Source organism: Silurus meridionalis, chromosome 2 (genome assembly GCF_014805685.1).
Source record: "Silurus meridionalis isolate SWU-2019-XX chromosome 2, ASM1480568v1, whole genome shotgun sequence".
Taxonomy (NCBI): domain Eukaryota; kingdom Metazoa; phylum Chordata; class Actinopteri; order Siluriformes; family Siluridae; genus Silurus; species Silurus meridionalis.
The window spans coordinates 27610060-27682148 of NC_060885.1; the positions used below are offsets into that span (position 1 = coordinate 27610060).

Sequence of the window (72089 nt, forward strand, 5' to 3'; positions counted from 1 at the left end):
GTTTCTGAAATTCACATCATCAGATGAATTTACTGGAGCATCTTCACCCCAGGAAATATTTTTTTAAAATGAATAGCATGTGTAACACAAATCCTGTGATAAAATTGTCGGAAATCCTTGGCGCGAACGTTAGGGGTGTCCCCGACTAAGGATTTACATAGTTGAATAAGTGTTTTTAAGGGGGGCACTGGACGACAACGACACCAGGTAGTCATAAAACGATTCCTAAACATTTTGAAACCACGATGTACAGAACATCATACAAAGATATAGAAGAAAGTAAAAAATTAATTGCAGAAAGGCCACGCTGTAGACAGGATTTGCATTTCACGTGTCGGCAAATCAATCGTCTAATTTGCCAGTGTGAGCGCTCTCTAATTACAGTGCAACATCGAAGCATCAGGAAAAACTATCAAAATTAATGTACAGATTTAAATTAGAACAGAATATACCTTTACCGAATCTCCCAGACATTCAATATTTGAATCCCTGCTGTCGAGATGCTCCCGTGTCGCTCACGGATCGTGGACAGTAAAACTTCAATCTGTCACAAGGGGGGTTAAATTTATTCACATATTTATTATATTTATTGATTTACAGAATTATCATAATTAGCTGTATATTAAATCATTAGGATAAAAGCGGTAGTTCCATGTGAACTCGGACATAAAGAGCACCCCCCATATAACCAAAATGGCACGATCCTCATTTCATAACACCTCTGTGGAAATTCAATTGTAAGATTGTTAGTGGAATCAGACTCTTCCTATCAAAGCATCAAATTTACAGTAATCAATTGTAATGCAGGAGGCAAATTTTGGAACAGAATGAGGAAAGGAGGCGTTTAATGGAAGGAGTCTCCAGTGTCAGCGCTTTGTATTTGTCCGAGGCACAGTTGGAGGTTAAGCCGTACATTTTCCGACATATTCAGGACAGAAGTCTTTGCTGGTTTCTCAGTTAACTATAAGAGATATAGAAAAGAGATGGCAAGCTTATCAGGTTAACCAAAAAGCAGTAAAAAAATCTTTGGTAAATATGTGTATACATTTTTACATTATCACACGATATAACTTTTGAAAGAAGCCTCAGGGAAACATTTCTCAAGTGCACGGTGCACATGTCTGAATAAAGGAGCTGGCGTGACTACTTTACACATGACTAATTACAATTTAGTGAGGAATGGACGTCCTGTGAACTTCAGAAAACTTTCCACAGGGGAGTTTATTTGTAAATAATACATTTATTACAGCAGTATTAATGTGGATTTAGTGGTAAGATTATATGGACTATAATAAACTTTGAGTGTCATGTTGCATTAATCTGATCCTGAGCTCTTTCTATTTTTGCTGTGCTTCAGTATCTGATTGCAGTGTCGAGCAGCAGAGCAGCAAAGTCACAACAAAAACACAATGCAAGCGAGAACACAACAACAATCTGTGTGCGAAAACAGAGCTTTGAGGTGAACTTTGGGATGCTGTTGTATCCGGATGCTTTGTTCCTGGTGTCTGATTGCATTGTTAAAAGAAAAAGAAAAAGAAAAAAGCAATAAAACAGAGCAAAAAGGAAATCAAACCACAAACAAACCAAATCCTGCTAATGGATATCGATTCTTCCTGTCTGCGAAAGCCAAACAGAAAGCTTTTCACATCACTGTGAGCGTTCCACTTCGCCTCCTGATCTGTCCTGAGGGTCTCATCGCTCAACTCTCAAGTGGGACTGGATTGGTGTGGATTGTTTTTTTTTTTTCTTAGCAATAATAAGTTTAAGCATCAGGTGTGAAGAAAACAGCTGGACTATGAAAAAAGAAGGTAATTTGCTACTCCTGGGTTTGTGTGTAAAAAGCAAAACGTGCTGTGAAGTTCTAAACAGGTGCATGTTATTAAAAAGGAATGAAGAACCAATTAAATGTTTTTACCTTCATCTTAGTCCATCTGAGAAGGTCCCTTCCTGAAACCATCCTCCTGCTCCAGCTCGAGCTCCATCATCCCGGGACTTTTCAGAGAGAAACTGAGAGACACTCAGAGACTCACAGTGGTAGAAAGAGAGAGAGAGAAATAGTGAGCTGTTCAGGTCCCGCAGCCGCCACGCAGAAGCTCTTGCGCATGCGCATCACTCGCAAGCAGTATCGGCAGCGGCATCAGCAGCAGCAGCAGTACGTGAGCGCGCACACTCGCGTCGCCCTCGCGGGAACGCGCTTTAGGGCAATTGTGACCAATAAAAAAATATGATCAAACAGGTTGAGGGTTTAGAAAAAGAGAAAAGAAAAAAAAAACATTTAAAGTGTTAAAAGCCCGTTTTTAAAACTAAAAGTGTTTCACTCCCCAAAACAAATAATAATAAAGATTCATTTCTGATATACACAATTGAGTAGTGTTTATAAACGAGTAGCTGAAAATACTACTGAATTGTATCACATGATGGAAAATACTACTTCTATTACTACTTATTAATAATAATAATAATAATAATAATAATATCAATAATAATATCAATAATAATATCAATAATAATAATCATCATAATGCAAAACTGCATATACACACAAATCTATTCGGTTGTGTGTGTGTATATATATATATATATATATACAGGGAGTGCAGAATTATTAGGCAAGTTGTATTTTTGAGGATTAATCTTATTTGAGGATTTAATTTGAACAACAACCATGTTCTCAATGAACACAAAAAACTCATTAATATCAAAGCTGAATATTTTTGGAAGTAGTTTTTAGTTTTAGCTATTTTAGGGGGATATCTGTGTGTGCAGGTGACTATTACTGTGCATAATTATTAGGCAACTTAACAAAAACAAATTCATACCCATTTCAATTATTTATTTTACCAGTGAAACCAATATAACATCTCAACATTCACAAATATACATTTCTGACATTCAAAACCAAACAAAACAAATCAGTGACCAATATAGCCACCTTTCTTTGCAAGGACACTCAAAAGCCTGCCATCCATGGATTCTGTCAGTGTTTTGATCTGTTCACCATCAACATTGCGTGCAGCAGCAACCACAGCCTCCCAGACACTGTTCAGAGAGGTGTACTGTTTTCCTCCTTGTAAATCGCACATTTGATGATGGACCACAGGTTCTCAATGGGGTTCAGATCAGGTGAACAAGGAGGCCATATCATTAGATTTTCTTCTTTATACCCTTTCTTGCCAGCCACGCTGTGGAGTACTTGGACGTGTGTGATGGAGCATTGTCCTGCATGAAAATCATGTTTTTCTTGAAGGATGCAGACTTCTTCCTGTACCACTGCTTGAAGAAGGTGTCTTCCAGAAACTGGCAGTAGGACTGGGAGTTCAGCTTGACTCCATCCTCAACCCGAAAAGGCCCCACAAGCTCATCTTTGATGATACCAGCCCAAACCAGTACTCCACCTCCACCTTGCTGGCGCCTGAGTCGGACTGGAGCTCTCTGCCCTTTACCAATCCAGCCACGGGCCCATCCATCTGGCCCATCAAGACTCACTCTCATTTCATCAGTCCATAAAACCTTAGAAAATCAGTCTTGAGATATTTCTTGGCCCAGTCTTGACGTTTCAGCTTGTGTGTCTTGTTCAGTGGTGGTCGACTTTCTGCCTTTCTTACCTTGGCCATGTCTCTGAGTATTGCACACCTTGTGCTTTTGGGCACCCAGTGATGTTGCAGCTCTGAAATATGGCCAAACTGGTGGCAAGTGGCATCTTGGCAGCTGCACGCTTGACTTTTCTCAGTTCACGGGCAGTTATTTTGCGCCTTGGTTTTTCCACACGCTTCTTGCGACCCTGTTGACTATTTTGAATGAAACGCTTGATTGTTCGATGATCACGCTCAGAAGCTTGGCTATTTTAAGACTGCTGCATCCTCTGCAATATATCTCACTATTTTTGACTTTTCTGAGCCTGTCAAGTCCTTCTTTTGACCCATTTTGCCAAAGGAAAGGAAGTTGCCTAATAATTATGCACACCTGATATAGGGTGTTGATGTCATTAGACCACACCCTTCTCATTACAGAGATGCACATCACCTAATATGCTTAATTGGTAGTAGGCTTTCCAGCCTATACAGCTTGGAGTAAGACAACATGCATAACGAGGATGATGTGGTCAAAATACTCATTTGCCTAATAATTCTGCACTCCTGTATATATATATATATATATATATATATATATATATATATATATATATATATATATATATACATACATACACACACACACACACACACACACTGTAAAGTGAGAATGCTTTAAAAAATAAAAGTGTTAATATTTGTTTTTATCAATAAAAAAAAAAAAGCAAAGTCAGCAAACTGAAGAGGAATCCAAATCAAACCAGTATTTTGTGTGACCACATTTTGGCTTTCAATTCTTACATTTGCACAAAGGGAGGGATTTTGTGTAATCTGGGATCCGAGTCAGTCCTTCCCTACACATTCCAGAATAAAATAAAAACACTTGAAACAAATATAATCTCTTACCTTTTTATTCATACAAAACCTATCAATATATTTTTTATATATTCACTGAAATGTGCATAATAATTATACTTTAACTAACGCCAAGACAAAAATTTTTTTTTTTTAAATCCCATCATCTGGACCAGCTCTTCTTCTTTTTCTTCCTGGGCCATGGCCACTTGTTTAAAACAACTAATGTCATTAGCTAGGCTACACCATAAAATATTATTTCGTTTTGATAATGTATTTTGCATTACTTTAAAATGCTAACTTCAATTAGTTTAGAATTTAGATTTTCTTATAAATTACTCAAATAGACACACTTAGTAAACCACACAGGACTTTTAGTCATTTGTTCAGTAATTAATCTACAGTAACACACTGACCCACTATTTTGGACAATGAATGAAAATAATTTCCCCCTATTATTAAAGCAATATAGACTATAGATATAGTAATATAGATCATATTATGCATTGCATTTAAACCCCCACAATATGCTGTATATAACTAAATTCACAGTGGATGTGAAAGAGACAAACTATTAAGACCTACCTCTTCCTGAAATACTTAAATTAGCACTTTCCAAGTTTGCTTTGTAGAATTCAAGAGTTATATCTATATTAAGTTTGTAATCTTGCGTACCAGTGTAGATTTACACATTGCTAGAGATTTAAAGCACTTTTGTACGTCGCTCTGGATAAGGGCATCTGCTAAATGCCGCAAATGTAAATGTTTAGCAGAAACAATAGTTCACTTCAGTTTTGTTTGCATGCTTAAATTTTATTTATTCTGTAAACACAACATGACAATTTATTTAAAAACTAAAAAGAGTTGAGTATGAAGCTAGAGTTGGATTTTGTTCATGACTGTACATTCATGCATTCAGAAGGCCCTCATGAAGACCCTCATTTAAACGGTGATATTTACTGGTTCCACTTCGCCTTGCTGCAAGGGTGTGGAAGAAAGAAACAGTTTCATGGCACAGTTCCTACACAGCACAAGACACAAGATAGTTCTACTGCATCAGCAAGATATTTTCAAGATATTTCAAACTTACAAATAACATACAACATGCCAAGTTCCCTTCAACAATAGATGTCCAGCAGCTCATCAGCGAAGTGGAGGAAACCAGTAGGACCAAGATACACCCATGTACTGTCTATATATATATATATATATAAACACATTACACATATGCAGGTTGAAACATTTGAACTGCCTTTAGAGATAAAAACAATATTTTAGATATTTTTATTTTGCTGCTTTTTTTTCTCTTTTTATTATTATTCTTTCTCTCTCCGTTCTCACCATTGCTTGTTCTTTTGTTTTTTTTAACCTCCTCTAATAAAACTTTCTTGTGATGTTTGACATAATAATAATGAGCTGAACCTGCTGCACTGTTTGTCCACGCGAGGTCGCTGTAGTCACGTGGTTCTTTTACTTCGTTGTGTTTAATTACTTAAAATATGATTAACGTCTACGAATCACGTTTTTTTTAAATAATATAGAACATATAAAAACAAAATATGACTTGATAGACTGATTGAGACCTGTGAAAAGTGTGGAAACACCAAGTGTTTTATGGTTTTTGAGATACATGCATGTTCTTTTGTTTCTAAACAGCAAACCCAAAAGGAAAAGGAAACAAAATACAAGAATTAGACAGTGAATGACTGAAAGTATGTTCTGAAGACAAATTTGGCTCTAACAGAAGAACTTGTGTAAGACGGTGAACAGGGGAGATGATGTTAAAAGATAGCCTCACCCCCACAGTCAAAAACCTCCTGGGCCTCTCAAAAACCATAGACTAGGTGTTTCCAAACTTTTCACAGCCACTGTTTATATATGTAGATGCTTTAGATATGTAGTTTATCATCATTAGAGTCTAATAGTAAACTAAAATAACAGTAAATTAAACATTTCAGCTGAAATAATACTAAACATTGAGAATAATTGATCCTTACCTACTCGTTTTCTCCACACGAGGGCGGTGTTGTTCTGCTAACATGCACAAACTGACACGTGGCTTTTCATATTAAAAACACATCATACTGAATCTAAAAAATACATTTAAGCCATTATTATGAATTATTAATCATTTAAATGAATTTATTGTTGATCAAGGTTATAAAAGATATGGACAACACAATATTGTCTCTTCCTTCAAAGTATATATGCTTTATGTGTCTGACGTCTGCAGATCTAAAAATTTGTTTCTTGACCCTTATAGCTACATTCACTTTACAGCTGCTATGCTAATGTAGGAAGATTAGCATCAGAGTATAAAATGTCCGAATATATCATGAAAAAAAAGAATATATAAATGAAAAATTGCAAAATTAATGTGTGAAGTGTGCCATATTGAGGAGACAAAGAATCGCACAAAGAGTAGCAGTACATTTCCATGATCAATTCATCTCAGTATAGAGTGTAGAGTCCAACAACTGAGGAAGAACACAGAGAAAGAGAGAGAGAGAGAGAGAGAGAGAGAGAGAGAGAGAGAGAGAGAGAGAGAGTGAGTATCAGGTGAGAGCAGAGTGACAGAGGGGACAGTAGCTATAGTTGGTGATTTCCTGCTCGTGAGCGCAGTGTTTACACACACCACACATCCAGAACTGATAATCAGATATACTCCGGCCCGTCACGATACAAGTGGGCAGCTTTCCCTCCCCACTGTGATACAGAGAGAGAGTGAGAGAGAGAGAGAATATCACTGACAACTGTTAATCTAGAGACTGTAAACTCTGTGTGTATGTGATATATATTTATACTGTACAGAGAAAGAGACAGACCTGTCGTCTGTGCTGTCCAGCTGGCTCTTGCGGTTGTCTTTGGGCGGATGTTTGGTGAAGATCTGCAAGGCGAGCTCCTCGTACAGCTGCCTCTGCTCAGCGCTCAGGCTCTCCAGAGACTCCAGCTTGATGAATGCGCGAGAGCATACGGCGAAGGCGCGGTGGGCCGAGGAACACACGGCCAGGAGAGAGTAGATCTCCACAGCGGGGATGATGTCCTCATAGTCACGCAGGTGCAGGGCTGGAGGGTGAAGAACACGGAGAAAGAGAGGAAGACGCTCTCTTACATGACCTCTATTGACTAAATCCGTTTTAGAAAATGGTTTGAAGATGAAATAATCATAACTTTCACCTTTCTATACATTTTTCATTTGACTTGACTTGTCTCTGCTCCAATGACACCAGCACCCTCTATATGCTCATATTGCAGCTGTGTGTGTTTGTGTGTGTGTGTGTGTGTGTGTGTGTGTGTGTTATCCTATAATGATGTTTATATAAAGCTAATGTTACAAACACAAGAGCTGCACCACACACACAAGTAGTGTGAGAAGTTTGTGCAACGGTTGTGTACGGTGTGTTACCCGTGTTCATGGAAGCCTCCACGTTCCCATTGTAGAGTTGTCTCTGAGCCAGCAGGAAGTAGTGATAGGCCTCGGCTCCACGCCACGCTTTATCCACGATGTGACTGTCTGCAGCCTCTTCTTCTAACAACCCGACCAGAGCGGAAGTGGCCTGAACACACACACACACACACACACACACACACACACACACACACACACACACACACACACACTCTTTAATAGAATTACAAATGACCATCTTTAGCTGAGACATCACCATGTCAGCGTTCGGTTTAATTACTGACTAAAAGACCACCCTGTGCTATGCTTTTATAGTAAAATAATCAACTCCAGAATGATGTGATGTGTCGAAGCTACTCTTATTTGCTTTTCTAAAACAGCACGACCTGGCAGTGTTTTACTTTAACAGCAATTGAAATGTTACAATTGATTACAGTATAAATTGTATTTAAAAAAAGAAGCATGTTTTATCCCTTTACATTTATTGTTCTTGTTCTCCTGTACAGCAGCAGCTCTTTGTTATGATTTATTCTCTCTGTCAAAAAAATCGTGTCATGTGACCTGAAAAACCTAAGAGGAAAAAAAAAAAGTAAATGTTAAAGCTACAGCAAATATGGTCCACTGTGACACCGCAGACTCCTTCCAGAGACGTTAAATAAACTTTCTCACATCACCAAATAAATGCGATGTTGCTATAGAAACCATACCATATCAGAGCAAGTGAGTCATTAAAAATCAGAACAAGTGCATTAATATCAACCTGTGATTGACAGCTGCAGGAAATGAATCAGCCTAATGAGAAGAAAAAGCTTACAGATCAGCATTACCTCTGACTTCTTGCTCTTGGCTCGGCTTTGCTGAGTGTTTTTGACGCGAGTGTGGTAATTTTCCACCAGCAGGGCGGCGAGCACGTACAGCTTCTTCACCCTCAGCGGCCTCGTCCTCTTCTTCGCCTCGTCCTCTGCGGTCTGATTTGACAGACGATAGATTTCTATTTCCGTTTTAATTCACGTTAATATTCAGGAACGCGTTGTGAGCGGGCTTGCACAAACAACGACAAAAGAAAACATAGGTTTTTTAATCAGATCATTACAGCCCAGTGGATTTGAAGGCTGTGTGTATCCCGATTAAAAATGAACTGAGGTTGTTGTCGTTGTTTCTGAGTTCCTCATGTTCTCACACACTCGTCCCTTTCACCCACTAATGAGCTTTCTCTTCTTCTCATTTACAACCCCAATTCCAAAAAAAGTTGGAATGGACACTGTGCAATGTAAAAAAAAAACAACAACAATGATTTACAAGTCTCTGAAATCCATATTCTATTCACAATAAAACAAAAAACATATTAACTGTTTTAACTAAGAATAAATACCATTTTAAAGAATTTGATGGCTGTAAACGTCTCAAACAATTTGGGATAGGACCATGTTTACCACTGTGTAGCATCAGGTCTTCGCTCCGTTTACATCTTGGAACTGAGAAGACCAATTGCTGAAGTTTTGGGAGTGAAATGTTGTCCCATACGTGTCTGATACAGGTTTCAACAGTTTGGGGTGTCATTTGTTGTGTTTTTTGTTTTATAATGCGCCATGTTTTTAAATGGTGAAGGGTCTAGACTGCAGGCACGCCAGTCCAAATATGCAAAAAAGACGTTTTCTGGATGGATGCATTTGTTGCTCTTAAACCTTCATATACTGTTCAGTATTAATGGAGCCTTTTCAAATGTAAAGCTGCCCAATCAACAGACACTAATGCACTCGCATACGATCAGAAATGCAGCTTTTTGAACTGAGAGCTGATAAAAAGCCAGACGGTCCCTCTCCTCTTTAGTCTGGGGGATGTAGTGTGCATTTTTTACTTTCGATTTGTTTGAACACAGAACAGTTTTTCAATCTGCCTCAATACATTTTAAATGAGCTTTTGCCCAGAGTGGATGGCAGCATTTCTGGATCATGTTCACACATACCTTCTTCTTTGCATGATAGAGATTTAATGAATGGATGACATGGCAAACTGTGTTCACAGACAATGATTTCTGGAAGTGTTAATGATCCCATGCAGTGATTTCCATCACAGAATCATGCCTGTTTTAAATGCAGTGCTGGATGAGGGCCCGAAGATCACAGGCATCTTTACTTCAGAGAGTAAAGATGCCTCTGCCTCTCTAAGATTTACTATTTATACCCAATCATCTTACTGACCTTTTATCAATTAACCTCATTAGTTGCTAAATGTTCCTCCAACTGTTTAAATTTTAATAACTTACTTTTTCCAGACTCTTGTTGCCCCGTAACAACTGTTTTTGAGAGAAGCCATCGAATTAAAAATTACCTTTTTTTTTCCTCAAAAAAGGTAAATTTCTTCAGTTTAAACATTTAATTTGTTTTCTATGTTCTATTGTGAATCTAATATTAATTGAGGTTCATCTCAAGCTTCCTTCCTCTTACTATGTCAGGGAGTTTTTCCTTTCCACAGTCACCACCGGCTCACTCATTAGGGATCAAATTAAAGGCACTAAACATATATATTTCAACTTAATAATCTCTTTATCTCTGGAAAGTTGCTTTGGGACGAATTACATTGTTAAATGCGCGCTTCTCTCTCTCTTTCTGCTCTCTCTCTCTCTTTCTCACCTTGAACATGAGTTTGGCTGCATCTAGAAAGTGGTGAGCCTTCCTGTAAAGCTCCACTGCCTCCAGAGTCTTCTTCTTGTCCAGGAGGTGAGAGGCGTACTTGGACAGCAGAGGTCCGATCTCCTTCATGTTGTGGTCTTTAGCCAGTTCTACAGCTTTGTTCCACTGAAACACACACACGCACACAGAAAAACACATTCAGATGAGTATATTTTGGAATCTGCCACATGTTGTTTTAATGGAGTTACCGTTCATAGTTACAGCTTTACCTTTGACACTGGAGACTCCTTTTCTTCCACAAACAAACCATAAATTAATGTCTTATTGAGTGTCTGCTGTGCAAGTCCCTGTGACTAATCTGTTACTATAAAAACGCTAACGTTTTAGCGTGGCATTTGCAGCTGTGCTCTTGTCAGAGCCAAGCTAACAAACTTCCTCTGACAGGACTATAATCAGCGCTTGGTTAAACGAGGGTCATTACGATGCAGTGTTAATTTGGGCTAAAGCTGGGAGGAGCAGGAAGGATCAGACCGCTGAAGAAGAAAATAATGAAAATGTAGCGCTCAAATTGTAGTGTTTGGGTTGTGAAAAAAAAGCATTTCCGAGTAGCATTCCGGTGAAGTTGCTGGAGTCATCTCACAATGTCTGCCATTATAGAATTGTACATTGTAGCATGTACAGTGTGTGTGTGTGTGTGTGTGTGTGTGTGTTTGTTGGGGGGGTTTACCTGGTTCAGATGTACACAGGCATCAACTGCAGCTTTGGGCTGGGTACATCTGAGGTAGGCGCTGACTGCCTGCTCACACATTCCTACAGTAACAAACATCTGCCCGATGTCCTGTAACACACACACACACACACACACACACACACACACACACACACACACACATCAGGGGTCTGCAACTGTGAGTACGCTTTAAACGTTGAATTCCTTTAAAAAATATTATGATTTACTGTGCAAAAGTATTAGCCCCCTCCTTAATCAGTACCCAGTATTTGTGTGTGTATTTTCTGTTATTATATAACAATCGGTAGAAGGCGCCAACTTCAGCATGTAAGTTCAATTGAAAACCTCTTCAATTTATATCGTAATGCAAAATATATCTGTGTATTTGATGACGAGTTAAATGGGAAAATATATTTAGTTATTATTATATATATTTATAGCACTTTTTTGACAAACGCCGTTTTGACGTTTCCAGAGAACGACATGTTTACAAAGAAATTCAATTTTAATTCAAGTTGCACTTTTGTGGTTGTCGGTCGTCTCCTCCTCATGTGTTGGATCAACGTGGCACGTGACCACGTGGAGAGCAACAGAAAGCGTTCTACAATTATAAAAGCTGTATGAAGTTACTAAAGCAGTACGAGACCAGTTTTAGAGAAATCATAGAGAGACAGGTGGAAACGGAATACAGCACCGGCAGCAGCTTGTGGTTTTCCGGCAGAGCGCTAGCGAGCCGCTCCAAGCCATCATAATCCTCCAGCATATAATAACACTCAGCCAGTCTCTCCTGATTACGGCCCTGGAGGTAGTACTGCACTGCATTCAGCCTGAACAGGACACACACACACACGCACACATTAACATTTATAACAGGGGTGAAACTTTTAAAAACAAAATCCATTACAATGAAGTATAAGTTCATCAGTTACCAAAAAATAGTTTGGATTGAATTCTGGATTCTGATTGGTCACAATTTTCAAGTTTACATTAAAGAGCTATAGGTAGTCCCTGACTTATGATGGAGATGTGTTCCGGTGACCCCATCATGGCCTAGCCTACCCAGGAGTCTTAAAGAATGATGATCAGTATGGGGTAGTGTACTATAACTTGTAACTTATTAAAACAGAGCAATTAACACTACCCTACACTACTAACCTGTATTATCGTTTCTATATTAGCACCACCTTCATAGAGACAAGCACCAAAAAAGACCCTGACTTTCTGTACCATTTCTGTCTGTCTGCGAAATAATCCCCGATGGCGTTGTAAGCCTGTTCCTGCAGAGCGTCGTCGCTGTCTCCTGAGCCGCTCCGTAACAGCTGCAGAACCCGGAACCAGTCACCCAGCTTTATCCTCAGATTGATGGCCAGATCCCTGAGAGGGACAATGTTTCAGAAACCCAAACTCAAAGCCTCAAACCCATGTGATATTATGTGCAAGCCTGTGTGTGTGTGTGCATACCTGCGATCCATGTCCAGGTACATCTTCTCAGCCTCCTCGAAGCGTCCGAAGTATGCGGCCACCTCGGCCTGCTTCATGTCCTCGCTCTGCAGCTTGTCTACTCTCTTCACCAGCTCGATGCCCTGATAGTCCTTACAGCGCACGAACGCCTGCTCGGCCATCTTCAGCTCCAGCTTCTGCAGCGCCGCCTCCGCTAGAAGACGCCTACACATCCACAAAAAAAAAAAGAAGCATGGAAAACTCTTGCCTTATTGACTGTATCTGAGTAATCAAACATATCAATAGTGATGGTGTGGTGTGATGATCTTAATGTCAACAAGCTGACAATTTTCTTATTATTTCTAAATGTACCATTTACAACTATATTTAATGGTGAGGATACCCATCACTCGCTTCATAGCAGCTATGAACAGTCATTCCCAGAGGAGCGGTGCTTTTCACCCCAGTGATGTTCTACTTTAATCAGTGCAACCCTTCGAGACTAGATTTTTTAACGCGCCAACAGATGGCAGTATAAGGCTTGCACGCACAGTCACAAGGAGCACCGACCTTTATAAATCACTGTGCCAAAAGACATCGTCCTGTGTACATCGGATGCTATTCTGACCACGTGTGCACTCTGTCACAGAGCTCTGCTCATAGGTGAGGTTTTTTTGCCGGAAACAACCTGACCATACTTCCGCACAAACCCATGTATATACAATGACAGACAGACAGACAGACAGACAGACAGACAGATATTTGTAACAGTATCAGTAATATCAGTAGTTTGAATTTCAGACATCTAGGATGTACTTTTATGGGTTATAGAGAAAAATCAGCACCTGGTGAGCAGTCAGAATGGAGATCTTCACAACACTCATGTTTGCACTCAAAATCTCACGATGACCCTCTGACCTCGGGGTACTAACCACAATGCTGTTTGAAGGCTCAACATCACATTTTGTGTGCATACGAAAGACAATGGTTCAGATGCCACAACATGCATGCATCCACCCACACCCACACACACAACACAAACACACACACACACACACACACACACACACACAACACAAACAACCATTTATGCTCATTCATACATTCCAGGGCATGTTAGTTAGCTGACCTCTGACCTCGTGGGAACCTTAAAGCTAACAGGAGGTGAATGTGGCCACTCGCACGTTCTTAAAAAAGATCTTTTATCCTTTCATACAGATATGAGATCTTTTCCATCGCACTCACAGGTGCACACACATTTTACTACCAGATAGGGGATGTTACAGTTGCACAACTGTCTGATGTGTTTCCTGAGCTTGAGTGGACGAGTGTATTCGCTGAGGCGCTCCGCTTTTCCCCAGAATGCTCTGAAATTCCTCTGTGTGCTGTGAGAAGTGTCAGCAGCACCACAGCTTCGGAGTGAGGGGCGATTCTCAAGCGCCGCCGACGCGCTCGCGCACACACCTCACACACACGCGCTGCCGACACGGCACACAAATCATCGCTCAGCTCCAGGCGCCACACATTTCAGTGTCAGGATTCATGAAAAAACATCATGAAAATGTTCCTCATCCACAGTGTAACTTCGCCAATGGAGTGGAGTGAAAATAAATCGCACGCACGCAAGGGCACGGGTTGTTCCTTCTTCAGTTCCGTTACATTACTCTTTCCCCGAAATACACACGTGCTGTGGGTGTGCATGTGTGTGTGTTTGTGTGCGAGACGGAGTTTCCTTCTCATTGAGCGTGGCACGTTCTCATTCAGAGACGACAATGTAAACTCAGAGCTCACTTTCTCAGCGCTCTTTGCATCATAACGGAAAAAAACACGTCTGAAAATCACGTCACTGAGAAGGGAGTACGCACACGGCATCGTTTACAGTACAGCACCCACGCAACACACACCTGGGCACATACACACACATACATAAACACATACACACAAACACTAGTCACTGGGGGGAACTATCCTGTGCCAGACAAAAACACACATTTTAAATTATATAATAATATATAAAAAGATCTAAAAATATAATTATATTGAGCCAAAATAACTCCAGTGACACTGGATTTGGAAATGATTATCTTCTTCTGGTAAACTAATTGTTCATTTTTCATATTTAAATAGGAAATCAAAATCAAATGTTTTGATTTTGAGTCCATGAATTTTTGGTGTCAAGTCTTGCTTATAGTCGACTGATCTCTGAATCGTGTGTGTGTGTGTGTGTGTGTGTGTGTGTGTGTGTGTGTGTGTGTGTGTGTGCAGGTATTCTTAAACTGATTCCTCGAAACATTTTAAAGCCACGATGTACAAAACATCACTCGAAGATATATAAGAAAATGTATAAAAACATTCGAGATCAATAAACCCCCCCAAAAAAGAACATAAATAAGTGCAGAAAGGCCACACTGCACACAGGATTTGCATTTCACGTGTCTGCGAATTAAAATAAATCGTCTAAATCACCTGTGCAAGCGCTCTTTAATTACAGCGCAACATTGATGCACCGAAAAACAATAGAATATTAATGTACAGAATTAAATTAGAGCAGAATATACCTTTACAGAATCTCCCAGACATTCAATATTTAAATCCCTGCCTCTAAGATGCTCCTGTGCCGCTCATGGATCGTGGCAAGTGACACTTCAATCTGTCACAGGCAAGTTGGATTTATGCAAACACATTAAAAATATTTATTAAAAGCTTCTTTCTTTTCACATGGTTATTTACAGCGTTATCATAATAGGCTGTATAATAACTTATTGGGAGTATAAAACGTAGTTCTATGTGAAATTAGACTTTAAGCCCCCCCCATATAACCAAAATAGTACGAACCCAAGTTTCATAACACGTCTGCGAAGATTTAACTGTGAGATTGGTAGTTGAATCAGGTTCCTCCTATCAAAGCATTGAATCTTCCACTATTCGAGGGCACCTCTATTCTTAGAGTGTGTTTATTCTTTTAAGATCTCTTGGTCTTAAGTTTCACTTTTTTGCAGATGATACCCAGATTTACATTCACTTGTTGATAATGCAGCCATTGGTTTGCTTGAACACTGCATCTCAGAGATAAAAACATGGAGATTTTTTAATTTCCCATGTCCAAACTGTAATAAGGTAACGCTTATTGGCTCACCCCATCAAATTAAAAATGCTCCAACCTTAAATGTGATTGGCTCTGTTTTAGAGTTTGAATCAGAATTGTAAAATTTGGGGGTGATGTTTGATACAAGTTTACATTTAACTCTCAAGTTTAGAAAACAGTGAAACATAGATTTTTTTTTATCTCTGAAATATTGCAAGATTGTGCCCAATGTTATCCCTCCCTTAACACTGTTGTTGTTGTTGTTGTTTTTCTGTTGTTGTTTTTTTTTAGATTAATTATTGTAATGCTTTGTTGGTGGAGGGTTTCTAGTTTGAAATTCTGCTGCACAAATTCTGACAAAGACTGGGACAGCTGAACACACGAAGTCACTGCACTGGCTTCCTGTCAGGTTCCTGATGGATTTGAAAATTCTTATAAGGAACTACATGGTATATCTCTACATTTTCTGTCACAAGAAAACCGATTACACTCCCAGACGTGATTATAATGTACTTTTAAGATAAACAGAGCTAAATTCTGCAGATTCTCAAGCCTTTTAAAGATGAATGATTATTTGCAGCCGGTTTATTCTTAGTTTAAAACAGCACGGGTGTCATGATGCGTTAAGAATAAATTTGCATATGTTTGACGCTGATAGACTGTACTGTGATTTTGCATTAGGAGCTGACTTTTGAAAAAGAAATACTAAAGAAAAAGTAAAAGTAAAAAACTTCAATCACAAGCAAGTTAATTTGCACATTTAAGTAAGCATATAAAAGAGCTGATAACAGGTTTTGTATAAATCATTATTTGTTTTAAGTTATTTTTATTTATTCTAAAAGGTGGAGGGAAGGAGGCTGGGGGGGCCTCCAAAATATATTTTGCCTAGGGCATCCAAATGTCTAGAACCGGCACTGCCTCTGGATGACTGGGTTTTTCCTCTTCTTGTGCTCATAAATGATGGAATTCTCTAGGAGTATCTCTTTTTATAAGATAGCTTTTAGTTGATTTCGACTTTATGTATGTATAATGTTTATCTTGTTTTTATTTGTTTTGGGTTTTTTCTTTGTAATGCGCTTTGAGTGTTAAAGGTGCTACATAAAATAAAGATTACTATTACTATTATTATTATTTTTATCATTATTATTATTATATAAGTAAAAAGAGAGGGTTGAATTCATGACACGCATTTATTTCAACTCTTCCTTCATACATCAGGTAACACGAAAGTCATTCACAAACTTTTACAAAACACACACATTTTGATCAATTACACAAGAGTTGGTGGTGTACCAAAAAGGTACATCACATACAAGGTGACTGACAGGTACACATGCCACACCTCCTTCACTGAGAGTGATAGGTAGGGAAGCCACACCTCCTTGAATGTGAATGACACTTATAGAAGTCCCAGTGCCTGAGAGTGACAGGTACAGAGGTCCCTCCTCCTTCTCTGAGTGACAGTTACAGAGGTAAATCCTCCTTAAATAAGGTTAACAGGTACAGAGGCCACATTCACTAAGTTTAACATGTAGGCCATACCGCCTTTATTTTAAATTATCAATGTGAACATCTTTCACTAAAAGCGACAGGTACAGAAGCTACATCCGCTTTAACTTGAATGGCACGTAAAAAAAATAAAATAAAATGACACACCCCCTTTAACATTAATGACAATTACAGAAGTAACACCTCCTTTGCTGAGACTGATACAAAGAGGCCACACCTTCTTTTCTAAAATTTAAATAAATGCTGAAATAAATGTCTATGTTTCTGGACTGTGTGTGTGTGTGTGTGTGTGTATATGTGTGTGTGTGTGTGTGTATATATGTGAGAGATGGACCCTACCAGAGTCTGGGGTGAGGATTGTCCTCTATAAACTGGGAAGCGTCCTCTATTCCCACTTTCTCAATCAGTGCTCTGCTGTCTCTCAGAGAACGGATCTCAAAGTTGATCAGATAATCCTTATTCGGACGTTCAGGATTCTATGGGTCATACACACACACACACACACACACACACACACACACACACACACACACACACACAATCAGTAAACAAGGAAATAAAATACAGCAATAACCAACAATCACTAGACACTTGTAATAATCTAACAGTATGATCATTGTTTCTGATTACAGTACTGTTCCACTGATCTCCATACTGTTCCACTGATCTCTTCTCACACGCCTAATCGCCCCTACCTTCATGATTTCATCCAGCAGAACAGACTTGATTTCCAGATCTTCAAAGTTACAGATGAATCCAGATGTTTGAATCGGCTCCTGGAATAGAAAGCAATGAAACGATTATTAAAAAAAATAAAAGGCTCAAATGTGTGTTAAAAATCCCGGAGATGACAGTGAATTTAGTGTATTGGTATATACACACAGGTTTATTTTATGGATGTTTTGCCAACTCTATTTGCTCCCGCTCAGCAAGTTCTGCCTCAAGCAGTCCAGGGATTGAACACCTGAGAATTAGAGGTCGACCGGTTTACAGATATCGAAAGCTAGGTTGGATCTTACTTACCGGAAACCAATTAATCAACTGAGTTTTTTAAAATGAATAAACATAATTCATATATAGAAATATATAATTAATAAATTATAATAAATATAATATAGCGCTCTCCGTGCAGCACGCAGTCACACGTGTAAAAACGAACCGTCAGTGAATAAACTATAAACTATTAATATGGATATTTGCTGATAGTTCCAGCAACTATTGGTGACAATTAACGGGCAAAACCAATGATCTGGTCGACCTCTATTGAAAAGCCAGATTTTGTGAAGGAATACTGATACATATAAGAAAGTTCCAGTATAAGAAAAGAACATATTCATCATCACATTTGTATGTGTCATAATGTCATAACAGAGTAAGAAATCTCTTTCTGTCTCCTGACCTCAGGGTCCAGGTTTCTGAAGACGTACATCCTGGTCTTTTCCATCATGGCAAAGAGGTCAGGGTTGTCATTGGCCCACTTCATATCCCACACGTCTTTGCGCTCAAATTTGGACGGGTCTCCGGCCGATGCGCCTTCTTCCACTTCTTCAGACGAGCCGCGTGGATCGATGTCTAAGAACGTCAACACTCCGGTCATGTCGATGATAGCCAAGCGGCTGATGGAAGATAGGAACGGAATATATTTATATATTAGGGATGGTAAGATTCACTGATTCGCATCGGTGCATAGGAAATTATTCTGTAACTAATGTAATCAGTATGTTTTGCAGCAATGACTGCTGAGGATGGAGCCACCAGGAGGGAGGAAAAGAGGACGGCCAAAAAGGAGGTTTATGGGTGTGGTGAGGGAAGACATGCAGGAAGTTAGGGTGAAAGAGGAGATACAGGACACGGGGGTATGGAGAAGGATGATCCGCTGTGGCGACCCCTAATGGGAGAAGCCGAAAGAAGAATAAGAAGACGGTTGTGAAGGTCTTAACAGAGCTCTTTGCTTCTGTGACATCTTTATATGGGTCATCAGTTGGGATTGAACCAGCTGATATTAATGTGCATTAACAAGCGGCAGGATCGCTTTCTAATTCCTGATTGATTTCAGCTGGTGCCTTTTTCACCCCTCTTTCTTCGTGTTGGTTTAATACTTTTTCCCTGTGTCATTTAACATTATTACACATAACTTCATTTATGTACATGTATGGTTTGATTTCTTTGTTGATTGCATGGGTTGTAAACAACATCTGGTAAAGATTATATATCAATAGACCTTTAGAAATATATTTAGTGAGAAAAATGGTGACGTGTTACTTCTTTTGCCCGATGTATATCAATGCATATTTGCATAAAAAGAATCATATCAAACTCTTCAGAAGTTTCTACTTCCTAACAGTGCAGTCAATTCATTTCTATACTGTATCCATTATTTAACATTTGAGTCTGGTTGTGTGGGTGACTGATATCAGGGTAGACCACAGTATATCATTTTACTGTGGTCTACCCTGATATCAGTCACCCACACAACCAGACTTAAATGTTAAATAATAGCTAGGGTCACATGGCGTTAATTGTGCTTATTAAATTAATCTTACATCCTAGGGTTGTGAGGGGACGACGCTAACTGCAAATAACGTGAAAAGACGTACACACCTGGAGTTGCAGTTGAGAGAGAGCTGATACGCTCTGCAGCTCAGAGAAAACTTCTGCATCAAGCTGACGTTAGGCAAAAGGTATTTTTGCAAGATCCCTGATTCACGACCCTGCACACACATACACGCACACTTTATATAACACACACTGACTTTAATATAATCATCACAGCTTAGCTTTGTGCAGCTGAACCCTGTACGTACCACTATGAGAGTTCTGTCTGATGCTGCGATGCAACAGATCGGATCTCTGGTGGCCTGGAAAAAATAATTCATTTAAGAAGCTCACACACATATGTACACACACTCTGGTCTATGCGTAATATTCTTTAATTACGCAGTACACTGTGAATATAAAATTGGAGGGAACCAAGCAGATAAAAATTTTATTTTTTCTGAATGTAAAGTAGGTGTGGCTAATTTTCTATACAAGTTATATAAGCTCTGCTTCAGCCAATCACAGAGCCTAAATGTGTTGCCCATTTCTTCCTGATACCATTTATGCCAACTATTTGTTCACATTCAAATGAACTCTTTCAGTCTGTGCAGGCTAGCAGAAGTGTGTGTGTGTGTGTGTGTGTGTGTGTGTGTGTGTGTGTGTGGTGTGCTAATAGATTAATGGGTTTTTTGTGCTAATGCTCTGACAAGCAGATGGAACTGCATGGGTGTTTATGCGAGCATGTCCCTTTCTTTAGCATATTAGTGGCAGAATGTGTGTGTGTGTGTGTGTATGTGTGTGTGTGTGTGTGTGTGTGTGTGTGTGTGTGTGTGTATGTTTGTGTGTGTGTGTATAATCGGCACTCACTGTAAAGGCTTTGGCGAAGTCCAGCGCACCGTCAGCTGTGCCACTCGGTGTGTCATCAATGTGGTAAACCCTGCACAAGTGTGTGTGTGTGTGTGTGTGTGTGTGTGTGTGTGTGTGTGTGTGTGTGTGTATATGAATGTGTGAAAAAAGAGAATTGAGGTAAAGTGGATTTAACACAGATATTATAATGTTGCACTATTACATCATTACACTCTTCGGAAATGTGTGTGAAATGAAACCGCAAAACACTGCTGACTAGTTAAAGAGAGGGGAAAAAAAAGGGAGATGCCATGAATCTGTTTTCCTATGAATCTGTACAGATCTGGAGCATCATATTATAGACAGATGAGACAAAGATGAACGAGTAGCAAAATTATTGGAATATAATAATAATAATAATAATACATTTCATTTATAGCCACCTTAGATGTTACTCAAGGACACCTTACATACAATTAAAAAAAAAAAAAAAAAGTTACCAATATTGAAAAATATTGCCTGCTTGAAAAGATGTGATTTTGGGTATGGGGCAGCGTACCTAAAAGCTCGAGATCCTAGTTTCCAAACACATACAAGAAAGAACTAAGCTGGATGAGGACATTGAGCTAAGAGTTCGAGAAGGAGTATATGTTAGAAGTAGGTCAGATAAATATGAAGAAGCCAGGTAATGCCTTCTAAATGAAAAGCAGGATTTTATTTAATGTGCTGTTTAACAGAAAACCAGTGCAGCTGTTGAAGAACGGGAGATATTTGGTCCTTTGTAGGAGTTCTAGTGAGCATTGCAGTAGTCCATGCGTGAAGTGACAGGAGCATGAACCATAATAGCAGTGCTACTCATTGAGAGGGCCAGGCGGAGGAATAGAAGAGAATAGAGAAGGAAAGGAACTGCTCATGATCTGAAGCCCACAGTTACACTGATTTTCTAATATACATTGATGATGGGACTGGTGAGAAAAGCAAAAGGATAAATTCTGGAGTGTATACAGCTACAGCATCTGCTCACATTCAAATGTGTCAAAGATAATCAGGGAAGAGGTTCACACTGCAGATGGACGACAGTCTGAAATATTTTTTAAGCTAATGAAGTGGAATGTGTTGGATTGGCTTCGACCCTAATGAGCTGTATTTCACTTGCTGAAGATAAATCGGAAGACAGAACTCCCCAAGAATAAGCAGGAAGTGAAAATGGCTGCAGTAAAATCTGGACCACTTTTGATAGATACTGACCACTGCAGACCAGGAAACAGCCCACAAGAGCTGCAGTTCTGACCCAGTCATCTAGACATCACAATTTGTCATACTCCCTCAAATCCTTATGCTTTTTCCTGCTTCTAACACATTGACTTTGAGGACAAAATGTTTACTTGCTGAGAAAATATATCCCACCCACTAAAAGGTGGCATGATGAAGAGATAAACAGTGTTATTCACTTCATCGCTCAAAAAGTTGTCATAATCACATTAAGGATAATGATGATGCAGCTGTCTGCTGCTTATGATGTCCGCTGTCGTGACATTACACATCACCAATTTTAAAGCAGAAAACTTCAGACAGCAAACATGTCCCGCTGTAACTTTCCTACTGCTGAGTAAGACTACAAGAGCAAACACAACACACACAAAGAACAGTGTGTGTGTGTTTGTGTGTGGAATCCTTGCACGGCACTATGAACTGAGCCCTTTGCATACACCTGCGGTGAGTGAACACACAACGTCAGTGTGCTGACAGACAGACAGACAGACGGGCAGACGCACAGACACAAAGGACAGAGAGGAGAGAAAACAAACAGAACGTGATGCCCGAGCCAACTCTCAGCTAGCCATATCCTTGATTCCCACGTCATGGAGTTCCTCACATTCCTTCACACACCTCAGCCAGACTAAACACAATACACGGCACGTTCTCTTACCTTTCACGGCCCTCCTTCCTGGTCTTGGCGACCTGGTTGATCTCCAAAGCCGTGAGCTTCTTGGCCACGCGGTATTGCCAGACGTAGAAAGCCTCCTTGGATGCGGCAATGACGTGAGTCTTCGTCATGGTTACGAACAGAGGGTCTGCAAATGCAAACAGAGCGTGTGTGTGGTAACGCTCGACACATGTGTAATACATGGAGGTTTGGAGGGACGATCACGTCTCATATCAGATAAAATATGAAAAAAAAAGCGTACTAAAATGAAGTAAAATAGACATGTTAAAGATCCTGCTTATTTCAGAGGCTTCACCTGAAATCATCATTCCACAGACAATCTTGCTCACCAATTTCGATGTATTTGGAGTCCAGAGGAGTCCCAATGGAGTTACACAACACCAGAACGTACTGCAGGAATAAAAACAGGAATTGAAGCAGCAGGTTAAATCTGACTGTTATGCTTTCAAAAAAATATAAAATTTTATATATAAAATATATGCATAAAGTTAATAAAAATTCGCATATTTAAATTGAAACCATAATTATGAGTATAATTCAAACTTGCTGCTGTAAAAATGCTAAATTATTCCTTAATACTCATTTGAACTGAGTGAAACATGATGGTGGGAGCATCGTGTTGAGACTTAGCCTTTACTCCTAACCCTCTTCACTCCATGTTTTGGTAGACAGTTTCTAATCGGTCTTTTGTGCTATAATATAAATTTAAATTAAAATAATGGATTTAATGGCACTCAAGAAGAAATTTTACATTTGGGAGTTTTGTTTTATAATCAAGATTTTTTTTCCTGGACTTTGTATTGATAACAATGTTTTGCAAGATCCAATTTGTTTAGGAAGATGTTCCACTAGATTTTGCAGTGTGCTTACAGAGATTTGTGCTCAATCAGCTACAGATTCAGGGAGGTGAGGAGCCCTGGGGTTCGGTCAGCATTCAGATTAAACCCAGAGGTGTTCAGTAGGGTTGGAGCTCTATAGCAAGATCTTCCACTCCTAGCCATGGAAACATATCTTTATAGAGCCGGCTTTATACACAGGGGCATTGTCATGCTGGAACAGGTTTGGGTCCTGTACAACTGTGTGCCTCCAACTTTGGGGAAAAACAAGATATGCTGGAAAATTCAGGTGTCCTAATACTTTTGGCAAAAGCATGTATGTTTCATCAGATCTGTTCAACAGATCATGTGACTTCTGACCATAAATGGGTGCACCAAAACTATTTAAGTGAATATATACAGTGTGTATGAACTGTGTTACTGGTCTTACTGGACTGGACTATTACTGGTCTGTTACTGGAGAATGTCATTGTTGAAATCATTATTTACATCTACAACTTTTTATTTTTAGCTAAAATAGCATTGTGATACTAGTGAAGTAAAAATAGGAAATGCTGTTTGTCTTGTTACCGTTGCTGTTGCCGTGTCTGGGTCTATGTCCTCCTGTTGTTCAGTTAAGGTGGAGAAAATAAAGATAATAAATACAGATATAGTTGTATAATAATGTTAAGTGAGGAACCGATGCTGAGTATCAAGGTGTGTGTGTGTGTGTGTGTGTGTGTATATACCTGTGGATGAGAATCATCTGCTTTAGTGGCCAGAATGCAGAAATCTCCACAGGTGGTGACCGACATTAAACTCTTCACGTACTTCACAAACTTCTCGTTGTTCTTTGTGTCCCAGAACACAACGCTGTACTCCATCCTATCCGGCCGAGTGTATGCATACACCACCGTGTTCAAGCAGTAACCCCACTGTACACACACACACACACACACACACACACACACACACACACACACACACACAGACAGGAAGAGGGAGAGAGAGAGGGAGAGAGAGAAAGACAATGAGAGACAATTAGAGAGACAGAGGGGCAGAGAGAGAGAGACACTGTCTTTCTTTTAAACAATGTTATTTCCTCTTTTGTTTGTTTGCTTTAGACTCCCTTTCTTCCAGTTTTTTAGTCTTTCTTTCAAATTAAGTAGATTTTTTTTTCATAAATAATTTTTTGCTCTTTTTGATTCCCACCCCTACTTTTCATTCAGTCATTCACATAATGCTTCCTTGTTTTTTTTCCTTCTGTCCTTCCTTCCTTCTTTCCTTTTTCAATTCTTTAAATTTTTTCTGTTTAAAAGTATTATTCTTTCTTTCTTTCTTTCTTTCTTTTATTCTTTCTTTCATTCTTTCTTTCATTCTATTAATCCTTGTATTTTCTTCCCTCCTTTAATTATCTTCAAATCATTTTCTTTTTGTTTGCTTTCTTTCTTCTGATCTTCTTTTCTCTCAATACTTTTATTCTTTCTTTCTTTGCTTTCTTCCTTCCTTTCTTTTTCTTTCTTTCCATTTTATTTTGTTTAAAAGTTTAATTCATTTATTTTTCTTTCTTTAAAAAATTATTTTTTGTTCCATTAATTTTATTAATCCTTTTATTTTGTCCTTTCTTTACTCCATTATTTTTCATTTTCCTTTTATTTAAATTTTCCTTCTATTTTCTTTTTCTTTCTTTCTTTCTTTCTTTCTTTCTTTCTATCTTCACCTGAAATCATCATTCCACAGACAATCTTGCTCACCAATTTCGATGTATTTGGAGTCCAGAGGAGTCCCAATGGAGTTACACAACACCAGAACGTACTGCAGGAATAAAAACAGGAATTGAAGCAGCAGGTTAAATCTGACTGTTATGCTTTCAAAAAAATATAAAATTTTATATATAAAATATATGCATAAAGTTAATAAAAATTCGCATATTTAAATTGAAACCATAATTATGAGTATAATTCAAACTTGCTGCTGTAAAATGCTAAATTATTCCTTAATACTCATTTGAACTGAGTGAAACATGATGGTGGGAGCATCGTGTTGAGACTTAGCCTTTACTCCTAACCCTCTTCACTCCATGTTTTGGTAGACAGTTTCTAATCGGTCTTTTGTGCTATAATATAAATTTAAATTAAAATAATGGATTTAATGGCACTCAAGAAGAAATTTTACATTTGGGAGTTTTGTTTTATAATCAAGATTTTTTTTCCTGGACTTTGTATTGATAACAATGTTTTGCAAGATCCAATTTGTTTAGGAAGATGTTCCACTAGATTTTGCAGTGTGCTTACAGAGATTTGTGCTCAATCAGCTACAGATTCAGGGAGGTGAGGAGCCCTGGGGTTCGGTCAGCATTCAGATTAAACCCAGAGGTGTTCAGTAGGGTTGGAGCTCTATAGCAAGATCTTCCACTCCCAGCCATGGAAACATATCTTTATAGAGCCGGCTTTATACACAGGGGCATTGTCATGCTGGAACAGGTTTGGGTCCTGTACAACTGTGTGCCTCCAACTTTGGGGAAAAACAAGATATGCTGGAAAATTCAGGTGTCCTAATACTTTTGGCAAAAGCATGTATGTTTCATCAGATCTGTTCAACAGATCATGTGACTTCTGACCATAAATGGGTGCACCAAAACTATATAAGTGAATATATACAGTGTGTATGAACTGTGTTACTGGTCTTACTGGACTGGACTATTACTGGTCTGTTACTGGAGAATGTCATTGTTTAAATCATTATTTACATCTACAACTTTTTATTTTTAGCTAAAATAGCATTGTGATACTAGTGAAGTAAAAATAGGAAATGCTGTTTGTCTTGTTACCGTTGCTGTTGCCGTGTCTGGGTCTATGTCCTCCTGTTGTTCAGTTAAGGTGGAGAAAATAAAGATAATAAATACAGATATAGTTGTATAATAATGTTAAGTGAGGAACCGATGCTGAGTATCAAGGTGTGTGTGTGTGTGTGTGTGTGTGTGTGTGTGTGTATATACCTGTGGATGAGAATCATCTGCTTTAGTGGCCAGAATGCAGAAATCTCCACAGGTGGTGACCGACATTAAACTCTTCACGTACTTCACAAACTTCTCGTTGTTCTTTGTGTCCCAGAACACAACGCTGTACTCCATCCTATCCGGCCGAGTGTATGCATACACCACCGTGTTCAAGCAGTAACCCCACTGTACACACACACACACACACACACACACACACAGACAGGAAGAGGGAGAGAGAGAGAGAAAGACAATGAGAGACAATTAGAGAGACAGAGGGCAGAGAGAGAGACACTGTCTTTCTTTTAAACAATGTTATTTCCTCTTTTGTTTGTTTGCTTTAGACTCCCTTTCTTCCAGTTTTTTAGTCTTTCTTTCAAATTAAGTAGATTTTTTTTCATAAATAATTTTTGCTCTTTTGATTCCCACCTACTTTTCATTCAGTCATTCACATAATGCTTCCTTGTTTTTTTTCCTTCTGTCCTTCCTTCCTTCTTTCCTTTTTTCAATTCTTTAAATTTTTTCTGTTTAAAAGTATTATTCTTTCTTTCTTTCTTTCTTTCTTTTATTCTTTCTTTCATTCTTTCTTTCATTCTATTAATCCTTGTATTTTCTTCCCTCCTTTAATTATCTTCAAATCATTTTCTTTTTGTTTGCTTTCTTTCTTCTGATCTTCTTTTCTCTCAATACTTTTATTCTTTTCTTTCTTTGCTTTCTTCCTTCCTTTCTTTTTCTTTCTTTCCATTTTATTTTGTTTAAAAGTTTAATTCATTTATTTTTCTTTCTTTAAAAAATTATTTTTTGTTCCATTAATTTTATTAATCCTTTTATTTTGTCCTTTCTTTACTCCATTATTTTTCATTTTCCTTTTATTTAAATTTTCCTTCTATTTTCTTTTTCTTTCTCTTTTCTTTCTTTCTTTCTATCTTTCTTTCTTTCTATCTTTCTTTCTTTCTTTCTTTCTTTCTTTCTTTCTTTCTTTCTTTCTTCATTGGTTCCTTCTCTTTCTTTCTTTCTTTCTTTCTTTCTTTCTTTCTTTCTTTCTTTCTTTCGATCTTCATTTCCATCACTGACGAAAGAGAAGTGTAAATGCCAAAGTGGCAGTTTTACCTTGTAATCAGGTCTTATGTTGGCAAAGTAAATGTAGGAATCTACAGCCAGGCCGATCCGCAGTCCTCCACCTTCCCATGATATGGCTGTCACCTGTTTCCCGGGAACCTTCAGAGTGCGCAGGTGCTGCACCATGAATCAGAGGAACATAACGAGAACAACAATCACGGAAAGCAGAAATAAGTGTCAGAGAACAATATGAACAATTCAGCTACAATTATTAATGTTATTTTCTTTGTATTATCTTTACTTCTCCAAACGGTGTGTAGAAATTCAAGACATTGACATCTTTATCTCCTCCAGGGTTCCTTAGTGATCCGGCTATTGCGAGAACGTTGCCGCTGTGGTTCCACTGGATACTGGCCACGTTCATGAGGGTGTCAATGATCACTGGATCTACACCAGCACACACACAATGAGAAGCAAGCAGCATTTCTTCAGATCCCAGTGAAACACGGTGGTGGAAGCTTAAAATATGCATCTGCTTGTCTAAAAGGTATCAAAGGAACCATGCATGGAGCGATAAGGGAACTCACTGTCATCGTTCTCATAGCGCATGACCTGGCAGCGTCCATTCTCATAGCAGATGGCGAGGCAGGGGCAGTCGGGCTCAACATAACCCTCGGTTCCAGCGTACCAATGGATACCTGCGATGCTAACAGCACCGGTCACGTTTATCAGGCAATGCAGTGTCATCTTCATCTAAACACAAGGCAGACCATCCAAACTGCTGTTGTATAAGAACCATAAAACAGGGTATAAAATATTTAGCTACAGATTGTGTGTAGCATGATGTGTACTGACAATGAAGTTGCCCTGGTTGTCGTAGATATGGATCTCTCCATTGGCCATTCCAAACAGCAGGATCTTGCTATCGGGAGACCAAGCCACATGGGCCAGCTGGATCCCCTTCAGCTCCTTGCCCCAGATCCTGTTTCCTGCAGAGAACATCAAGGAGAACATGCAACCCCATTCCAAAAACGTTGGGACACTGACAATGATTTGCAAATCTCATAAACCCACATTTTATTCACAATAGAACATAGAATATTATGGTATGGGGCAACAAAAGGGGGCAGCACTGCATTTAAAACAGTCATGATTCTGTAATGGAAATCACTGCATGGTCTCACTAATACTTCCAGAAATCATTAGCTGTGATTACAGTTTGCCATGTCATCCACAAATTCAGATTAAATCTCCAGCATGCGTGGGGAAACCATGGACACTACGTGAGAAGGGGGCCATCTGGCTCATTATCAGCGCTCCGTTCAAAAAGCCGCATCTCTGATGGTATGGAAGTGCATTAGTGCCTGTGGAATAGGCAGCTTGCAAATCTGGAAATGTTCTATCAATGCTAAACAGAATATACAGGTTTCAGAGCAACAAATGTAAAATCCATCTAACAAATTTATTTTTTAAGGAAGGCCTTGCATATATGAGCAAGACAATGCTAACTACGCATTGCATCTATTACAATAGCATGACTTTGTAGTAGAAGAGTCTGGGTGCTAAACTGGCCTGCCTGCAGTCTAGACCTTTATTTGAAAACATTTGGCACATCATGTAATGAAAAATACGACAAAGAACATCCAGAACTGTTTAGCAGCTAGAATCCCGTATCAGACACATATGGGACAGCATTCCTCTCCCAAAACTTCAGCAACTGGTTTACTCAGTTCCCAGATGTATACGGGTAGAAGACATGATGCTACGTAGTGGTAAACATGGCCTTTTTTTAAATGTTTTGCATCCATCAAATTCCTTAAAATGATTTTCTAAGTTTAAACATTTTATATGTTTTGTTAATAGAATATTGATTTGAGAGATTTGCAAATTGCATTTTGTTTTTATTTACATTTTAGATATGGGAAATAATTTTTTCACATATCTCCGCAATGGGAACTGAAGCGCAGAGGGTCAAGGGGCTTGTTCAAGGGCCAAAAGAGTGGCAGTTTGGGGGTTTAAATCCTCAACATTCCGATCAGTAACCCAGAACCTTAACCACTGAGCTTCCACCTCCCCCATTTAAAGGTGTACATGGAACCAGGAGTATGTAAAAATTACCATAAAAAAATAACATTAAAATTACACTGTGGCTTGTTAAGTGGGTGGAACTAAGAATCAATAAACCCCTTCCACCCTTGAAACTTTCCAACAAACAGCATTGTTTTGGTAAAGGTTTTTGGAATGTCAGTTCTTTCCCAAAAGTTTCACCCTCACCGTCCACTGATCCCACAATAACGGCGCCGTCTTCATACACGATGCAGATCTTCTCACCGTCCGCATTCCAGCTCATACTCCTCACCACAGACTTATTCCTGTTATTAATCATCTCCTCATACCAGGAGCCTGTTAAGGACACAGCACACAGGAGTGTTCATGATGCAGGAAGGAAAAGTGCATTAATATAAACAAAGCATGTACTTGAGTGAAAGGAGAGATACATAATACACAATACATAATATTACTTCAGTAAAAGTACTTCACTTGAGTAAAAGTTAAAAGGTATTTGCCTTCAAATGTATAAGCACTATGATTTATTATGGCTATAATGTTCCTATAATAATTTTTATCACAAGACTCTTTGGTTAATTAACTTGATGTTACTCTTAGCACACCAATCTATTCATAAAATGATATTAATGAGTTAAACACACCCAAAACCTTATTGTCAACAACTTCTAAATAATCACACAAATAAGGTCAGGGGCATTTATTCCTTTCAAAATGTTCTGCTTGATGTTGAACTGATGCTGGACTGTATGTTTGTACTAAGCCACAGTGGCAGTTCTAGCTTGAATGATGCCCTGGGTGAACCACGCCATGACCCCCGTTGATTCGTTTCAGCTTTGAAAAGCTCCTCTCTGCTTTAGCTACAGTCACTTAAAGCAACACAGCATAATCAAAGTGATATACAGTTTTAGCCTATTTTATGAAATGCATTAGCCTTTACTATCCTTAAAACGAGATGAGTGATAGAGCTGCATACACACCTTCAATTTTTTTTGCAAGTGTCCCCCTACCTCTTTTCGTCTGAATTGGGCCACTGCTAAGTTTAAAACAGAGCGTGTGCTCTACCCTGATTGGTGGTGTGCTGTGAGATTGAAATGTAGTGAAGTTAAAGTAAAAGTCCCCCCAAACAGAACTGAAGTACAGTAACCAATTACATTTACTTAGTTACTGTCCACCACTGACAGTCAGATGAATAACATTAACCATGTTCCACCTTTATACAGCATCCAGACGATAATGAGGCCGTTCTGGTCACTAGTGGTCAGTTTCTGGTACTGCTCATTCCAGGTTACTACCTGCACTGCGCCTGTACACGACGCACAAAAAAAGAAAAATCGTTTTAAAAACAAAACTCATTTGCATATCTAGATTGTTACGTGCTTGCTTCAAGTGACACTTTAACCGTGACGTAAACTCATTTCTTAAACTATATTCATTTGAAAAGTAGCTGCAGTGTCCACCATTTACAAGTATTTGTTTGTCATAACCCTTGGTGGGCATGGCTTTATAGAATGAAATCAATTAATAGCAAAGCTGAATGTACAGACTCTACATAAATTCACTAGTAGTTTATTTGGAAGAGGATTGTTAATGATGCCTTTGAAAAAGGTAGCATTCGGCTAACATCACAAAATTGGAAAAGTTCTATTCAAGAGAGCTATCTGTGCTGCTTGCAGCTATTGAGATTTTTTTTTTATGCATAATAAATAGATTTTAATTATAGCTCTCGTACCGGTGTGTCCTTCTAACGTCTGGTTCATGGAGAGGTTACTCGGAGCTGCAAGACCTTTCAACTTGGCATCGTCTGTAAAGGTGTAGGAGCACAGATCAGAATACATCAGATGCAGAAGAATACAGTAGGGTATGAGTGATTTCTGAAAGTTCCATGGGCTACAACTTGAACTAATAATATTGCTAATTAATAACTGGAATGTCAAAGGAGATTTTACAGAGGTTTTTCAAAGGACAGTGTCTGCTTTAATAATTTACTTTTATGCCACTTTCCATGCAAAGGTTGTGCGTGCTAAGCTTTTGTGTTTTCATGTTGTGGTACACAGGGCTCAGAGTTTACACGTTTATAAATGAGACCCCAAAGCGGTTTTGCGCATGTTGCATCAGTAATACTGGTCCATTGGGAAACACAGTGTTCCGTTTGTAGTTAAAAAGACTAAACGAAGAGTCAGGCAAATAATTTGCTTTTTGTGTTCGAATTACTCGAGTTACTCAAGCAATCGTTTCAGCCCTATACAAGAGTGAAAGACAAAAAAAGACAGAGAGGTGTGTGTACCTGTTTGAGTCTCCAGTTTGAGGACCTTCAGCAGACCCTCATCTCCACCACAAGCTATAAAGCCCTGATTTCGGTTCCAGGACACACACTTCAGCTTAATGTTGTTGGGAATCGCAATCTGAGAGACAAAAACAGCAGCAATTATCATTTATCATCAATACAACCCTTTACATCATCACCACTACACCCCTTTACCTCATCACCACTACACCCCTTAACATCATCATTAATACATCTAATTACATTCACCACTACATCTATTTACATCATCACCACTATGTCCATTTACATTTACCACTACATTCCTTTACATCATCACTACACAACTTTAAATCTTCACCACTATATCCATTTACATTCACCACTATACCCTTTACAAGATCACCACTACACCCATTTACATTCACCACTACACCCCTTTACATCACCATCACTACATCCATTTACATTCACCACTACATTCCTTTACATCCACCATTTTACCGCTTTAAATCATCACCATTTCACCCCTTTACATCATCATCACTACAGCCCTTTACATTCACCAGTACACCACTTTACATCACCGCTTCATCTATTTACCACCACTACATTCCTTTACATTCACCACTACATTCTTTACATCATCACCATGTCACTCCTATACATTCACTAATACATCCATTTACAGTCACCACTAAATCCCTGTCATTCACCACTAAATCCCTATACATTCACCACTACATCCCTTTACATTCACCACTACACTCATTTACATTCACCACTACATCCCTTTACATTCACCACTACACTCATACATTCACCACTACACCCATTTACATTCACCACTACACTCCTTTACATTCACCTCTACACTCCTTTACATTCACCACTACACTCATTTACATTCACCACTACATCCCTTTACATTCACCACTACACTCATACATTCACCACTACATCCCTTTACATTTACCACTACACTCATTTACATTCACCACTACATCCCTATACATTCACCACTACACTCATTTACATTTACCTCTACACTCCTTTACATTCACCACTACATCCCTTTACATTCACCACTACACTCATTTACATTCACCACTACATCCTTTACATTCACCACTACACTCATTTACATTTACCACTACATCCCTTTACATTCACCACTGCACTCCTTTACATTCACCACTGCACTCCTTTACATTCACCAATACATCCCTATACATTCACCACTACACTACTTTACATTCACCAATACATCCCTTCACATTCACCACTACACTCCTTTATATTCACCACTACAATTATACATCACAACATTACATCTACATTATGCCTCTACATTATTCATCATAAAAAATAATAATAAAAAAAACTTCCACGTGTACTTTGTTATTCGACCTTACCTTCTTACTCAGGTAAATGAACATCCTTGCTAGCTGTTAGCCTAACCGCCAAACTGCCCTGAAAACTAAAAAAACAACAACAAGATTTTCGTTGCGATGTTAAAGCAGAACAAATCTGTTCTCCTGAGAAAATTATGAGTTTGAAACATTTAATCTACATTCATAAACAGTTTCCTCAGTAAGCAAAACATTTCGGTATAACGGGGCCAAGTGGCTTTATTTGGTTTCTAGGTAACCGGCCATGGAAAATGACGTCACTCAGAGGCGACGCTGATGCAGGCTACACGCGTGTATAACGAGTCATATTGTTTTTTTTTTTTTACTGTTCACTGATTATTCTTCATTTCCTCGTGTAATATCACTATCAACTTAATGTACATTTAAAAAATGCCTTAAAAATGTTTTAATCAGTTGTGGTTTGTGTATTTCACACCTCTGGCTTCAGTATTGTTCCACTTGAATCAGTCCACCTCTTAATGCCATCACTATGGCCCCATGTCTATAGAAACCATCAATATTATAGGGAAACCCAGTGGCTGCATCACACAGGCATCTCATACAGCGAGAATGAATGCCCTTACAAGAAACGAAAAGCAAGAAACCCAATGAACATAATTCAACAAGTCTCCATTCACTGTAGCCACAACCGCACTGTCAGCCTGCATCATATTAACCTCATAAAATGATCCTGGGTTTTTCCTGCATTTTTGTGCATTACAGTTTTTTGTGGGGATTAGGAATGAAGACTAATTGTGTTTTTTTATGCAAATTCTACAAGAAAGGAAATGCAAAAGAATAAATGAGATTCAAGAGAGAGTCGAGATTTTTATTTGTCACATTCATAGTGCAGAATACAACTTGCAGTGAAATGTAAAAGTGATCGGCCGCTCAGAAATGTATATAAAAGGCAATATAAATATAAAATAAGACAAAATATGAGAAAATAAAATGAGAAACTATTTAAAATATATTAGATAATGATAAAGGTATTTTAGAAAATAGTGTAAATATATTTAGATGTGCAAAGGGGAAGTAAAAGATTGAATGAGGTATAACAAGTGGTTCCTAAAAAAAAGGCTTAACAACTGTTTTGAATTGTTTTGCTCGACCTTTTCTCACGATGTCCGGCTTTGCTTGAAAAGTCTGGCTTGTAAACATACGTGTAAGTGTACCTGAAACCAAATCAATTTCTTCTCCTCTTTCAGTCATTGTGGAATTAAAAAAAACAGCTATTACATCCACACAAACAGATTTGAGCTTGGCAGTTTGCTACAGATGCGGTTTACAAGCTCTGACTAGTGCGCTCTCTGACCATCCAATCAATGAACGTGAAAATGCTGAGGTTATTGTATGCCTGCTAGAAGTCTTCGTAGTGGCCAACTTAAAATCTAATTGGTTAAAACAACAGTTTTTAAGCCACATGGATTTAAAGCTACAGGGAGCCGACAGACATTATTGTGAAGGTCCTATCACATTCCCCCTTGACCCTGGCAATGTGTGTTGTGACAGCAGAAATCTGATTGGATAGAAACTCTAACTTAAATTTCATTTGGTTACACCGGTATTTGAAGAAGTGCACTAGAGAAAAACACGATGAAATGAAAAGAACAGACTACTAAGAAAAATGTGAATACATATTCATGGACAAAATATGTATGCAAGTCAGTGGATCTAAATGTGTTTAGGCCAGCAGAGAAGCCTCGCTGGCTCTGACAGTCTGCCACTGTTAAAAATATAAATCATTAAATTATTAGCAAGTAATTAAAATCAATTTAAGTTAAATAGGTGATGATAACAATGATCGACTGAATAGAAGTTGCTAAGCTACTGAAGGAAACCGTGTTTACTGGGTTGGTACTAAGTGGTTGTAATTGGGGTTGATAGGGTGTTGCTATGTAGGATGTAGGATAACCATGCAGCCCAGTGTTGCTAGGTGTTTGGTTAATTTCAGGTTGGTGTTCCAGGGGTCCGAAAGCTTGGTGGTCATTATAATATCCATTGTGTTATTTAGGATGTCTCTAAGTAGGATGCACGCACACACACACACACACACACACACACACACACACACACACACACACACACACACATATATTAGTATATATCAGTCTGTTCTGATGAACTAAAAGACAAAAAAAATTTCCCAAGCCATTTTTATTTTCTAATAAAAAAAATCTGTACAAAGAACTGCAAACGAGAGAAAAAGTCATACATTTGCGATTTACACATAAAATCTTTTCTGGAATAAAAATATTTCTCCTAATATTAAACAAACAAACCTTCATAAGGTTCTCTAAAGCTTTTATTTTTACAAAATAAAAGGAGACTGGACAAGCATTAATGAGACAACAGCATCAGGGTTATTATAAGATAAATTTCAGGCAACCCGAAGTAAAGAACATTGGTACTGTGCTACTTTAGTTTAGATGAACACATTGTTGAAGATAAAATGCAAAGAAGAGGAGGAAAGAGATTCGTCCAAGAGGCTCGGCTATATGAAAGAGCTACGACATGCTGTGTGTGTGTGTGTGTGTGTGTGTGTGTGTGTGTGTGTGTGTGTGTGTGTGGCTTCAGCGTAGTTGTAACTGATCAACTCTTCTTGAGAGATCGTCCAGTGTAACGAGTCAAGTAAAAAAAACATAAGACAAAGCACAAAGACATTAAACACAAAGGTGCATAGTATATAATTAAGCTTTATATTACACTACACTTGATCTTAGCCAAAATTATAAGAAGTGATTTATATTTATATTTATTTATATTACACAGTTTCAACTCATGAACACAGTAAGTGGGTATTGTGTGTATTTATAAAGCCATGTGTGATTAGCAGAAGAAGTGAAAGGATATGTTTGCCATTTATCTCTTTAACACTGTGATGGACCTTCTTCTGGAATGCGATCTGAGCTTCACACATGCAAGCATCCTCCATCAAATCACCACGAGCCTCTGGGAGAGAACCCACACACACACACACACACACACACACACACACACACACACACACACAAACTTTTTCTAAGCCATCTTGCAAAACAGCTCTGCTCTAAATGGTCACAGAAGTATTTCAGGTTGAGTATTTTGTAATAGAGTTGCACAAACAACTATTTAGTCAGTGACCTAATGTTAACCAAGTTAGCTAGCAAGTGTTGATGAGTTTTAATAATTTAATTAGAAATGATCTAGAATATATTACAAAATAGAATAGAAAAATACCTGAGGTCATTTCCAAAAGAAAAACCTCCAATACCCTGCATTCAAATCATTTTCCAAAGTAGTACTAGCTAGTTTGAATACTGCAATAGCCAGCAGTACAATGCTAGCAAATTAGCTAGTTGTGAAACATTATCATGTCCGCTGTAATATTAGCTATCCTACAGTACCCGAGAAAGATGTGGAAACATTGAGTATTTTATGATCTTTGAGACACAGCAAAATGTTCCTTTTGTTTCAATTCAGCAAACTCTTTAAAATGCAAAACACACAAGATACAGTGTACAGTAAATCACTGGAAAAAAAAATTCTGTAGAGTCCAAATGTGAAATTTTTGTCTCTAACAGAGGAACTTGTGTAAGATGCAGAACAGGAGAGAAGATGTGATCAGATCGCCTCACCCCCACAATCAAACACGTAAGTGGAAGCTTAATGGTTTCGGGTTGTTTTGGAGCAGGGAAGTTTGGAGACATATTGGATTTTCACTAAAAAGTAAAAAGTAACATCTGTACATTTATATATTTCTTTGTTCAAAGTAAATCTAGTTTGCTGCCTATCAACACAATAAACATTCATATGTCTCTCAAAACATATAGACACTGTATATTAAACAGTGGTGGGCAATCACAGCCAGCAAGGCCTTCTCTGCTGGCATAAATACTATCAGTAGCACTGATCTACATTTACAACCTAAATTCTAATATTTTTTTCATGAAATTGTATTAATTTATTCAAAACAGTTTTTTCTCTTTATTTCGTAGTGTTTCTCTTGGCTGCACTGATTCCAGTACATGTATGTGGATGTTAGATTTTTTTTTGTCTAATCAGATTTCAGCCACTATGTGCTGCCATGTCAATCTAATCTGCACAGGGCCTTCAGAATCAGTAGTGCTAGCCTATATACCTTAGACTATATTCACAATGGGTCTGTTTCTTTAACCAATCAAATTTAAAATTCGCCTCACAGGGCCAGCTAGCTGGCCCAGAATAGCATCAGCATTTTTTCATCCTCTGATTGGAGGACAGAGAAATTGTTACAGCCAAGTTCGACTAGCAAAATACACCTGTAGCGCTCTGCCCACATTAATACATTAGAGTTAGACTTTTTTACGCCCATAATAGCTGACGGAGGAAGAGAAATTGATTTGGTCTCGGACATACTTAAAAATACATTTTCAAGAAAATGTAGACATCGTAAGGAGAGGTCGGCCAAATCCGAAGTTAGCTAGCTTGTCTCAGCCTGGGAAAGAGTTTGTTCGTCACTTCCAGACCAGTGCCTACAAAGTGGTACCACTGGCTTTCAGCTTTTGAGGAGCATTGCAAATTATGTGAGTATGCATTATGAGTATGCATCTCTGTTTAGTAGGTTGTATTTTATTAAAATTTTTTATGTTTTTGTCATGTTATTAGACAAATATTGATTCTGAACTACTCCAGATGATGTAGGTGGCACAGTTGTGGTTGTAGTGGTAAAAATGTAAACATGGTATAAATGCCTCTCTCTTTGTAATGCCACACGTTGTTATATTGCGGTTTAGTATAGTATTGATGGTTTCTATAATTGCGATGTGATAGTGGTGGTATTAAGAGGTGGATTAAGTCATGTAAGTACCCACTGAAGGCCCAGGTACCAAATGCACAGCCTGCCACTGATATAAACATTGTATTTGAGCTGGTTGCTCTACTAGTTACTAGTAAGTTTGAATTTTTGCTTAATAGAGTTAAATATATAGTTAGCTAGGTGTCACACTAGCTAGCATTACACTGCCAGTCACTGAGGTAATTAGTTAGCATGCTATCAACAGTATCATGAATCCTGTATTATAAATAATGCTGTACTGTAATTACTTGATGTACAAGATGCTTGTAAGTAAGCTAGTCAGCTAGCATGCAGTCACATCAGCTAGGTAGTTCGCCAAACGTTTCTGAGTTTGGAAGAAAAATAACACTGAATGCAATCTTTGACAAACAAATAATGATTTAGTAAATACTACAAAGATTAGTGAGGACAGTTTTGACATGCACTCAGATACTCTCTAAGCATGACACAGAGACGAACCCTTGGCCTGTGAGCATGTTTTCTTGTCCAGGTTAAGCACGTATCCCTCTCTGCACTTGCAGTAGTAAGAGTTGAAGTTGTTCACGCATTCGTGCTCGCAGTCGTGTCTGAGAGAACATGCATCGATACCTGTAGGCGATAATCGTGACTAGCAAAGTTAGCAAACAAAGACACACATATGTTCATCATTCATTCAGTCATTCAATAGTATCGAACAGCAAAGAAATATAGCAAAAATAAATGAATCCAACGATCATCTTCAATAATTCCTTGAGAAAATGTCTTTGGTGGCTTTTTTCAACTTCTTCCTGCAATTTATTCTCATAAAAATGGCAGAAAAAAATGCATTATGCAGATAAATAAAGCTTAGAAAGAAGTATTTTATTTTATATTATTTAGGTGCTTATAGCTAGAACATTTAGATTTGTTAATTTAATCTAAGAACAATGCAAACATGAATCCTAGCATGAAAATAAAATAAAAAAAAATCGATTTTTGCACTTTTTATTGTTTTGCTTCATTTCCTGTTCAACCAGTTAGCTGTAGAAGCTGTCGATATAAAATGGAGGACAGCAGTGATTTGTTACTTGCTAACATGAACGTAGCCTAAAAGCCATAACGTATGAGGTTAAAGAGTGCAAGAAGTTAAATGTTAACATGCTGGCTTGGGCCAAACGTAAACATTCTATTTCATAAAATAAAGTTTAAAGTGTTTTCTGTTTTCAAGGTGTTGATATTATGTTCAGCATCACTTCAAGCATTCTGCTCAGATGAACTGATCGTTTTTACCTTGTCTAGTTGAAAAAGGGGCATTTTCCTGATCTTACCACACAGAGATTCCCTGAACTTGGACGTGAGTTTCTCGATCACACCGTACGTCTCCACATAGAACACATGATCATCCAGAGGCTGGCTTGCCATTGCTTGCAGGGATTTCATGTCGGCCCTGTCCACTCCAACGGCATAGATCTCTATCCCGACGGCCCTCGCCGAAGCCGACACCTCCTCCACCGTGTCCTGCGGCCGCCCGTCTGTCACAATAATCGCCACCTTAGGGATATTTTTATTTGCTGCCCTGGCACCAGACTCCTCTGTGAATGCTTTCTCCATGGCTGTTTTAATGGCCAGGCCAGTCATGGTCCCGGTGGAGAGCGGCTCAACCCGAGGGAAGGCGCGTTTCAGATCAGCTTTGTTGGTGAACGTCTTCAGGTGGAACTCAATGTTTACCGTGCTGGCGTAGTTGACCAGTCCGACACGTGTGGCATCGATGCCAACATCCAGTGAGTCCACCATATCCGAGAGGAACACTTTGACCTTTTCGAATTCCGCAGGACGGACGCTGCGAGAGCTGTCGATAATGAACACCAGGTCCAGCGGGCGGCTCTTGCACACTTCCACTGGAGCTGGGGATTATGAAAATGTCAGTTTTGTCACCATAAAATCTGTATATCAAACAATTTGCCATAAACATCTGGTTAAGGATTATTTATCAAATTTACACCACTCAGCGCTTCTGAATTCTGGATACTAATTGGACATTTGTTCTTATTTCAGTTGAAACATCAGTGATTCAATAAAGTTTTTTGCAAGACATTACTTATTTTTACATATATGGAAGAATTCATTGCCAGACATCTTCAGAACAGAGGAGTTTATGCTTCTTTGCAGTTTCTTGGTTACACAACACAGCTGTAAAAAAAGAGAACCCGACAGGAGGATGGGTGTTTATACCTGCCATAACATGGAAGATATGATGTTGGATGGACGTTCCACATCATTGAATGTAACTATAATTGGAAAAAATTACTTCAGCACATTTGGCTTAGCTGCTAGCCTAGCATACATGAAGAATTATTTTGCAGGTGCATGTTTCTAGAAGACCTCATTCATAAACCGAAGATATGAAGACGTTTAAAGGCATTTCAATAACACCAACTGCTCTGATGAAGCTCCTACTTGCACTGTTTGTTTAAGGTGTTTGTCCACTCATTTCACAAGCTTCATTACATCTGATTTAAAGATAAAGAACCAATGAAGTTCCTCAGATAAATGAAGCAACATCTTTAACTGTAAACTAGTATCTTTAATGTATCAGCACTAGACATTTGTGTTCCCAATGGGTTTGTCCAGCCAATGTTCTCCAATGAACTGAAAACTATTCTCCACTCAAGGATTGGTTCTTGGATGCATTTTCAACTGATGAAAATTCTCCGATTATCTGAGGAGCTACAACAGCTCTAAATTCTTATGTCTAATCATCCTAAATTTCTACTTTTACAAAATTACAGTCTTTAACTTTTTTGTTTATGCCAGAATCTTCATCTTTTCTGGTCAAAAGCGACAATGCTTGTCAGTGGCGAAACATCTTAAATTGCAAGGATTTTGACTTGTTACTAACAGCTTAAACTGCAAAGTTTCTGACTTGTTTCGCAATCATATGAGGAGCTTTGTCATTTTTGATAAAAAATAAATAAATACCACAACACTCCTCGGATGAGCAGAGAAACCTCCAGTCAACTCAGGTAAATATTCCCAAACATAAACTATTCTGAGATGTTTACAATCATAAACCATCTCCAATCATGAACCATCTCCAATCATGAACCATCTCCAATCATGAACCATCTCCACTCATCTGAGGAGCTTAATCAAAATAGCATCCAAGGATTGGTAAGGTTTAGCAGAAGCTTTTTAAATCCATGGTAAAACCTAAGGAGGAAAAAAAAGTGATAGAAGGAAAGATGGTTGTGTGGAAAATAATAGGGCATCTCATGAGGCACAGCATTCTCTGTGGAGGCAAAAAAGAAAAAAGAATGGGAGGACGACATAGTCCTGAGTCTACCTGGATAATCAGCAGTGGCCTTGGTGGAGCTCAGGGTGCTGGGAGGCAGTGAGGTGGGTGTAGTTGTGTACAGCATGGTGGTGGTGGGCATCATGGTGGTGGTGGGCATCATGGTAGGTGTGGTGGGGGGCATCATGGTAGGTGTAGTGGTGGGCATCGTGGTAGGTGTGGTGGTGTAGGGCATCCTGGTGGTGGTGGTGGTGATGGGCATCGTGATGGGTGTGGTGGTGGTGGTGGTTGTGGTAGTCATCGTTGTGGTGGTGGCTGACATGGTGGGTGTGTTGGTAGTGGGTAAAATGATATAAGGAACCACAGTAGTGGTTACTGTTGGAGTAAGCACTTTATGTGGTACTTTGAGAGGCACTATGGGTGACAGTGTGACACACGGCTTTTTTAGCATTAGATTTGCGGTCACAAGTGGCACGACTGGACGCTGGACAGGAAAGACGGGTGGGTGGTGGTGGTGGAACACCGGCCACTTCCAAGGAGCTTGATGATGGAAATTCCCAAAATACCTGGGATTAATGGCACGGACTTAATGTGGTTAGAGAGAGAGAGAGAGAGAGAGAGAGAGAGAGAGTGAGCACCAGTGAGGAAGGATGGTGGATTAAGGTGAGTTTAATGGTGTCTTAAATGGAAAGAGAAATAGACCAAGCTAGCTCTAGACCAGCGCATGAGCATGAAGTGCTTTTCTGTTTCCCCCAATACGAAATATAAAATGACAAAAGAATTTGAATTTCCAACATCCCCCTGGACTGTGTATTATACTGTTTTCAGGTACATAATTCTAAATGCAAACAGCTAAAAAATCTATTCAATTTTTTTTTTTTAGCTTTTTTGATGAAAGATTACTTCCCCTATATGCAAAGCATTTATATTGCATACATGTTCATGTCTGGATTTCAATGACCGTATATACTGTATATTTACATTTACGGTATTTGGCAGACGCCCTTGTCAAGAGCAACTTAAACTGAGCAGGAGAGGGTTAAGGGCCCAACAGTGGCAGCTCGGTGGTGCTGGGATTTGAACCCGTGACCTTCTAGTCCAAAGTCCAATGCCTTAACCAATAAGCTACCACCTCCCCTATATGCCAGATACTTGTACATATATGACACCTAAATTTAAAATATACATATTTCATATTTAATACACATGTTCATACACACACACACATTCTTTCTCTCTCTTTCTCTCTCTCCATATATATATATATATATATATATATATATATATGGAGAGAGAGAGAGAGAGAGAGAGAGAGAGAGAGAGTGTGTGTGTGTCTGTGTGTGTAAATTTAATTTAAGTACAAAATATATGAAATACATAAATGGCATTTATAAAAGGCATATAGTCAAAGAATAGGGGAAATGTTTTATTTTATTCAATGTTCATTGCAATTACACAAAATAATTAACATCATAATTAAAAGTTTTTTTGGGTCATTTTTAAATGTATTTAATACTAGAAAATCAACCGGCAATCAAGCCGGGACTAAGGACTGAATCATTTATTTAGAGCCTAGTTGTTGTTTTTTTCTAGAGCTCTGCTATTTTGCATTTCAATGACTAGCAAAAAGAAGAGCCTGAATAATTCCATTCTCCTGCATTTACATTTATGCATTTGTCAGATCGACATCCAACAGCAGAAATGCCAAATATAAGCACAAAACTGACCTCTCAAATTACTCTATAGGAGTGTACAGTATCAATGTTAAATAGTCCCATGATCAAATTCAACATGTAAAACTAATTTCAAATAGTAACTAATTCCATAACTTAACATCAGGTATTTTATATATTATGCTTCTTTAAAGTACCATGAATTAGGTTACACAATATATTAAAGTATAGGTATCCTTCATATGTGTAGAAACATAGATAGATAGTAAGTAAAAAGTTTTTCACATGTTTGTAGATATACTTTATTATATATTTCTCAAGCAACCAACAGAACTGCAAATATGTTTATATATGTTCACATATATTAACCATCATATATATATATATATATATATATATATATATATATATATATATATATATATATATATATATATAAACACAATACTGTTCTCCTGAAACTGCAAAGAAAATACTTTTTAGCCTTATGTTGAAGAAAGCTGGTCCATACCTCCATAGTTGATGTTGTTTCCATGAGCAGGTCTGCTGTAGGTCAGTGGTCTATGTCTCACTGCAGGTCTGTCCTGGATATACCTGTATGGTCCATATGTCGCCTCATTTTCTATCATCATCATCATCATCATCATTACTGGTGCCACGAAACACATAAACCAGGCCATTCTGCTCTCAGATTCTTTACGTATGTGTCATGCAGCTCTGTGTGCTCTACTGCAGTACTGAACTGCTCAGTACATTTAAAGACCCTGGTTCCACCTTCTGAGACACCAGCAGCCAATCGACAAACAGGGTGGAGATCTGGGAGAGTATATAAACAGAAACAAAGACATAAAATGCCTTAGGAAAAAAGCCTTGGGCAAGGGGATGTATAGTAATACATATTTAAAAATATATATATATATATTACTATATTCTTGTTCTATTTATTGATTGTCATTAAAATTACAATCTATTTTTATATTTAAATTTTTGTACTGGGAAACAAACATTTTCTAACAAAATCCAAAGGTTTTTGCAGTAATGCAGGACATAAATCAGGTTACAAAAAGTATAAAATAATAAAATAAAACAAGAAAGTCTCAAATAATAATAATAATAATAATAATAATAATAATAATAATAATCATCATTATTTGCAGTATTAGTAGTTGTTGTGTTCATGTAATTTATTTACACCAACTTCTGCTTTTCCACATGGTGTTCAAACTAAATTAACTATATAAAGTATTTTATTTATACATTGATTAATAAAGTATTGTATTTGAGTATAATTAATTAATTATATACAGTATGTAATCACTGGTGGACAGTAAAGAAGTACTTTACTTTTTACTCAACTACATTTTTTGTGAAATCAGTTGTTCCTTGTTATTTATGAGTGGATAAAAACCACCAATCAGGGTAAAGCGCACGCTTTGTTTTGAACGTTTTGATTGGCGCTTGGAGGTATCTACTCATCACCAACATACAGTTCAGCATCAGTTCAACAGCAAGAAGAACATTTTAGAAGGAATAAATAATGGAAGAAACTACTGACTCTAACTTGCCACCACCCCTATGGCCTTATTTTTCCTTTTTAAGCAGTTGAAAAGAAGGTTTTGGGCTCATGATTATAAGTTAGAGAAGTATAAAGGTAGCACTTTTACTTTTAAGTCATATTTTACAGAGTGTATCTCTACTTTAACTCAACTTCATGGTTTGTGAACTTCGTTCTAAACTAAATGTAATAGATGTTAATGTGAATGGTAAGCGGCTGAGGGTGCAGCAGTGCAATTCCACCCTCCGGCCGCAGGGGGAGACAATACACACTTCCGCTTTAACACTCTTCTTCTGTGAGCTAAGAGCTGCTGGTTAATAAACACGTTCTGCGCTCTCTGTTTACAAGGAGAAAGCGGGCTGAAGGTCCGAGTTCATTCACGTGAGGGTTTAATAATACGGATTGGAATCCGCTTCTGTGCTTTCTAGTAAGTAATCCAAAGTGAATTTTTTTACTAAATGCGCGCGTGCACGTGGGAGAAGTTTGACGCTGTGTTTGGACATGTAGAATGATTATATAATATATAACCTTTTATCATTATGATGTCATTGATATGAACTATATATAAAGTATATTACAGTGCTGTGAAAACGTTTAGGCTTTCAACAAAGCGAAAAGTAAAGTGAGATCCAAATGAAATCAGTATTTAGTGTGAACACTTTACCTGCAAAACAGCATCAGTTCTTCTAGGTTCACTTACACACAGTTTCTCAAGCAACTTCAACATCTTGAACTAACCACAGATCTTCTGCGGATGTGTTCTGCCTGGGATCAGGACTGTGTTACTTCTAGGACTCCTTGTTCTTCTCTACACTGAAAACAGTTGTTACGGACATTGTCTTTCAGAATTAATTTAGGGCTAATCAGAAGCCTCTGTGGTGGTCCTGCATTATGAAGAAGTCTGCATTTCTGTATTCCTCTGCATTTAGGACACCAGTAATCCTGTCCACATTTACATCCATTTACAGAAATGTAGCACCAACTTGCAGGAAACCGCCATCATGCTTCACTGTTGTTAGACTCGTTATTGTAATGCTTTCAGATTTGAACTCGTCAGGTCAGAGCACCAGCTGCCATTTTCTGGCCACAATTCCTCTGTTTTCATGCAGAGTTCCCTCACTTAGTCTTGTTTTCATGTTAGAGGTTTGGCTTTTTGGCTGCAATTCTTCCATGAACCCCACTTCTGGCTAGACATCACCAGACACTGGATGGGTGTAAAAGGGTCCCACTGGTTTCCTTCAGTTCTTTGCTGATAGATATCTTTCTGCTGTTGAAGGGAAGTAAGCATGATGTTTCTTACATCTGCAGCATTAAGTGTTCTTGCATCAGCATCGATGGTCCTCAACATCGGCCGTTTCTTTGTGCTTTTTCAAAATAGCCTCAACAGCACATCATGAAACCCCAGTTTGCTTTGAGAGCTTTGCCTGGAAGAGACCTTGCTGATGCAGGAGAAAACTACCTGTGTCTTGTTGCTGTGCTCAGTCTTGCCTTGGTGTAGGACCTGTGACCGGTCTTCCACTGTGACAACCCCACCTTAGTAGCAGTGTTTGGCTGTTCCTTACCCAGTGTGAAGCTCCTGCACATTTGTTTCTGTTTCAGTTACTGTCTGTTTCAACCTACCCATGAAAGTGATGATAATTAGCACCTGATGGTAGAATTGGTCGTTATACACCGGACTTCGATCCTACAAAATCCCTGCCTATGTGCGAGTGTACGAATCGACGCCAACGGTGATTACACCAAATACTGATTTGATTTAGATTTCAGTTTAGAACATTGATACAGAATAAACAATTAAAATGTATATATTTTTTAAAGCATTCTTACTTTACAGCATTTCTTCACACCCTTAAAGTGGTGCCCAGTTGAACGCCACCTGTTCTGTGTGTGTGTTTGTGTAGCGAGAGGAGAAGATGCAGAGTTTCTCGGTCCAGGCTCTGACCCTGCGTCAGCTCGGGAAACTCTCGTCTCTGCAGGCTGTGTGTTCGTGGCCCGGCCTGAGTTTTTCCCTGCGTTGTCCCCGAGCGCTGCATGCGCGTCAGCTGTGGGGCTCCGGAGCTCCTTTCGCTCAGCGCTCAGCGGCGCTCCTGAAGTCCCGAGACGCCACACATGGCCTCACCTATCAGCAGACACGCTTTAAAGGCTATAAGAGGAAAAAGGGGCAAGCAGGAAGTGCAGAGGAGGAAGAAGAGGAAGATCCAGAGGCCAGCGATTACGAGGACGAACTGCAAGAAGATCCCAGTTTACCCAAGGACTATAAAGATCAGGAGAAAACTGTTCACTCGCTACGCTTCGATCTCGTCATGAAGACGGGACTCGACGTCGCCAGGCAGTAAGCACTGGAGCACAAATTTACACAACAAATACACACCGATAAAACACAATTACACACGGGTACACACCGATAAAACACAATTGCACACCGATAAAACACAATTACACACGGGTACACACCGATAAAACACAATTACACACCGATAAAACACAATTACACACCGATAAAACACATACACACTGCTAAAACACAATTACATACAGGTACACACCGATAAAACACAATTACACACCAATAAAACACAATTACACACAATTACACACCGATAAAACACATACACACTGCTAAAACACAATTACATAGAGGTACACACCGATAAAACACAATTACACACCGATAAAACACAATTACACACCGATAAAACACAATCACACAAGTACACCGATTAAACAATTACACTGATAAAACACAATTACACACCGATAAAACACAATTACACACAAGTACACACCGATAGAACAATTACACGCTGATAAAACACAATTACACACCGATAAAACACAATTACACACAGATGCACACCGATAAAACACAATTACACACTGATAAAACACATACACACTGCTAAAACACAATTACATACAGGTACACACCAATAAAACACAATTACATACTGATACACGCCGATAAAACACAATTACACACAAGTACACAGCAATAAAACACAATTACACACAATTACACACCGATAAAACACATACACACTGCTAAAACACAATTACATACAGGTACACACGATAAAACACAATTACACACCGATCAAACACCTATACACATTGATAACACAAATACACATACACACACTGACAAAACACCATTACATACAAATACACACTGATAAAACACACACTGATAAAACACAATTACACACCGATAAAACACATACACACACTGACAAAACACCATTACATACAAATACACACTGATAAAACACAATTACACACCGATAAAACATAATTACACACCGATAAAACACAATTACACGATAAAACACAATCACACACCGATTACACACAAGTACACACCGATAAAACACAATCACACACCGATAAAACACAATCACACACCGATTACACACAAGTACACACCGATAGAACAATTACGCTGATAAAACACAATTACACGCTGATAAAACACAATTACACACCGATAAAACACAATCACACAAGTACACCGATTAAACAATTACACACCGATAAAACACAATTACACACGATAAAACACAATTACACACAAGTACACACCGATAGAACAATTACACGCTGATAAAACACAATTACACACCGATAAAACACAATTACACACAGATGCACACCGATAAAACACAATTACACACTGATAAAACACAATTACACACAGATGCACACCGATAAAACACAATTACACGCTGATAAAACACAATTACACACAAGTACACCGATAGAACAATTACACGCTGATAAAACACAATTACACACCGATAAAACACAATTACACACCGATAAAACACATACACTGATAAAACACAATTACACACTGATAAAACACATACACACTGCTAAAACACAATTACATACAGGTACACACCAATAAAACACAATTACATACTGATACACGCCGATAAAACACAATTACACACAAGTACACAGCAATAAAACACAATTACACACAATTACACACCGATAAAACACATACACACTGCTAAAACACAATTACATACAGGTACACACCGATAAAACACAATTACACACCGATCAAACACCTATACACATTGATAACACAAATACACATACACACACTGACAAAACACCATTACATACAAATACACACTGATAAAACACACACTGATAAAACATAAATACACACCTATTCACAGATATTACACACTGAAAAGACACAGACACACAGACACCAATAAAAAAGGTGCACACAAACACACACCAATAAAACACCTACACACTGATAAAACAAAAATAAAACACAAATACGAGGTGGTATTCCTTTGCAGTAAAATCGAGGACGCTTTCTACGACCACAAGCTGAGACTGAACGGACAGAAGCTCGTCAAGAAAAGCAAAACGGTGAGTTAATAAACGTGATAAAAGTATTTGCTATCATCGAGATGTGTGTTACCACACATGAGGCACACAATTGCATGCAATAGCAGGAAAGATTTCCCTCACTTTGGGTCAACTTTTAAGACAAAGCCCTTTTGCACAAAGCCAGTTCCATGAAGATCTGCTATAGAGCTGGAACACCTTTGGTACGAATGTGAACCTGACTTTACTAACACCCTTGTAGCTAAATGAATTTCCACAATCACACTTCAAAATCTAGTGAAACATCTTCCCAGAAGAGTGGAGATTATTATAACAGCAAATGGGATGTTCAAAAAGCACATACCAATCTGTGGATACAGTGTGTGCTGAACAGACCTGTTGATTTTGCTGCTTGACTGTTGCTGATGTTGTGGCGTATCTCTGGCGTTTGTCTCCCCCTGCAGGTGAAAGTGGGAGACACGTTAGACCTAATCATTGAAGAGGACAAAGAGAAGGACGCAGTGACACTGAAGAGAGTCGTCCTGAAGAAGATCGTCGGTGAAACAAAGGATGGAGAGAAACAGAAAGTCCTGCTGAGAACCTGGAAACATCTTCAGCTTCCTAAACAAGACACCTTTAGAGAATAATGTTACTTTGCCATTTTTTTTAAAGAGCATCAAAATGTACTCTAAAAAAAACAAAAACACAACAGTGGACAGAATTGAAAGCAGGTTTTCACAGCTGTGTAAGGATTTCACTTTAACCGATGAAATGTACAGGATTTTTTCATCTCACATGGTGAAAGATGTCTGGTTTAAAGTATTATTTGCGTATATAATATATAACTTTCACTTTACGATGATTTCCTGATCTTTTCATTACCTGAAATATCATATTCAAGGATGCACCGTTGTGTGTATTTACTTCTTTTATAGCTAGCAGTAGTAAATCTTTCGGCTTGTCCCGTTAGGGGTCGCCACAGCGGATCCTCCGCATGTTTAATTTAGCACGTTTTTACGCTGGATGCCCTTCCTAACGCAACCCTCCCCAATTTATCCAGGCTTGGGACCGGCACTGAAAGTGGCTGGGGTTGGTTCCCTGACCGGGGATCGAACCCGGGCCGCAGCAGTGAGAACGCCGCATCCTAACCACTAGACCACCAGGAAACCTCACTTCTTTTATAGCTAATAATCCTAAAAAAACACACATCTAGAACACTCTTCACAAAGGAACAGCAGTTGTTTACTACAATCACCATCACATGATCTAATTATCTCATTACTCACATTTGCAACGAACACAAATCAAATGGTCGATGCTCTGCCCCAAAACATGACATTTTCAAGGTTTTATAAAGAAGATTCAGCAGAGATCAGTGCAATGTAAATGAAATATACAGGTGCAAAAAATCATCAAATCAAAAAACCTGCGATATATATGCTTTATAATAATTAGAATTAGGGGGAAAACATTAGAAATATATTAAAATAATATTCCTAAAAATAAATAATAATAAAAAATAGATATAAACAAAAACTTTTAAAACCACTTTGATAATATTTAGTGAGAAAAACAGCTAATTATATTAATATTTGGATACAAAAAATTAAACATGATCATTTTAATAAATTTATATCCAGAGGAACAAATATAGCAATATTGAAATAAAATAATTAGTATTTAACATAAAACATTAGAAATAATTTAACTTGTATATGCAGGGAAAAGAAAAATTGACAATTGTTTAAAATTATTTTATTGTTGTGGGGGGTTAACAGTAATATTTTACTAAAATACTGTTTTATACTTTTTTATTTTACAACAACCGAAATGCGTTCAAATGATTTATATTTGCGGACTGAAACAACAATTCTTAGAAATCGTTTTTATTGGTGGAAAAAGCAGCAATTTTTCAAAATTATATTTACAGAAATAAACATCAATTCCTTAAATAATTTATATTTGAGGGAAAAAGCAGCTATACTTAAACATAATATTTGTTGAAGGAATAGCAATAGTTGTAATCATTTATATTTCATAATATTTGAGGGAAAATAATTGTTTCGTGGGTCTCTTGATTTTACGACCTTTACATATGTTGTTAAATATGTCCGGAATTCGTTTTTTGAAATTCTGCTTCAGCAACACTCTAAAATCTAAGAGCCAATCAGGTTCCATCATGCTAATTTATGCAGTGCAACCCAAGGGAAGAGGCCTGTGGGTCTTGAAGCATTTGTCGCATTGCATATCTTGTCTAAAAGGTTAGTGACTATTTGCTTCACCACAAAGCATCATGGGAAATTCGCTCACAGATTTCTGTTGTATGTGAATTGGGCAGTACATGGAACAAACATCTGCGAACCAAACAAACCAAAACGGTTTTTGATGAAACACAAACTTTTATTTAAAAATAGTAATCAATCTGTTCCTATATTTTAGTATATCCTGCAGCTAGGACATAAAGTTAGAAAAACGCCAGTGCTGCAACATTAAAAACAAAAAATATATATTTATATATGTATATATATATATATATATATATATATATATATCTCTCTGCCATTACTAAAGTAACTAGTAACTAAAGATGAAATTCTTTCCACTTTTGTATTTGCTAGCCTAAAGCTACGCTAGCTTATCTATTAAAAGTTAGAAGTACAATAGCTTGGCATATTTGTATTCTTACTAATCTGTCAATAGTGTCATCATTAATTAGCTTCACTGTTGTAGCTACATCTTATAAACAAGGACCAACACACGAGGCCCTCGAAAAGCATCTAGTCGTTTGCAGCTTGGGCTCATGGTCTTGTGCAAAAGTTACAAATTGTGTTCAAAAACATCGGCCGTGTTAGGAACATGACACAGCACTATTCAGTCTCTTGGCCTTTTTCAGGATGTCACATTTTTTGCGATTGGGGCGTCTGCAGCGCTCATCGATGCTAGGGACGCATTCGTAGTGCCACACTTCCTCCATTTTGTCCGCCGGATACACCGCCTCAACGTAATGGCGAATGAGTCGGAGTCGCACAGGGTCCAGCTGTTTCTTGTTGCAGGCACCCGAGTGGTTGTACTGAAGCCTCAGGTTTTCATGCGTAAAGAGTTCAGGAAAGAGACGGACGAGGAGACGGGCGGCGAAATTCCCGACCGAGAGGCTCTGCTGAACAATTTCTCTCACTTCAGAGTCTGTGAGTAAATATAAAGAAGGCACTGGGAAGTCTGGAGAGGAAACCTTGAGATCTTCCAGAGGAATCTTGCAAAAGTCTTTGCTAGTTTTTTCGGGGGGCAACGAGGGCACTTCGAAGTCCTCTTTCGGACGATCCGAGGTAATTTGGCTAGCGGTTACGAAGTCTCCGAGATCGGGATCTTGATCCGAGGTGTAGAATTTCCGCTGCTGCTGGTAGGAGCGACGCTGGTCTGTGTCTCTACGCCTGCATCGTTCATCAAGTTTCCCTACAAACTCGAGGGTCCAAACCCGATCGTTTTTAGCTCTTGGGTAAAGCATTTGGACATAATGGCGGATGAGATTGATCCGGACGGGATCCAGCTGCTTTTTACCCAGCGAGCCGCTGCAGTTGTAGTGCTTGCGAGTGTTTTCTTGTGTGAACAGTTCAGGAAACATGAGGACCAAAAGACGGGAGGCAAAGTTTCCGATAGACAAGCTGCTATTGTAGATGCTCCTTAGCTGCTCTTTTGTGAGTAGGTACTCTTGTGGAACTTCAAAATCTGGATGAGGGATTTCCATTTTGTTGAAGTCAACAGGTTCAAGCAACAACCTTTTTGACCTACGATTGCTCTTATCATAGTCGGAAAAATCACTTATCCTTACAATTGAGACATCATCAGGGAGGGAAACGGGATTGTACATCTCCTCCAGGTGGTTTTCCTGATCACCACCATTGGCAGATATGTTCTCAAGAGCTTCCTCCATTCGCTGCACGCACAACTGCAGCCACGTGTCTTCTGGCATTTCTGGAAAATTTGCCTCCATGTATTTGCGGATCATCTCCAGTGTGTCCGAATTGACCATCAGCTCTCCGACAGTCCTGTGACCCTCGGGAAGTCTTCCTTCCTCAAACACTTCGGGAAATAGTCTGTTTAAGAGGAAGACAACGAACTCCTCAGCTGACGTGATGTCTTCAGGATTCTCTCCGCTTTCTTGGGAGTCGAACATGGGACCTGATTTCTCGTGGCTGAAGTGGCTACCGTTGACAGTGGGGTTCTCTCCGGAATCCAGCGACAGACTCTCATCCTGTCCGTCCTCATTGATGAAATGGCACTCGTTGTCTTTGTCCATGTCGAACCCGTTCCGTTTTCCACACACCTGCCCACTCTCCATATCCTTCTGAGCCCAGAAACGGTTAAAAAAGTCGTTGATCTGTGGCATGCACTCATTCTGCCAAGCGCTTCCACTCTTGACCAGCGGGTAGCAGGACTCCACGTAGTTGCGCACAAGTTGAATGTGCAAAGAATCCAGAGCGGGTTTACTGGCAACACCACAAGCTCGGCAATCATGCGCACATTCTTTAGCTGTGAATAGCTCTGGAAAGAGCTGGACTAGCAGCCTGCACCCAAGTTCACCCGCTGTGGAGGTTTGCTCCATCAACTGAGCCAATTCCTCTCTGGTCAACTGGTATTCTGGTGGAGGCTGAAATTCCATAGCTATCTCCAAAGGTTTGATCTGCTTCTTGATGCGTGTCACTTCGAGGGAAAGAAGATCCACCTTGCTGTGCAGCTGAGTCATGCTGGAGTTCAAACTATTGAGAATAAAGAACATCTTCTCAAAAAGTGGATAGAGATTTGATTCGGAAGAAACTGGAGACGTGGAGGATCTGGAAGACGACGCAGCGTCAAACCTTGCACTGATTAGACCGTCCAACTTTGGGAAAAGGATCCCATTACGGCTAACCCGGCCCCCAGCTTCGTGCTGATCCATGCTGGATGTGGCCTTTTTCTCTGCGATACGATGAGAAATGCCATATAAAGGCTTCCTGTAAGACGATATGGTTTTGTCCTGGGGGGATCTGGATGTTTCCTCTAAACCACCATCTTGGCAAAGTTCACCAACCTTTAAAAGGAAAAACGGACAAATTGCTGTGAGGTGCTTAGGGCAAGTTTAAATGGGTTTCAATGGTTGCTGTTTGAGAATTGAATCTGTTACCTTGGCCTTCTTACTGCCACTAGACTGGTTCTGAGCCGAGTAAAGGCAGTCGAAGCCGTGGGACGCAGACCTCTTAGCGATCCTCTGAGTGAAACTGTTCAAAGACTTGTCTTCTAAATTCTGTCTCGTCTCAGTGTCTGACGTGTCGTCTGTTTCCTTTTCAACCTTAATGTCTGACAGAAACAAAAAAAAGTGCATGTCAACACGGCTCCACAAGATTTCTCTCTTAGTATATAGATCTAAAGTGAATATGGATCAATAACAATCAAAGAGGATTTATGATAAATTTGTGGCACTTCAACCAAAGAGCATCTTAATTAGGACATCAACATAAAAGGTCGACTGATAGTGGATGTTACTGATACCGATAGCCAGGTTTATCGTACTTTCCGATAACCGATTAATCAACCGATAGCTTTTAAAATGGATACTGGATAAAAACCACTCCATGTAAAACTAGTACTGAACTTTATTACAAAAAAAAAAAAAAAAAAAAACTGAATTATGAAAATGTGCTAAAGGAAATAAATATTAATATATTAATTAATACAATTATATAATTAATAAATCCAATATAGGGCTCTCTGTGCAGTCTCACGTGTGTAAAAACAAACAGCACATGGCACCAGTGATTCACCTCTAGAGGCCGCTCTAATGACAGCGGACAAGAAGCCGGAAAAACTATCCGAATGTATTTTTGCAGATAGGTCCATTTGATTGTTCTGAACAATATCGGGAAATAAAATTCACAAAGTAACACGTTGTTCATGAGACATGGTTTCACAAATAACCCAAACAACATAAAAACCTCATTACCTTTATCCACCGCACGTCCTTCCGCTTTAGCTGCATACTCGGATGAGCTCATTTCCTGAAAAAAAAAAAACAAGTTTATTGTGTGTTATTTACATAAATGCACAAATGCGTTTCCTGTCTAAAGTATGTTGTAACAATTTATGGTGGTTTCAGGTATTTATAATACTGTACTGTTTAACGCTACCTGATCCGTATCAGACATTTTTATTTGCTAGTGATTCTCTTGATATACATACACTTTTTTGAAGTAGACGCATTTGCGCACATGCGCAGTACAAATAGTGTTTCTGCTATGGACCGTATAGCCACGGCAAAAAAAACAATCAACACCTTAAACCTGACCAATCTCAATCCAGCACTCGGCAGCACTACCAATGTTTTAAATCATAAACCATTGGCTGCCTTGCACATGCAAATCATTGATGAATTATTCATGAGCTCATTTGCATAATCAATCTGGTTCTTTAAAGTAAAGAAATGTTGGTTGTGGGGCGTGGCAGCTGCTTCTAACACACTTGATAGGGTACACTGGTACGCCGAAATACACTCCAGCAGCCGCCAATCAGAGCACAAGGAGGCGGGGACTGTCGGAATAGGGGTGGGAAAGCACACCTGAAAACACCACCCGTTCACTTCACCCGTAAACTCGATTAAAAATCCCACGAGCTTGTGCACAAACCGGAAACGTGGAAGTTCCACGTGTTCGAGATGTTTTGATTATATATTTTTTTAGTTACACGGACCGGAAGTCGACCTGCGCGTGTTTTTTTTTTTTGCGTGACGTGTGCGTTACATTGTTGCCAGATTGGGGGAAAAGCATCATACTGTATACACGTTTTTGTGAATGTTCGGTTATTTGATGAGATCGCTTAGATGAAACCGCGTCACGCGGGTTGGTGTGTGTAACAGTTTTGTATCCAGTTTAAAGATCAGTATTGGATTGGGGAGGAAATATCTAATCCAACCTCACGAGAGCGCGCGCGAGGCAGAAAGGAGGGGAGGGGGCAACACAAACAAACAACGAGCGAGTTTTTTCCCCTCCCCGTCACTTCATCAAAAAAAAGAGAGAAAGAAACCAAACTAACGGGATAGAACTCACCCCGGGTGGTGGATCTCGCGGTTCCTCACGCGGCCATTTGCGTGTCCGTGCGTCCGATCCACGCGTGACTCCTGCCTCTCCGTGGCTCCGTGTCCCGTGGTCTCGCGTGACGTGACGTGACGGCTTTGTCGGTGCTGTGTCATTTCCGCAGCCTGCACGCGCACTGTGGACTGTGGGAAAAAGTGGGCTATGGCTCGGTCCCAAATCGCCTCCCTGTCGGACGTTTAGTGCACTAAGTAGTGTGCAGTGCAGTGCACTAGATAGGGTGCAGAGTAGTCCACTAGCTGGGATGTTGTGTTGTGCACTATGTAGGGTTGTGAAATAGAGGCACTCGAAATGCGTGCCATTTTTTTTTTTTTTTTTTTTTTTTTAAATGTAGAGGTGAAAATCCACAGTGGGTGAATAAAATAAAAACAGTTATTTTAAACGCAACATGAAGCACTGTACAGTGTGAAGTTAAGCAAACAGGAAATAAATCAAATAAAATTGTATCATATAAAATTGCTTATCATCATAATAATAATCGATGTGGATAATAAATTATAATAAAATACATCTACTAATGATAAGAAAAGTGAGATAAAGATCTGTTTTTCTTTTAACTAATCATTTAACCAGAAAAAAATAGCCAGGACAGGATGAGTGTCTAATGTTCATTAGTTTAGCACAAAAACTATCAGACAGAGAGACAGGAAATTAGAGAGACAGGGAATTAGTCAGAGACAGGCAGTCAGTTAGAGAGACAGGGAGACAGGCAGAAAGACAGGGATAGAGACAGGGAGTCTGGCAAAGAGACTGGGAGTCTGTTAGAGAGACGGGAAGACAGGGTGTCAGTTAGAGAGACAGGGAGTCCGGCAGAGAGACTGGGAGTCTGTTAGAGAGACGGGGAGACAGGGGGTCAGTTAGAGAGACAGGGGGTCTGGCAGAGAGACAGAGAGTCAGTTAGAGAGACGGGGAGACAGGGGGTCAGTTAGAGAGGAAAATCAGTAGAGAGACAGGGAATCAGTTAGAGAGACAGGGAATCAGGCAGAGAGACATGAAGTCAGGCAGAAAGACAGGGAGTCAGGCAGAGAGATGGAATCAGTGAGACAGGGAATCAGTTAGAGAGAAAGGGGAGATAGCGAGACAGTCAGAGTTATTCAGTGTGAATGTTTTCTGCTCAGTGTACCAGACTGTTGCTCATTAATAGCACTTAATTATCATCATTAAATTCCCTTTGGCACTTAGAATTAAAAAAAATCATCATCTCTATCTCTCAGTCCACATTTAGCAACTCTGAAGCTCATCATCGACGTCTCACCTAATGAAGCCTGAGGTGTGTGCGTGTGTGTGTGTGTGTGTGTGAGATCAGTCATATAGTGAAGCTTAAAACTGCTAAAACATGGGCTCGATCTATCGAAGCATGGTGGTGGTTTCCTGCAAGTTTGTGCTACATTTCTGTACATGGCTGTAGATGTGGTCAGGATAAACGGCTTCCTCACTGCTGAGAAATACAAAATGAAGATACTTCTTTATCATGCAGGACCACCAGGGAGGCATCTAATCGGTCCCAAATTTATAGTACAGTAATAGAACAGTAATAGAGATAGTTTTGCCCTCACAGAGCCCTGGTCTCAACATCATTCTGTCTGGGATTATATGAAGAGGTGAAATGATTTGATGCAGAATACATCTGTGGTTTTTCTACAAGATGTTTGGAACAATCAATTTGCTGAGTTCCTTCAAAACTGTGTGCAAATGTACCTAGAAGAACTGATGATGTTCTGCAGGTAAGGGAAAACCACATCACTTTTGTTCATTTACTTTCCATTTTGTTTATTGATAAAAAAAACAATTATATATATATATATATATATATATATATATATATATATATATATATATATATATATATATATATATAAACCCACTATAGTCACCGAACTGTGGAAGAGACTGAAAGAAGAGTGGACCAAAATCACACCAGAGCAGTGTGAGAGACTAGTGCTGTCCTGTGGCCGCAGATGTGTGCATTATTGTCAAAATAGCTGGCAACAAAAGTAAATACATGCTAAGTGAACATCTCTAATGTATCAATATTTTGTGTGAGCACCATTGTTATGTAGCACTGCCTTAATTCTCCTTGGCATGGAATTCACCAGAGCTGCACAGGTTGTTGCAGGTAGTTGGTTTGAAAGAGGCAGATGTAGAGGACAGGGGGGTATGGAGACGGATGATCCGCTGTGGCGATGTAGAATGAAGATGTAGAAGAAGAATTTTATATATACAGTGAGGAAAATAAGTATTTGAACACCCTGCTATTTTGCAAGTTCTCCCACTTAGAAATCATGGAGGGGTCTGAAATTGTCATCGTAGGTGCATGTCCACTGTGAGAGACATAATCTAAAAAATCCAGAAATCACAATGTATGATTTTTTAACTATTTATTTGTATGATACAGCTGCAAATAAGTATTTGGACACTTGAGAAAGTCAATGTTAATATTTGGTATAGTAGCCTTTGTTTGCAATTACAGAGGTCAAATGTTTCCTGTATTTTTTCACCAGGTTTGCACGCACTGCAGGAGGGATTTTGGCTCACTCCTCCACATAGATCTTCTCTAGATCAGTCAGGTTTCTGGCCTGTTGCTGAGAAACACGGAGTTTGAGCTCCCTCCAAAGATTCTCTATTGGGTTTAGGTCTGGAGACTGGCTAGGTCATGGCAGAACCTTGATATGCTTCTTACAGAGCCACTCCTTGGTTATCCTGGCTGTGTGCTTCGGGTCATTGTCATGTTGGAAGACCCAGCCTCGACCCATCTTCAATGCTCTAACTGAGGGAAGGAGGTTGTTCCCCAAAATCTCGCAATACATGGCCCTGGTCATCCTCTCCTTAATACAGTGCAGTCGCCCTGTCCCATGTGCAGAAAAACACCCCCAAAGCATGATGCTACCACCCCCATGCTTCACAGTAGGGATGGTGTTCTTGGGATGGTACTCATCATTCTTCTTCCTCCAAACACATTTAGTGGAATTATGACCCAAAAGTTCTATTTTGGTCTCATCTGACCACATGACTTTCTCCCATGACTCCTCTGGATCATCCAAATGGTCACTGGCAAACTTAAGACGTGCCTGGACATGTGCTGGTTTAAGCAGGGGAACCTTCCGTGCCATGCATGATTTCAAACCATGACGTCTTAGTGTATTACCAACAGTAACCTTGGAAACGGTGGTCCCAGCTCTTTTCAGGTCATTGACCAGCTCCTCCCGTGTAGTTCTGGGCTGATTTCTCACCTTCCTTAGGATCATTGAGACCCCACGAGGTGAGATCTTGCATGGAGCCTCAGTCCGAGGGATATTGACAGTCATGTTTAGCTTCTTCCATTTTCTAATGATTGCTCCAACAGGAGGCTTGGCAATTTCCCCGTAGCCCTTTCCAGCCTTGTGGAGGTGTACAATTTTGTCTCTAGTGTCTTTGGACAGCTCTTTGGTCTTGGCCATGTTAGTAGTTGGATTCTTACTGATTGTATGGGGTGGACAGGTGTCTTTATGCAGTTAACGACCTCAAACAGGTGCATCTAATTTAGGATAATAAATGTAGTGGAGGTGGACATTTTAAAGGCAGACTAACAGGTCTTTGAGGGTCAGAATTCTAGCTGATAGACAGGTGTTCAAATACTTATTTGCAGCTGTATCATACAAATAAATAGTTTAAAATCATATATTGTGATTTCTGGATTTTTTTTTAGATTATGTCTCTCACAGTGGACATGCACCTACGATGACAATTTCAGACCCTCCATGATTTCTAAGTGGAAGAACTTGCAAAATAGCAGGGTGTTCAAATACTTATTTTCCTCACTGTATATATATATATATATATATATATATATATATATATATATATATATATATATATATGTGTATATATATATATATATATATATATATATATATATATATATATATATATATATATATATATATATATATATATATATATATATATACACACATATATATATATATATATATATATATATATATATATATATATATATATATATATATATATATATATACACATATATATATATATATATATATATATATATATATATATATATATATATATATATATATACACAGTGCCCTCCACAATTATTGGCACCCCTGTTTAAGATGTGGTCGTGGACTTCTAAAAATTCTCCTTTTTTAAAACAACATAGAACCCAAATGCAAAAAGAGAAAATCCAACCTTTCATTTAAGTACATAACTTTGGTGGTAAAAAATCATACATTTAGAAAAAAAAAAACTTGAAATCATGTGTTCCACAATTATTGGCACCCCTAACAATTCCTCTGAAAAATTTAATTGTTTTTTTTTATATATATTTTCTGTAGTTGCTAAGGTTGGTCAGGGTATCTAGGGACTTTTAATTAGTAATTCATGATTTCCTGTTTCCTGGGGTATAAATATGACGTGACACAGAGGCCTAATTCTCTTACCCATTTGTCAACATGGCAAAGACAAGAGAACACACCATTCAAGTAAGGCAGATGTGTGTCGACCTTCATAAGTCAGGCAATGGCTACAAGAAAATAGCCACCGCCTTAACTTGCCGGTATCTACAGTCAGAGGAATCATTAAGAAGTTTAAAACAACTGGAACAGTGACAAACAAGGCTGGAAGAGGTCCCAAGTTTATCTTGCCACAACGCACAGTGAGGAGGATGGTAAGAGAAGTAAAAAAATTTCCCAAGCTCACCGTCACAGAATTGCATCAAAGAGTGGCATCTTGGGGTCACAGAGTCTCCAAAACAACCATCAGACGCTCTCTACATGCCAACAAGCTGTTTGGGAGGCATGCAAGGAAAAAGCCTTTTCTCACTAACACTCACAAACGTAAACGCCTGGAGTTTGCTAAGCGGTACTGGGACTTCAACTGGGATCGTGTGCTTTGGTCAGATGAGACTAAGATTGAGCTTTTTGGCAACAAACACTCTAAGTGGGTCTGGCGTAAAACAAAAGATGAGTATGCCGAAAAGCACCTCATGCCCACCGTGAAGTATGGTGGAGGATCTGTGATGCTGTGGGCCTGTTTCTCTTCCAAAGGCCCTGGGAACCTTGTTAGGGTGCATGGCATTATGAACGCTTTGAAGTACCAGGATATTTTAAATAAAAACCTGATGGCCTCTGCCAGAAAGCTGAAGATGGGTCGTCATTGGGTCTTTCAGCAGGATAATGATCCAAAACATGTGGCAAAATCTACACAAAAGTGGTTCAGCAGTCACAAACTCAAGGTCCTCCCATGGCCATCTCAGTCCCCAGACCTCAACCCAATCGAAAACCTGTGGGCGAGCTAAAGAGAAGAGTGCATAAGAGAGGACCCAGGACACTGGATGATCTAGAAAGATTGTGCAAAGAAGAATGGTCAAAATCCTCTCTCTGTGTTCTCCAATCTTGTGAAATGTTATAGGAGGAGATTAAGTGCTGTCTTGTTGGCAAAAGGAGGTTGTACAAAGTATTAACATCAGGGTGCCAATAATTGTGGCACACATGATTTCAAGTTTTTTTTTTCCTAAATGTGTGTTTTTTTTACCACCAAAGTAATGTACTTAAATAAAAGGTTGGATTTTTCTCTTTTTTTGCATTTGGGTTCTATGTTGTTTTAAAAAAGGAGAATTTTAGAAGTCCACGACCACATCTTAAACAGGGTGCCAATAATCGTGGAGGGCACTGTATATATATATATATATATATATATATATATATATATATATATATATATATATATATATATATATATATATATTACATACTGTATATTACATCTTTCATTTTTTATAATATTTTCAATTGTGTGTGTGCTGCAATGACACACAGTTTAGCCAAGGTGGTGCTGCTGCCCCATAAGTCCCTACACACACATGCGTGCACACACACACACACACACACACACACAGCTTTGTTATCAGCCTGCTTAAGAGTCGCCGAATTTCCAAACCGCAAAAATCTTCATCTCTATAAGCAAAAACAGAGACGCGCTCACATTACACAGAGCTGTGATACTGACTGCTGTCTCTCTCTCTCACACACACACACACACACACACTTTACTCTGTAAGAAAGAGACTTTAAAGTTAACTAAAGACTAAAGTTAACACTGAAACTAAACATTTCAGTTACATTATTGACACATGACACAGCGATCATGTAAAAATCCTTGTCTTTGATTGGCTGGCTGTGAGAAAAAAGAAAAGAAGCAAGAGGATAAATAAGGGATGGAAAGCAAGAAAGTGAGATGTCAAAAGAAAAGAAAATGAAGGAAAGCGAGAAAAACAAAAAAAAGAGTGATCGTATGAAAGAAAAAATGAAGGAAAAGAAAGTGATTAAGGAATGAGAGGGGACCTGAGAGAGAGCGAGAGAGAGAGAGCAACAAAGTGAGAGAAAGTGTGTGTATACGTGTGACCCGTCCTGCTTCACACCCTGAGCGTCCCGGTGCGGTCGCCGCGGAAACCGCAGGCCACCCAGCCTGGCGCCGAGCAGATCGATACCACAGTACTTCCTGCCCATCTGCACATGCACACACACATACACACACACACCTCTCATTAATTATTAGTGTCAGTGGCACACACACACACACATACACACACACACACACACACACACACACACAGGTAGCTATGCATACACACACAAAGGAACTCCTAGTCACAACACACTCATATTCTCCACACACACACACACACACACAGATTACAGGTGTATGATGCTGTTCAGTAACCTAGAACCGGAATACGATTTATGGGTGGGGTCACTTTTTATTGCCATGTAACCAAGGCAACACATGATCAGTTTGTGATGAGAGTTTTGTCACATGAAAGCTGTTGCCATGGTGACGCCTCAGTGCTTTTTGAAGTAAAGCATAAAAAAAAAATCCTCGTAAAATCGTCTGGTGTTTTTTTTTTTACAGAGTCCCGTTGTTCCTCTAAGCCGTCGATGAAGTCCACAGAAGGAGAAAAAGTTCAAACGTGTCAGACGTTCAGACCGGCTGACGTGACGAGGTGTTGAGGCTGGAGCTCGGACTATGGACCTGATGCGATCGGGTCAAAACCTGGTGACGGCTCGGGCGATGTTCTCGAGAGCTGAACGAGCCTCGGACGGAGGGAAACGCCGGATGGCCTCCAGCGCTGTGTTTCCGTGCTGAGTGCAAAGATCAACAGCCTGCTTCACTCCCCCACCAGATCTGATCCCAGTCCACAACTGGAGAGAGCACAGAGACACAATGTTAACACACACACACACACACACCTAGTCTGGGCCGACTTTACATTTGTCTGGACTGACTGTTTCATCTGTCCGGTATATCTATGTCTTTAACTGTCTCCCTGTTCTTATTGTCAGGTCTTAACAGACAGATTTTTGTTTTGTCTGGCTGGTCTTGTCTGGCTGTTCTCAAATGTATCTATGTTGTCTGTCTCTTTTTCACAATTTTTCGTGGTCTGGCTTTTTCTGTCTGGTGTGGCCGCTCTGAGTCTCGTCTAGCCTTACCTCTCTGTTTAGTGTGGCATGTCTCAGTCTTGTCTGGTCTTATTTGTCTGTCTGGTGTGGCCTGTCTCAGTCCTGTCTGGTCTTATTTGTCTGTCTGGTGTGGCCTGTCTCAGTCCTGTCTGATCTTATTTGTCTGTCTCAGTCTTACTGTACCTCTTTGTCTGGTGTGGTCAGGCTTCATCTGGACCATCAGATCTAGTCTAGGCTTGTCTTGTTTTCTTTCTGAGTATGTCAGGTCTGTCTATTTATTTTCTTTTGTTTGCCTGCTCCCTGTGTATGCTGTGTATCTGTCTGTCCTGATCTGTCTATCTATCCTTGCTGTCAGGTGCTCTCTCTCTCTCTCTCTCTCTCTCTCTCTCTCGCTCACTTAATTTGTGCTCTGGGCTTGCTGAAGGCATTTTAGAAATGTAATTTGCTGAAGAGTACTTATTTTGCTTGGGGTTAAAAATGGCAGAGAGAGAGAGAGAGAGAGAGAGAGAGAGAGAGAAAGAAAAGAGAGATCAATTTTGGTCCATCTCTCACCCTATGTCTAACTTTCTCTCTCATTCTGTCTCAATATTTTTGGTGAACTCTTTCCCACCTCCAAGTGTGTGTAGAAGTTTACCTGTGTGTGTGATAGCAAGGATAGAGAGAACAAGGTGAAGTGGGATGTGCAAGGTTTAGTGTGTGTGTGTTGAAGGAGACCCTCTCATGATGTCGCTGTCACAACGTCTTTCTGTCTCCTCTACAAATAAACTGGCCAATTGATCCTCCTGTATCTCATTTCCATGGCGACCTGAGCTCTCTGTAACTCTCTCATCCCACCTTCTGCCTCTCTCTCTCTCTCTCTCTCTCTCTCTCTCTTCTTTCTCCCTCTGACTTTGGAAAACAAATTTCTAAACTATCAGTTACAGAGAGCAGAGACCACGGATACACACACACACACACACACACACACACACACACACACACACACACACACACACACACAAAATCTCTCTTCGCCTAAACGTTTAATAATTTTAGACATTTGAACCGGAGTTGTTCATCGGATTAACTGTATGATTACATCAATATTAATGGATAATTATGAATAATTAACGATGCAATTAATAAATGCAGAATGAATTACAGATGCAGTAAATACCACATGAATGGAGTTTCCATAACAATTGAACCGATAAACAGCAGTTCTCAGATCAATGGATTCAAACATTCAGATCCTTAATATTTGATCATTTTACAGTAAGGTGCAGAAGTTTGTATCCCCTTTTGTTGTGTTTGAATGCATCATTTTCCATTCCCAAAAACCTCAACACAGAATTAAATCATCCAAATTTAATAAAAGAGTTCTTCAAGAAATCCTGTTGCTCATGAAGTCCACACAGACGATGACATCATTCATCATTGCTGACGTTGCCATAAATATTAAGGTTTTATCTGTTTTTTTTTTCTTTTCCCTTCATCCTTATCTATTTTTGGTCTGATATACAGATTTAATTTACATAATATAGCATACTGACGGTGTATTTTATCTGAACGAACGCTGTTACAGACTATGCAAAAGGAAGCGAGTGTGATGGTATCAGAGGAATTTTGGCAGATCTTCCAGGATGTTTATAAAAGCTCATTTTTCTTTATACAATTGTACAATAAAATCTTCTTTTAAAAAAAAATACTGACTGTATAGTTATATATTTGTCTATGTTTAGTTTCATGATTGTAAAAAAGACCTTCGAAATAAAATGCAAAAGATTTCTTTATTTCATTCCCTTCTGAGGGGGTGTAAACTTTTGCTCTGGGTTGAGTAAAACCTGAGACACTCACCTTTGAGAAATCGGTCTGTGTCGTGGAGTTCTGGGCCTGTAGAGAGCGACAGAGACAGAGAGACATGACTCCATGACTATTTGTGCTTTTGCTGATAAACGCTAAACTCTTCTAGAAAACACAAGATACAGCTTCGGCTCTGACTGACACTGGAGGCTCCTTCCGTAAACGTTACACAAACATTTATAATACATTATTAGTTATTATTACTTAACAGCTCCTGACCAATCAGAACGCAGGATTACGCAGTGCTGTGATACCTGATGCATCTGATGCGTCCAGATCTCGTGGCCGACGATCAGCCGGTGGAAAACCACAGGAGCCGAATCCAGAGAGAACACGGCCGGGCCCGAACCGCTCTTCATGAAAGGCTGCAAGTCCGAATTCAGCTATGGAACACACACACACACACACACACACACACACACACACACACACACAAAAAACTAAGAAATCACACAAGTTATGTTAAATCTTTTATGCACCCATCTACCCATCCATCAACCTGTCTGTTCATCTGTCCATCCACATATATATCCAGCCATCCATCCATTCATCTTTTCTTCCATTCATCCATTTGTCACCTCATCCATCCATCCATGCATCCATCCACTTATTCCTCAGTCTATCCTTATCCATCCACCTATTTATCCATCCATCTATGTACCTATTTATCCATCCATTAAGTCCTCAGTCTATCCATCTAATAATTTATCCATTCATCCAGCCATCCATTTTTCCATCCATCCATCCACCCATTTATTTATACATTGATCATTCTATCCGTTTATTAATTTATCCATCTATCTACATATCCTTTCCTTCATTCATACATTAATCACCATCTACATACATCCACCCATCCCTCTATTTATCCATCTAGCTATCATCCATCCATTTATCTACCCATCTCTCCAGCTAATTACTCATCCATCCATAGTTTTAAGACACACTCCATTTATGTAAAATTCCTACATCAAAGCGCATGTGACACATCAAATCCCAGTTGGGAGAGTTGATTTCTGGGTAATATATTAGCGTCACATGCTCATACACCACTGAAAAATGCGGAAACACAAAACTACAGCAACACGTGACATACCACAACACACTGGGGAGAGTTTTCTGGGTGAAATCATGTGATGTCGTCAACCCCAGTGCACCGCTCGGTTACATTTTCCTCAGGACAAGTTAGAGTTTGATTTCTTTTATCTTTCTATAGCATCACTTTTTAATCTCCTTTGTTCATGTCTTGATTTCTGTCCTGTCCTTTCAAAGTTTACTCCTATGTGAATACAGAGATTTATTACTACAAACTGACAGCAAATAATAAAACAATTTCCTTTCTGAATTTAGTTTATTTGTTCTTACAGCTCGAACATGATCATCAACTGATTTTACTTATTAAATAAAGTTTGTTCCGTCGTTCTTATTGTTTTATTTAACCTGGGAAGCAGAACACACGCTTGCTGCCACTGCGTCCTCACCTTGTGTGCGAAAGCGAGGTGTTTTCCGTACTCGTAAGCAAGAGTCTGAGCCTCTGTGTTGTGTCTCGCCAACTCCATTGCCGCCTGACAGCTCTTGGCCAGCAATGCACCATGGGAAAGGAACACCTGGTCCTTCCATGACGCCACAGAAAGCTTTCCCTGCTAACAAAAAAAAAAAAATACTTTTTATATATATAAAAAACTGAAGAATTAATAAAGTTGAATGTGATTTTATTTTTTGTTATTGTTTTTATCACATAATTCAGAACAAAAAATCACAATTATTATAATAACTTTTTTTTTCCTTTAAAATACTTAAATTTGACTCAAATTTGATCAACAGATGATTATAATTCCAATCAATGATATAACTAAATATTTCAGCATAACGATATTTATAAGTCCGGGATGTCTTGTGGATCTGATTATATTTCGATTTTTTTGTGTTATGAGATTACGTTTTAAATACTAGTCATGATTTATTTCTATTTAGAACTGAATATGGGCTTTATATAATAATGTGCTTTATATGTTTATCCTCTCACTGATCTACAGCTTCAAAGGCACTCCAAAAAAACCCCAAACTAAATTTCCTCAGAAAGATAAAGAAACCTGAGAGAAGTCCTCATTCCTCAGCCACTGAGAGAGAGACAGAGTGAAACAACGAGAGAAAAAGAGAGAGAGAGAACGATAGAGAGAGAGTGTTCTGGGTCGAGTCATCTGCTTTTAATACCTGTTCCACCCTCGGCTGCTGAAACATGGGGATTGAACACTAAACACTGCAGGAGGAGTGTGTGTGTAACCTGAGCCGGATTTGAGGAGGAAAGAGATTCGTGCTCCTGCTCGGAATCTTCTCGGCTAAAAGGGGTGAAAAGAAACACGACCCCTCCATCTCTCTCACTCTCTCTCTCTCGCTCTCTCACTCATTCCATCTCAATCCATCTCAAGCACTTCATACACAGAAACTTCTATCAGCTATCCAATAATAATATTAATAATAAAAAAAATAATTATTCTCACAAGTACTCACTAAAAAATAAACCCTAGTCTGACTATTATTATTATTATATTTATTATACTATATTACTTGTGTTATAATACAGAAATAATGATTAGAATACTGTTACACTATAAATATTGGTCGTGGTAACACTCTGTACTTAATTTAACTTTATAATATTAAATATATAATATAATATATAATATTAAATTGTGAATTCTTTACATTTCTAATTTAAGACATATTTTGAATTTGTTTACAGTCGCATTTACATTCCACTGTTAAATATCATAAAATATTACATTCATTATTATTATTATTATTATTATTATTATTATTATTATTATTAGTGCAATAGCTACTTGTTGCAAACATAATAATAATAATAATAATAATAATAATAATAATAATAATAATAAGAAGAAAATAACAATAATAATAATAGGGTTTATTTTCACTATATACGTTTTTTTACCATATACAAATGTGAAAGAATAGGAGGAAAGCTATATTATTTTGATGCCCCCAATAGGGGCGCCAAAGCGGATCAAATATTTAACAGCTCCAGATGTTTAAAAATAGCACTTTTTAAAACATAAATGATCTAAATAAACTTATTATAAATTACTTTTAAAATATTTATTATTATTATTATTTTTTTTTTTACAAAATTCAATCTCTCGAGTGTCCATTTCTTTGTCTTACCTCAGTAGAGTTGGAGTTTTCATAATAGACACCCTGCACCAAGTCTCCAATTGCACTGGAGATCAGCTCCACCACCTACAACACAAAACCCACCGCTGAAAACACTAGAAACACTCAACAGCACGCAAACAAGTTCCAAGAATTATTCCTGCTCATCTGAGTAGTTTCTAATCAGACTAGGGATATACAGTGAGGGAAACACTGAAAGAGTGAGTCCAAATAATTGAGGGATTCTCTGTTTCCACATTTTGTTATGTTACAGCCTTATTCCAAAATTGATTAAATTATTTTCCTCATAATTCTACAAACAATACCCCATAATGACAACATGAACAAGTTTGTTTGAAATCTTTACAAATGTATTAAAAAATCTAAATCACATGTACATAAGTATTCACTGCCTTGGCGCAGTACTTTGTTGAAGCACCATTGGCACCATTTAAAGCCTCGTCTTTTTGAGTATGATGCTACAAGCTTGCCACACCTATTTTTGTTTCTCACATTCTTCTTTACAGAACCTCTTAAGCTGGAACAGGTTTTTAATGATGTCTCTGTACATTGCTGCATTCATCTTTGCCTCGATCCTGACTAGTCTCCCAGTTCCTGCCGCTAAAAAGCATCCCCACAGCATGATGCTGCCACCACCATGCTTCACTGTAGGGATGGTATTTGGCCAGATGATGAGCAGTGCCTGGATTCCTCCAGATATGATGCTTGGCATTCAGACCAAAGAGTTTAATCTTTGTTTGTCATGGTCTGAGAGTCCTTCAGGTGCCTTTTGGCAAACTCCAGGTGGACCGTCATGTGCCTTTTACTAAGGAGTGGCTTCCGTCTGGCCACTCTACCATACAGGCCTGATTGGTGCAGTGCTGCAGAGATGGTTGTTCCTCTGAAAGGTTCTCCTCTATCCACAGAGAAACGCTGGAGCTCTTTCAGAGTGACCATTGGGTTCTTGGTCACCTCCCTGACTAAAGCCCTTCTGCCCCCTCCCTCCTCTTACCCATTCACGGATGATGAAGGCCGCTGTGCTCATTGGGACCTTCAATGCTGCAGACATTTTTTCTGTACCCTTCCCCAAATCTGTGCCTCAATACAAGCCTGTCTCAGGTCTACAGACAATTCTTCGGACTTCACAGCTTGGTTTACACTCCGACATGCACTGTTAACTGTGGGACCTCGTATAGACAGGTGTGTGCCATTCCAAAGTATGTCCAATCAATTGAATATACCACAGATGGACTCCAGTCAAGTTGCAGAAACACCTTAAGGATGATCAGTGCAAACATGATGCACCTGAGCTCAATTTTAAGTGTCATGGAAAGGGCTGTGAAAACTTATGTACATGTGATTTTATTTTTATTTATTTTTCCCATTTACAACGATTTCAAACACACTTTTTTCATGTTGTCATTATGGGGTATTGTTTGTAGAATTTTGAGGAAAATAATTAATTTAATCCATTTTGGAATAAAGCTGTAACATAGCAAAATGTGGGAAAAGTAAATAATCTTTTGGATGCACTGTACACACACACTCACAGCTTGGAAAAAGTCTAAAAAAGTACAGAAAGTGAGAAAGAAATCGAAACCATACAAAGAGATAAATGTGTACAAGTGTTATAAGGCCCCAAATGAAATTTGTGACATTTCACCAAGTTCACAAAGGGAAAGACAGCGAGTTGGAAGGACTCTCGTCTTACAAATCCGATTTCAAAATCCGAATCCAATATCTTAACTCGGAATTACGTGTGTGCTGATATTACATTTCACACCACCATCACTGACTGAATGTCTATCACTGATACATAATAGCGTATTTGGTGAAGGAAAAAAAATCTCAAGTTACTTGCGTTTCAGGTGCTTTCGTAAACATCCTGCTTGATGCACTTCAGGTTGGACATGTTTTTCGAAATTTTTCCAGACTCTCCTTCAAGACACAAAATTGCTACTTCGAATAAGTCTGACTTTAACAGGACCTCCAATACCTAAAAAGGTCCAAACTTATTCCCCTGACTGCTGTACTTGTGCGTGATGCGTTCATTTCCAAGCTCTGGGTTAGAGGACGACCGATTCATCGGTTTTGCTGATTAACTGCCACAGTTAGTTGATTGCTGGAACTGATGGCTAAAATCCATACGATCTGATCTGCTGTAATTATGAGAGCGGCCTCTAGAGGCAAAACACTGGTGCCACGTGCTGTTTGTTTTCACACTGCGCATTGCACGGAGAGCGCTATATTATATTAATTAATATTTTATTAATTACATAATTATTTTTATTAATTAAAATATTCCGATTTGTTTCATTTAGCACATTTTCATGATTCAGTACTTTTTTTGGAATAAAGTTTTCCATGGAGTGTTATGTTTGGTTTTTTAACCCAGTATCCATTTTTAAAATAATCAGTTGATTAATCAGTTGATGGAAGGTACGATCCAACCTACTACTCTATTTTGAAAAGTTTCGTTTGAAGTAATGTTAAACACTTCCTCTGCTCCTCATGGAGCCCACAGAGGCAACAGTTTAAGAAGGTCATTCAGACTACTCTTACCCCAGCCACAGATTCCAGACTCCTAAGTGATCCCAAGATGTCCCTAAGCCAAATGTGAGATCTAATCTCTCGAGCATGTCCCGGGTATGCCCCGGGGTCTCCATCTGGTAGAACGCACCTAATGCAGCTCTTGCAGAAGCCAACTAGGGGACATCTCCGTAATCAAGCACTGCCGGACTGCTGAACACTTCCTCATTCTGTTGCTCCAAACTCACACACTTGCACATGAGGCATTTGTCACAGTTTTGAGAGATGGTGTCCGGAGATGTGAAGTAAACATCTGTAGAACACTGGTGACTTGTGCTTACACTAATCCATTTAAGAGTAAAGAAATATGATGGAGAACATTAATTTAGGAGGAAACCGTCAACGTATGGTATACTGGCTGAGAAAATCCAGAGTATGGCGATACGTTGATGTCTGCTGGCTGAGGAAATCGGCTGTGTTATGCTGCTGAGGAAATCGATGACGCATGTTTTCTGAGTAAACCATCAGGATGTTTGCTTAGGTAATATGATTGCTAAAGTATCTTTTTAAAGAAACTGTTGAAGAATGGTGTGAGTGATGAATGAATGACATGTTGGAGAACATGTGGAACATGTTGCCATGAACACTCCGGTGTACTCTTTGTATTTGGTGCTCTTTGAACAACATTGTGCTAGGATTATCAATTTGATCTTGTGGTTAATATGTTGGACTTCGGTTTAGAAGGTTGTGAGTTAAAATCCCACCACCACTAAACTGCCAGTGTTGGGCCCTTGCGCAAGGCCCTTAACCCTAAACGGCTTAGTGGTATGAATGAGCGGATTGTAAGTCGCTCTGGATAAGGGCGTCTTCTAAGTGGCGTAAATGTACACGTCTGCGTAGGTTTCCTCCTGGTTCTCCATTTTCCCTCAAACATCCCAAAAAATCATTCGATGACTCACCGGTGACTCTAAGCTGCACTTATTTGTGAATGAGCGTGTAAATCTGTATGCGCTCTGTGCTCCGCTTTCCTTCATATTCCATGGGATGTTTGTTCAAGAAATTCAGTGTGAACCTGTTGAAGGCGTACGCCAAAAAATGTTAGCATAGGATGGATTAAACCGGTGCGCTGTTGAT

General features: G+C 38.9%; 6 protein-coding genes across 9 annotated transcripts in view; 1 reads left to right on the forward strand and 5 right to left on the reverse strand.

The window, feature by feature from the left end:
• kcns3a (potassium voltage-gated channel, delayed-rectifier, subfamily S, member 3a) overlaps positions 1 to 2063 on the reverse strand; it is a 5275-nt gene extending 3212 nt beyond the window's left edge. The window contains exons 1-3 of the mRNA XM_046864303.1: positions 1916 to 2063; positions 453 to 544; positions 1 to 4 (exon numbers count right to left, since the gene is read on the reverse strand). The exon at positions 1 to 4 is cut by the window's left edge and continues 84 nt beyond it. The gene's annotated coding sequence lies outside the window, so the exon portion shown is untranslated. The remainder of the gene's footprint in view (positions 5 to 452; positions 545 to 1915) is intronic.
• A 4478-nt stretch (positions 2064 to 6541) lies between these two features.
• Positions 6542 to 33413, reverse strand: wdr35 (WD repeat domain 35). 2 transcript variants are annotated; one of them, XM_046865993.1, is made up of 28 exons: positions 33186 to 33413; positions 31792 to 31909; positions 31237 to 31308; positions 30718 to 30810; positions 29712 to 29840; positions 28293 to 28426; positions 28025 to 28190; positions 27739 to 27884; positions 27489 to 27614; positions 26379 to 26564; positions 26211 to 26243; positions 22895 to 22955; positions 22548 to 22692; positions 20639 to 20708; positions 20038 to 20091; positions 19835 to 19944; positions 18633 to 18849; positions 17929 to 18009; positions 17573 to 17709; positions 12661 to 12864; positions 12427 to 12573; positions 11894 to 12026; positions 11197 to 11307; positions 10470 to 10634; positions 8664 to 8804; positions 7834 to 7984; positions 7253 to 7493; positions 6542 to 7133 (listed from the first exon to the last, which is right to left on the reverse strand). In XM_046865993.1, the coding sequence occupies exons 1-28, from the start codon at positions 33207 to 33209 to the stop codon at positions 6983 to 6985; spliced, it is 3546 nt and encodes a 1181-aa protein (XP_046721949.1). In that variant the 5' UTR covers positions 33210 to 33413; the 3' UTR covers positions 6542 to 6982. The 2 variants fall into 2 exon arrangements, with proteins under 2 accessions (XP_046721949.1, XP_046721940.1); XM_046865984.1 differs by lacking the exon at positions 22895 to 22955 and adding an exon at positions 25135 to 25195.
• A 2252-nt stretch (positions 33414 to 35665) lies between these two features.
• matn3b (matrilin 3b) lies at positions 35666 to 43718 on the reverse strand. Of its 2 annotated transcripts, XM_046866026.1 has the most exons (5): positions 43433 to 43624; positions 39285 to 39860; positions 38458 to 38586; positions 36036 to 36134; positions 35666 to 35799 (listed from the first exon to the last, which is right to left on the reverse strand). In XM_046866026.1, the coding sequence occupies exons 1-5, from the start codon at positions 43599 to 43601 to the stop codon at positions 35756 to 35758; spliced, it is 1017 nt and encodes a 338-aa protein (XP_046721982.1). In that variant the 5' UTR covers positions 43602 to 43624; the 3' UTR covers positions 35666 to 35755. The 2 variants fall into 2 exon arrangements, with proteins under 2 accessions (XP_046721982.1, XP_046721973.1); XM_046866017.1 differs by lacking the exon at positions 35666 to 35799 and having other exon boundaries at positions 35809 to 36134; positions 43433 to 43718.
• A 1029-nt stretch (positions 43719 to 44747) lies between these two features.
• On the forward strand, positions 44748 to 49685 carry mtres1 (mitochondrial transcription rescue factor 1). The gene is made up of 4 exons (XM_046866038.1): positions 44748 to 44903; positions 46378 to 46808; positions 48799 to 48871; positions 49294 to 49685. The coding sequence occupies exons 2-4, from the start codon at positions 46390 to 46392 to the stop codon at positions 49474 to 49476; spliced, it is 675 nt and encodes a 224-aa protein (XP_046721994.1). The 5' UTR covers positions 44748 to 44903; positions 46378 to 46389; the 3' UTR covers positions 49477 to 49685.
• A 1956-nt stretch (positions 49686 to 51641) lies between these two features.
• Positions 51642 to 56285, reverse strand: bend3 (BEN domain containing 3). Its single transcript, XM_046866005.1, has 4 exons — positions 55903 to 56285; positions 54804 to 54858; positions 53988 to 54160; positions 51642 to 53894 (listed from the first exon to the last, which is right to left on the reverse strand). The coding sequence occupies exons 2-4, from the start codon at positions 54853 to 54855 to the stop codon at positions 51678 to 51680; spliced, it is 2442 nt and encodes an 813-aa protein (XP_046721961.1). The 5' UTR covers positions 54856 to 54858; positions 55903 to 56285; the 3' UTR covers positions 51642 to 51677.
• Positions 56286 to 62690: 6405 nt separating this feature from the next.
• Positions 62691 to 72089, reverse strand: part of pdss2 (prenyl (decaprenyl) diphosphate synthase, subunit 2) — a 30345-nt gene continuing 20946 nt past the window's right edge. The window contains exons 5-9 of one of the 2 annotated variants that reach the window (XM_046865511.1): positions 68439 to 68513; positions 66734 to 66892; positions 65507 to 65635; positions 65247 to 65282; positions 62691 to 63152 (exon numbers count right to left, since the gene is read on the reverse strand). In XM_046865511.1, coding sequence (XP_046721467.1) covers positions 62997 to 63152; positions 65247 to 65282; positions 65507 to 65635; positions 66734 to 66892; positions 68439 to 68513 — 555 coding nt within the window. In that variant the 3' untranslated portion in view covers positions 62691 to 62996. Of the gene's footprint in view, positions 63153 to 65246; positions 65283 to 65506; positions 65636 to 66733; positions 66896 to 68438; positions 68514 to 72089 lie in introns of both variants that reach the window. The other variant, XM_046865517.1, reaches the window with a different exon arrangement.

Coding starts and splice junctions, on each gene's coding strand:
- mtres1 (XM_046866038.1), top strand. CDS start 46,390: ATGCAGAGTTTCTCGGTCCAGGCTCTGACCCTGCGTCAGCTCGGGAAA. Junction 46,809..48,798: donor GGACTCGACGTCGCCAGGCA/GTAAGCACTGGA, acceptor ATTCCTTTGCAG/TAAAATCGAGGACGCTTTCT. Junction 48,872..49,293: donor TCGTCAAGAAAAGCAAAACG/GTGAGTTAATAA, acceptor CTCCCCCTGCAG/GTGAAAGTGGGAGACACGTT.
- bend3 (XM_046866005.1), bottom strand. CDS start 54,855: ATGAGCTCATCCGAGTATGCAGCTAAAGCGGAAGGACGTGCGGTGGAT. Junction 54,161..54,803: donor AGGACGTGCGGTGGATAAAG/GTAATGAGGTTT, acceptor TGTTTCTGTCAG/ACATTAAGGTTGAAAAGGAA. Junction 53,895..53,987: donor GTGGCAGTAAGAAGGCCAAG/GTAACAGATTCA, acceptor TTCCTTTTAAAG/GTTGGTGAACTTTGCCAAGA.
- matn3b (XM_046866017.1), bottom strand. CDS start 43,601: ATGGCCTGGTTTATGTGTTTCGTGGCACCAGTAATGATGATGATGATG. Junction 38,587..39,284: donor GTTCAGGGAATCTCTGTGTG/GTAAGATCAGGA, acceptor TATCGCCTACAG/GTATCGATGCATGTTCTCTC. Junction 36,135..38,457: donor AACATGCTCACAGGCCAAGG/GTTCGTCTCTGT, acceptor GTTCTCTCCCAG/AGGCTCGTGGTGATTTGATG.
- wdr35 (XM_046865993.1), bottom strand. CDS start 33,209: ATGTTCATTTACCTGAGTAAGAAG. Junction 18,010..18,632: donor TCAGAAACCTGGACCCTGAG/GTCAGGAGACAG, acceptor TTTCTATTCCAG/GAGCCGATTCAAACATCTGG. Junction 12,027..12,426: donor TTCGCAGACAGACAGAAATG/GTACAGAAAGTC, acceptor TGTCCTGTTCAG/GCTGAATGCAGTGCAGTACT.